The sequence below is a fragment of the Ranitomeya variabilis genome, chromosome 5 (genome assembly GCF_051348905.1).
Source record: "Ranitomeya variabilis isolate aRanVar5 chromosome 5, aRanVar5.hap1, whole genome shotgun sequence".
Taxonomy (NCBI): domain Eukaryota; kingdom Metazoa; phylum Chordata; class Amphibia; order Anura; family Dendrobatidae; genus Ranitomeya; species Ranitomeya variabilis.
Window position 1 is genome coordinate 360,340,959 of NC_135236.1, and position 72,089 is coordinate 360,413,047.

Here is a 72,089-nt window from a genome sequence, read left to right on the forward strand (position 1 = left end):
CCGGCCTGCTTCATATCCCTCAGCATATCTTTTGCACATTGATAGTGAGCGGGCGGTATGGGTCTATATCTTTCTTTTATCGGGGGATGGTCACCGGTGGGGATTGTATGTTCTACCCCTTCTATCTGTCCGAAGTCCAATGGGTGTTTACTGAAGATTTGTTCATATTCCATCACTAACCTATACACCCCTTGTTTTTGATGGGTAGGTATTGAATTTATCAAAATAGAGGAAGAAAAAAAGATAAACCCATATGGTATGCACTACCACACAACATATAAATATATCAAAAACACCTTTATTGACACCTTGAAACACACATTAAAAACATTTAAAAACATAAACAAATCAATACATGCACCATACCCTAGGGCATACCAAGTGAATATCACAATACCACAATATCAAATTAAAGCAATACATAATAGCCCCATGTGTTGAAATAAATACTCCTCCCTGGGATGCCTACTAAGGCTGGACCATGTAACTCCTGTGTAGCCCTATAAGCCTAGCTCAAGCTCTCCAAGATGAATGTCTATGCCGCATACATATGTGTCCATGCGTGCATACCCCCGATCTATGATCCTGAAGCACGAATAGTGCCAGTAAATACAACCTGTCAGTCGGTCATGTCAGAGCAGCGAGCTGCAACCAGGATAGGTATAATAGGGCTTCCAGCGGGGTGGAAAAAAACCCCTGGAACAAGGGAGGAAGCCTGAAGCAATAGTCCCAGAGAGGGAAAGGAGGTATGGTGAGGCAAGACCCCACGCGTATCGCTGCCGCAGCAGCTTCGTCAGGGGAAGTAAATCAAGGTGTCAGTAGTGGATTTAAATAGCAATCATAATAGGAGTCATTACCTGCCGCGTGTGTGGAGCGCCATGTCAGAGCGAGGGTGGGGGAGGGCGGTAAGGCAGAGATCGAAGGGATCATTGACGCCATGTCCGGAGGGCTGGCATGTACAGAAACGCCGTGCACGGCCATGGGGTGGAGTGCGCATGCGCATACCGCGATCCCGGATAGGGTCGCGTTGCGCATGCGCAATGCCAGGCTGCAGAAGGAATAACATGGAGAGAAGTGCACCGTTTAGATAGTAGAAAACGGGCAATGTAAGAGCTGGTACCAGCAGAAAAAATGAATAGAGAGTGGATGGGATGTAAGCACCCAAGGAAGTAAAGGAGATACGAATGACCAGGAGATTATAGACAGAGTGCGCCCGGAAGAATAGCACTTTTGGTGGGCAGAGATTAGCGCACAGATGGACAAAAATAGAGTCTAGTGGGAGGAAAACCCACATGACAATATGAGTCCTAAATAGGGAGAAAACAAAATTAATAAAAATAGAGATAGATATACATCTCAGAAAAGTCACAGTCATAATCATACCACATAAAGACTGCACGCCCTATACTGCACTGTTCGTCATAACACAATATATGACAACATAGTTCATGTATCTGGGAATGGACAAAAGATAAAGGGATACTAAACGTGTATGCAATAGCCAATTTGAATATATGTGTATACACACATATTAGTGCCCAGTAACACAATCCAAAGGAAGCTCATTGAGCCAAAGGGACCATGTCCTGGTCGGTGGAAGTCCATATTCTGGAGGTCTTCCAGCTCTTTACCTCATCCGACATGACCTCCATCTTTATAGAGCTGAAAGCAGCCATCCGTTTATTTCTTCGATAGAGGATGGAATTTCTTGTGGCTACTACAATACAATTATTTGAGTTGCTTGGGATGATTAAATCCACATTATCCTCTTCTGTAACTTGCTACATCCACCTTCCATTGATTCCTCCCTTATCTAATATGCCAGGGTTGTGTCAGCCAGCATTGATGTCCAAAATGTCCTCGCAGCCTTCAGATGCTATATAGGCGTCCATTCCGGGTCAGTGTCATTACCTTCTATATACTGTCAGTTTTTCTACAGAGAAAGGTAAAATTAATACTTAGAGTAGATGGTGATTTATCACGTATAAATCTCCCCAAGTTATGGCCGCCTCCCTATCTTAGGAACCCCGTAAAGAGTAACTCCTCATTGAGTCCACTTGGTGTAACCGCCTGGAGGTCAAAAATCCATCTGGACTCAGCACGCAGGAGAAGATTGCGTAAATCACCACCCCTTTCGCCACAGCAGACCCTTTGTAAACCCACTAGTTTAAGATTGGTGGGGGAGCCCCTGTGCATAGTTAGAAAATGTGCTGCCACAGGGGTGAGGACATTACCTTTCTGTTGCTCCATGGCTGCCAGACGTATAGTGGATATATGTTTTTGTGCCCTTTTGCGTAGTTCCTGGGATGTTTGTCCCACGTAAATCCTGTTACAAGGACAGATAAGAGCATAAATAACATTCCGGGTCCTGCAATTGATATAGGCTTTTAGATTATGTTTGCTAAAATTGCTAGGATGTATGAACACATCTCGGGTGGGTATCATAAAAGCACAGACATTACATTCCCCACAAGGGAACGATCCCTTAAGCACAATGCCTCTATTCATTTTGACAGTGGGCCTAGAGAAATGACTCCTGGTCAACAACTGTCTCAAGTTAGGCGCCCTCTTGGATACCAACAATGGTCTGTTACTAATAATTTCCATTGTTTGAGTGTCCGTTTGCAAAACAGGCCAATGCCTGGTCAGAATAGCTCTTACCTGTCCCCAACTGTCATTATATTCTGTGATGAATCGTGTTTGTGGTTCTTTAGGGCGTCTGACGGTGGTCAAGAGTGAGGCTTGATCATGTTGTTTTGCCCGCTGAAAAGCTGTAGAAACCACTCGTCTTGGATAGCTCCTCTGTTTAAAGCGATCCGACAGTTCACGAGCCTGTATACGGAAGTCTTGGTCCAGAGTACAGTTGCGTCTAATGCGTAGAAACTGTCCCGTCGGTACGCCCACCTTGGTATGCCAGGGATGGAAGCTGTTAAATTCCAAAAGAGCATTAGTCGCTGTCGGCTTCCGGAATAAATCCGTAGCCAATTGATTTCCCCTCTCAAAGATCCTTAGATCCAAAAAGTTAATAGAACTATTGGAGGCAACATGGGTGAGGAAGATGTTGAGGGAGTTAGAGTTAAGATCATTAATAAATGTAATGCAATCTTCCCTACTACCCAGCCATATAAAGAATATGTCGTCAATATAACGATGCCAATTCCGGACCTGATTCTTAAAAGTCCTGGATGGGTACACAAACATCTCCTCCCACCAACCTAAAAAGATGTTTGCATAGGTTGGTGCGCATTTCGCCCCCATTGCCACTCCTGCTGTTTGTAAATAAAATGTCCTATTAAACAAAAAGAAATTATGATGGAGTACAAATCTAAGTAGATCTAAGAGGAAGGAATCATGCCCCCGGTCTGTGTTGGTATTCTTATCAAGAAAGTGGGCAACCGCATGAAGGCCATCCCTATGCTCGATGTTGGAGTACAAAGACTCAACATCGCAAGTAACTAGATAAAACTCCTCCGGTAGTACGAGCCGTCCACAGACCTCAATGAAATGTGCAGAATCCCTAATAAAGGAGGGCAGGGCAGTGACAATCGGTTGAAAAAAGAAATCCAAATACTCACTTGCTCGCTCACAGATGCTACCAATGCTGGAAACGATCGGTCTCCCCGGTGGTCTCCTCTCGTCTTTATGTATCTTTGGCAACATATAAAATGTTGCCGTGATCGGGTGTTCCACCCATAGGTAACCTTTCTCTTGTAGTGAGATGATACCAAGGCGCTGTGCCCTGCAAAGCAAGGAGTCAAATTTAGACGCAAAGGTTTCCGTGGGATCCGACGGCAATTTCTGATAACATCTGGAGTTAGTGAGCTGTCTGTTGGCCTCATTCAAATAGGCCTCCACAGACCACAGCACCACATTGCCCCCTTTGTCTGCCTCTTTAATCACAAATTCTTTATTATTTTGTAGATCCCATGGAGCTTTTCTTTCCGCATGACTCAAGTTGGAAGGCATACCCACCTGTTTTGGCATAGCCAGAATATCACGTTTGACCAGCTCGAAAAATATCTTGATGGCGGGCGCCAATGAGAATGAAGGCGTTTTTAGGGATTTATTTTTTCCCGGGAATTTTCGTCTAGTACATCCGGACTCATTTTCTTCCAAAAGGGCCAGAAGGTCCTGGAAGGCTTGACGTTCATCCAGAGGTATAGATTGCAGTATATCTGGTGTTTTGTAAATGACCCGGAATGTAAGGTTCCTGCAGAACAAGTAAAGGTCTTTGACCAGAGTAAATTTGTCAGCCCCATATGTGGGTACAAAGGTCAGACCTTTCTTGAGGACGGCAAGTTCCACAGGAGAAAGCACATAATTCGAAAGGTTTATTACCTGTAAGGTCGATGTAGGTGGTCCCGGGGTCTGTTCCGTGTCGTGGCGAGGAGGTGTTTGGATTACCTCCGTCTGGTCGGATATCTGTGACGGTAGGATTGGTTGCGGCCTTTGTAATGTGCCATCCGTTTTCTTACCGCTCCTCCGTCTCCTCCCACGTCTGGTCCGTGGTCTATCTCGCTTCCGGTTGTTGAATTTATGCCCACGTGTAGCTGTCGGCACCAATCCTCCAATTCTCCATCTGAGCCGTTACTTTCCACCTGACAGGTCGATTCTAAGGGCTCAACGGCTGTGATGGCATTGTTGTCAACAGTATATAGCTTTGCCACTGTAGCGTACCTTGGCAAAGTGACCTCTTCCTCTCCACAGTTCAAAAGTCGTACCGGCACTCGTCCCCGGTGTACCTCGACCACCCCTCGTGCTGTGAGTATAGTGGGCCTGCTGTCGGTGTAAACTGGTTCTATTAAGGCTTGATAGTCTCGTCCTTTAGTACCAATGGCTGCTCTACACCATACCAGCATTTCTGTTTTTGGTGGGATTACACTAGACGTTGGATCACTTACCCTCACACTGCCGATTTCTCCACCTGCAACTTCTACCTGTTGCCTTAACATTAATACTTTTATTTCCCTCCGGAGAACTCTCTGCTGGAAGGATTGGGCAGTTTCAGCAATTTGCTGTAAGACAGAAATAACTTGGAAAAGCAGTTCTCTAACACATTCATTCCTATCAATACAGTTGGTTCACAGTTCCACCGGTCAACATCAACGACAATTATACCCTGTTTCTTCAATTCTACTTTACCAATCTTTATGGTCATCTCCCTGAATCCTATTTTCGGTACCAACTTACCATTACTGGCCCATATATCTAGTTCAACATCAGAGGGCCCTTTATCAATATCTACATCAGCCCAGTACCTCTTATAAAGGATATATGGTATAGATGAAATCTGGGAACCTGTATCCAGCAAAGCGTTGAGGGGAATTCCGTCCAGCACGATAGGGATAATGGGTCGTCCCCCGATGTACCTGTCGTGCCAGGGTGTTGGGCCTTGAAAATTCATTCCTGCGAAGCGACCCGCATTCCCAGGAGATTCCCGTTTAAATCAGAATCTCGTGCAAAGTGGCCTGGCTGCTGGCAACGGCGGCAAATAGGCTGTCTATCTGGTTGGAAACGGTCGCGGGGTCACCCTCTCCATGTCGGGTATCTCCGGGGTCTCATCCATGGGACATCCTCTCTACGGTTTGCCAACTCTATCTTGGGTCTTCTCATCTCCTGCATGGTTTTAGCCATTGAAGCAACAACATCAGTTAAAGAGTCAAGCTTTTGTTGAAGAGTCTCATTAGTACTAGGCCCCAGACATAGCCGATGTCACTGGCACTTCCTGTTGTTGAGATGCACCTGCCATGGGTTGCGCAAGATCCTGATCCCGAGGTGCCTCTGTGTTATGACCCCAATGGCGAGGGTCTCAGAGGAACGTGGAAGTCTGCAGAATACAAAAATCCAGCTCATAGGGCAGTGGTAGCTGGGTTGACCATATATCTACTCCTAACGCCAACACTAGAAGTAGCCGGGGATCATTCCTACGTTGATTCTAGATGACACGCTCCAGCCGGAGAATCTAGCTACCCCTAGTAGAGGAAAACAAAAGACCTTTCTTGCCTCCAGAGAAGGGGACCCCAAAGCTGGATAGAAGCCCCCCACAAATAATAACGGTGAGGTAAGAGGAAATGACAAACACAGAAATGAACCAGGTTTAGCACAGAGAGGCCCGCTTACTGATAGCAGAATAAAGAAAGGTAACTTATATGGTCAACAAAAACCCTATCAAAATCCACACTGGAAATTCAAGAACCCCCGAACCGTCTAACGGTCCGGGGGGAGAACACCAGCCCCCTAGAGCTTCCAGCAAAGGTCAGGATATATATTTGGAACAAGCTGGACAAAAATACAAAACCAAAACAAAATAGCAAAAAGCAAAAAGCGGACTTAGCTGATATAACTGGAACCAGGATCAGTAGACAAGAGCACAGCAGACTAGCTCTGATAACTACGTTGCCAGGCATTGAACTGAAGGTCCAGGGAGCTTAAATAGCAACACCCTTAACTAACGACCCAGGTGCGGATAAAAGGAATGACAGAAAAACCAGAGTCAAAAAACTAGTAACCACTAGAGGGAGCAAAAAGTAAATTCACAACAGTACCCCCCCCTTAGTGAGGGGTCACCGAACCCTCACCACGACCACCAGGGCGATCAGGATGAGCGGCATGAAAGGCACGAACTAAATCGGCCGCATGAACATCAGAGGCGACCACCCAGGAATTATCCTCCTGACCATAGCCCTTCCACTTGACCAGGTACTGAAGCCTCCGCCTGGAGAGGCGAGAATCCAAGATCTTCTCCACCACGTACTCCAACTCGCCCTCAACCAACACCGGAGCAGGAGGCTCAGCAGAAGGAACTATAGGCACAATGTACCGCTGCAACAAGGACCTATGAAATACATTGTGAATAGCAAACGACACAGGAAGATCCAGACGAAAAGATACAGGATTAAGGATTTCCAATATCTTGTAAGGCCCAATAAAACGAGGTTTAAATTTGGGAGAGGAGACCTTCATAGGAACAAAGCGGGAAGAAAGCCATACCAAATCCCCAACGCGTAGTCGGGGACCCACACCGCGGCGGCGGTTGGCAAAGCGCTGAGCCCTCTCCTGTGACAACTTCAAGTTGTCCACCACATGATTCCAGATCCGCTGCAACCTATCCACCACAGAATCCACCCCAGGACAGTCAGAAGGCTCCACATGACCCGAAGAAAAGCGAGGATGGAAACCAGAGTTGCAGAAAAAAGGCGAAACCAAGGTGGCGGAACTAGCCCGATTATTAAGGGCAAACTCAGCCAACGGCAAGAATGTCACCCAATCGTCCTGATCAGCAGAGACAAAACACCTCAAATAAGCCTCCAAAGTCTGATTGGTTCGCTCCGTCTGTCCATTAGTCTGAGGATGGAAAGCAGACGAAAACGACAAATCAATGCCCATCCTACTACAAAAGGATCGCCAGAATCTGGAAACGAACTGGGATCCTCTGTCTGACACAATATTCTCAGGGATGCCGTGCAAACGAACCACGTTCTGGAAAAACACAGGAACCAGATCGGAAGAGGAAGGCAGCTTAGGCAAAGGAACCAAATGGACCATCTTTGAGAAGCGATCACATATCACCCAGATAACGGACATGCCCTGGGATAGCGGAAGATCAGAAATGAAATCCATGGAGATATGTGTCCAAGGTCTCTTCGGGACAGGCAAGGGCAAGAGCAAACCGCTGGCACGAGAACAGCAAGGCTTAGCTCGAGCACAAGTCCCACAGGACTGCACAAATGACCGCACATCCCTTGACAAGGAAGGCCACCAAAAGGACCTGGCCACCAGATCTCTGGTGCCAAAAATTCCCGGGTGACCTGCCAACACCGAGGAATGAACCTCGGAAATGACTCTGCTGGTCCACTTATCCGGGACAAACAGTCTGTCAGGTGGACAAGACTCAGGCCTATCAGCCTGAAATCTCTGCAACACACATCGCAGATCCGGAGAAATAGCTGACAAGATAACTCCATCTTTAAGAATACCAACAGGATCAGCGACTCCAGGAGCATCAGGCACAAAGCTCCTAGAAAGAGCATCGGCCTTCACATTCTTTGAACCTGGTAAATACGAGACAACAAAATCAAAGCGGGAGAAAAACAATGACCAGCGGGCCTGTCTCGGATTAAGGCGTTTAGCAGACTCGAGATAAATCAGATTTTTGTGATCAGTCAAGACCACCACACGATGCTTAGCACCCTCGAGCCAATGACGCCACTCCTCAAATGCCCATTTCATGGCCAACAACTCCCGATTGCCCACATCATAATTTCGCTCGGCAGGCGAAAACTTCCTAGAGAAAAAGGCACAAGGTTTCATAACAGAGCAACCAGGGCCTCTCTGCGACAAAACGGCCCCTGCTCCAATCTCTGAAGCATCCACCTCAACCTGAAAGGGAAGTGAGACATCGGGCTGGCACAAAACAGGCGCCGAAGTAAACCGGCGTTTCAACTCCTGGAAAGCCTCCACGGCAGCGGGAGCCCAGTTAGCTACATCGGAGCCCTTCTTGGTCATATCCGTCAAAGGTTTCACAATGCTAGAAAAATTAGCGATAAAACGACGGTAGAAGTTAGCGAAACCCAAGAACTTCTGTAGACTCTTAACTGACGAGGGCTGAGTCCAATCAAGAATAGCTCGGACCTTGACTGGGTCCATCTCCACAGCAGAAGGGGAAAAAATGAACCCCAAAAAGGGAACCTTCTGTACACCAAAGAGACACTTTGAGCCCTTGACAAACAAAGAATTTTCACGCAAAATTTTAAAGACCAACCTGACCTGCTCCACATGCGAATCCCAATTATCAGAAAAAAACAAAATATCATCCAGATAAACAATCAAAAATTTATCCAGATACTTCCGGAAAATGTCATGCATAAAGGACTGAAAAACTGAAGGCGCATTGGAGAGCCCAAAAGGCATCACCAAGTACTCAAAATGACCTTCGGGCGTATTGAATGCGGTTTTCCATTCATCACCTTGCTTAATGCGCACAAGGTTGTACGCACCACGAAGATCTATCTTGGTGAACCACTTGGCACCTTTAATCCGGGCAAACAAGTCAGACAACAGCGGTAAAGGATACTGAAATTTGACAGTGATCTTATTTAAAAGCCGATAATCAATACAAGGTCTCAAAGATCCGTCCTTTTTTGCCACAAAAAAGAATCCCGCACCAAGAGGGGAAGAAGACGGACGAATATGTCCTTTCTCTAGAGACTCCTTGATATATGAACGCATAGCGGTATGTTCAGGTACCGACAGATTAAACAGTCTTCCCTTAGGAAATTTACTGCCTGGGATCAAATCTATAGCACAGTCACAGTCCCTATGAGGAGGCAGTGCACTGGACTCAGACTCACTGAAGACATCCTGATAATCAGACAAATACTCCGGAACTTCCGAAGGCGTAGAAGAAGCAATAGACACAGGCAGGGAATCCCCATGAATACCACGACAGCCCCAACTTGAGACTGACATAGCCTTCCAGTCCAGGACTGGATTATGGGTCTGTAACCATGGCAGCCCTAAAACAACCAAATCATGCATTTTATGTAAAACCAGGAAACGTATCACCTCGCGGTGTTCAGGAGTCATGCATATGGTAACCTGTGTCCAATACTGCGGTTTATTTGCTGCCAATGGCGTAGCATCAATACCCCTAAGAGGAATAGGATTTTCTAATGGTTCAAGAGTAAAACCACAGTGCTTAGCAAATGACAGATCCATAAGACTCAGGGCAGCACCTGAATCTACAAACGCCATGACAGGAAAAGACGACAGTGAGCAAATCAAAGTTACAGACAGAATAAATTTAGGTTGCAAATTACCAACGGTGACAGGACTAACAACCTTAGCTATACGTTTAGAGCATGCTGAGATAATATGTGTAGAATCACCACAGTAGTAGCACAAGCCATTCCGGCGTCTATGAATTTTCCGCTCATTTCTAGTCAGGATTCTATCACATTGCATTAAATCAGGTGTCTGTTCAGACAACACCATGAGGGAATTTGCGATTTTTCTATCACATTGCACCGAATTAGGTGTCTGTTCAGACAACACCATGAGGGAATTTGCGGTTTTGCGCTCCCGCAACCGCCGGTCAATTTGAATAGCCAGTGCCATAGTATCATTCAGACCTGCGGGAATAGGAAAACCCACCATAACATTCTTAATGGCTTCAGAAAGGCCATTTCTAAAATTAGCGGCCAGTGCACACTCGTTCCAATGTGTCAGCACGGACCATTTCCGAAATTTTTGGCAGTACACTTCAGCCTCGTCCTGCCCCTGAGACATAGCCAGCAAGGCCTTTTCTGCCTGAATCTCAAGATTGGGTTCCTCATAAAGTAAACCGAGCGCCAGAAAAAACGCATTAATATCAGCCAATGCTGGATCTCCTGGCGCCAGCGAAAAAGCCCAATCCTGAGGGTCGCCCCGTAAGAACGAAATAACAATTTTTACTTGCTGAGCAGAGTCTCCAGATGAACAGGGTCTCAGGGACAAAAACAATTTACAATTATTCACAAAATTCCTAAACTTAAACCTGTCTCCGGAAAACAGTTCAGGAATCGGTATTTTAGGTTCTGACCTAGGATTACTGATAACATAGTCTTGTATGCCCTGCACACGAGTAGCCAGCTGGTCCACACTTGTAATCAAGGTCTGGACATTCATGTCTGCAGCAAGCATAGCCACTCTGAGGTAAAGGGGAAGAAGAAAAAAAAAAAAAAAACTCAGAATCTTCTTTCTTATAATCCCTCTTCTGCAATGCATTAAACATTTAATACTGGCCTGGCAAACTGTTATGACCCCAATGGCGAGGGTCTCAGAGGAACGTGGAAGTCTGCAGAATACAAAAATCCAGCTCATAGGGCAGTGGTAGCTGGGTTGACCATATATCTACTCCTAACGCCAACACTAGAAGTAGCCGGGGATCATTCCTACGTTGATTCTAGATGACACGCTCCAGCCGGAGAATCTAGCTACCCCTAGTAGAGGAAAACAAAAGACCTTTCTTGCCTCCAGAGAAGGGGACCCCAAAGCTGGATAGAAGCCCCCCACAAATAATAACGGTGAGGTAAGAGGAAATGACAAACACAGAAATGAACCAGGTTTAGCACAGAGAGGCCCGCTTACTGATAGCAGAATAAAGAAAGGTAACTTATATGGTCAACAAAAACCCTATCAAAATCCACACTGGAAATTCAAGAACCCCCGAACCGTCTAACGGTCCGGGGGGAGAACACCAGCCCCCTAGAGCTTCCAGCAAAGGTCAGGATATATATTTGGAACAAGCTGGACAAAAATACAAAACCAAAACAAAATAGCAAAAAGCAAAAAGCGGACTTAGCTGATATAACTGGAACCAGGATCAGTAGACAAGAGCACAGCAGACTAGCTCTGATAACTACGTTGCCAGGCATTGAACTGAAGGTCCAGGGAGCTTAAATAGCAACACCCTTAACTAACGACCCAGGTGCGGATAAAAGGAATGACAGAAAAACCAGAGTCAAAAAACTAGTAACCACTAGAGGGAGCAAAAAGTAAATTCACAACACCTCTGCCAGCTGGAGACGTATAGCGCTCTCTTTTAATTGGGCAAATGTCAATTCAGGGTTCTTAAAAACAAGCATGCTCACATGCCCCCGGTGAGAAGGGGTGTAGAGTCCCTCAATAAATTGATCTCTCAGCAGTTTATCCGCTCCAGTGTTAAAAATGGGTTCAGCCAGTGTAAGTGATTTAAGGGCTTCCTGCAGGTTTAAGGCAAAATCTCTCACGCCCTCATTAGCTTTTTGTTTGCAATTAAAGAATCGTACTTTAGCTTTGCTGCTGGCAGTGGTTTCAAATGTAGCTTTTAATCCAGCAAATATGCGTTCCACAGTACCTTTTAGATCAGTTGCCCATGCCGTGACTTCTCGCTTAGCATGGCCACTTAACTGCATCATCAGGAGACTAACACGCTGAGCTTCTCCCACGGGGAACATATCAAAATGAGCCTGAATCTTTTCCCTGAAACCGTCAAGGGTAGTGTTGAGCATTCCGATACCTCAAGTATCGGGTATCGGCCGATACTTGCGGTATCGGAATTCCGATACCGAGATCCGATACTTTTGTGGTATCGGGAATCGGTATCGGATCCATATTACTGTGTAAAATAAAGAATTAAAATAAAAAATATTGATATACTCACCTCTCTGGAGGCCCCTGGACATCACCGCTGGTAACCAGCAGCCTTCTTTGCTTAAAATGAGCGCGTTTAGGGCCTTCCATGATGTCACGGCTTCTGATTGGTTGCGTGCCGCTCATGTGACCGCCACGCGACCAATCACAAGCCGTGACGTCATTCTCAGGCCCTAAACTCCTCATTCTAGGAATTTAGGGGCGCCACACAAACAACATGGGAAGGTTGTTAAAGGCAAACATACTGGAAGACCAAGGAACACTTCAAAGCATCAAGACCGGAAACTTAAAGCAATATGTTTCCAAAACAGGAAATGCACAACAAAACTAATGAGGAACGAATGGGTGGAAACTGGAGTCAACGTCTGTGACCCAACTGTAAGAAACCACCTAAAGGAAATGGGATTTACAGACAGAAAAGCTAAATGAAAGCCATCATTAACACCTAAACAGAAAAAAACAAGGTTACAATGGGCTAAGGAAAAGCAATTGGGGACTGTGGATGACTGGATGAAAGTCATAATGAGTGATGATTTGCAAATCTGCACTGGACAAGGTGATGATGCTGGAACTTTTGTTTGGTGCCGTTCCAATGAGATTTATAAAGATGACTGCCTGAAGAGAACATGCAAATATCCACAGTCATTGATGATATGGGGCTGTATGTCAGGTAAAGGCACTGGGGAGATGGCTGTCATTACATCTTCAATAAATGCACACGTTTATGTTGATATTTTGGGCACTTTTCTTATCCCATCAATTGAAAGGATGTTTGGGGATGATGAAATCATTTTTCAAGATGATACTGCATCCTGCCATAGAGCAAAAACTGTGAAAAATTTCCATGAAAAAAGACACATAAGGTCAATGTCATGGCCTGCAAATAGTCCGGATCTCAATCCAATTGAAAATCTTTGGTGGAAGTTGAAAAAAATGGTCCATGACAAGGCTCCAACCTGCAAAGCTGATCTGGCAACAGTAATCAGAGAAAGTTGGAGCCAGATTGATAAAGAGGACTGTTTGACACTCATTAAGTCCATGGCTCAGAGACTGCAAGCTGTTATAAAAGCCAGAGGTGGCGCAACAACATACTAGTGATGTTTTGGAGTGTTTTTTTGTTTGTTTGCTTTTCATAATTCCATAATTTTTTCCTCAGAATTGAGTGACTCCATAATTTTTCCCCTATGCTTGGTTAAAAAAGTAACCATTACTGACTATCACATTTTTTGTTCTTGATTTGTTTTTGTGTTTCTTAAAGCCAGAAAGCTGCCATTTGAAATGACTTTAGTTTTCTGCCATATCTGTGATCTGCTTTTTAACTACAAAATTAAACAACTGAATGAACATCCTCCAAAGCCAGTGATTTCATAATTTTTGCCAGGGGTTGTATAAGTACCTCTATTAGTGCTGCCAGTTAGTGATGATTGAACGTGATCGGATAATATGGTATCCGAGCATGCTCTGTTGTTATCCGAGAATCTTGGGTGTGTTTGTATAATATTTTCGAGTCCACTCGGCTGCATGTTTTGCAGCAGTAGACAGCCTCAACATATGTGTGAATTGCCAAACAAACAGACAATCCCTGCATATGTTGCAGCTGTCTGTCGCCGCAAAACATGCAGCCAAGGGGATTCGAAAATCTGAGCATGCCCAAGATACTTGAATAATACCAGGGCATACGGTGATAGAAATGTAAAACTAGTCCTACCTGTATGCCTCATATTAGTAGTTTTGTGATTAAGAAATTGTATTTTATTTCTGGATGCTACTGATTTCTTCCACACTCCTGGGTGTTGGGTGCCTGGAAGAAATCTCTGCCTTCTGTCTTCATAATCATACCACCCCCCTCCCATCAGCATCACACTAACCTGTGATGCATAGTGGTGGCCCTGGAGTCCTGTGCCTGAGCCCTGCAATAATGAAATTATACGGTACCTTTTTCACCCTTCTATGGGCATTGGCTTTAGTGTTTTCTACGCAGGCGCTGTCGAGCACGGCCATAAGCTGCTCTCCCACTTCCTTCTTCCCTGCATAGTTAGAAACCATACAGTTTCTGATGCCCCTGTCACCCATGTATGCATGGCGGGGGAGCACCTTATCGTCACACAAGCCAAAGGACGCTCCAATGAAAGTAGCAGTGACACTGAAGCCAATGCCCATAGAAGGCGACATAGATACTATATAATTGCTGTTGTAGGGCGCAAGCGCGGGATTCCGGGGCCACCATTACACGTCACAGAGCACTGTGTGCTGATGGGAGGGGGGTGACATTATAATGAGGACAGGAAGCAGAGATTTATTCAGGGCACCACATGCCCCAGAGCCTGGAAGAAATCACTAGCATAGAGAAATAAAATACAATTTCTCAACAAGACCATTAATATGAGGCATACAGGTAGGACTAGTGCAACATTTCTATTACCTGTATGACCATATTAATAGGTTGTATATGTACCAGGGGGTGACAGATTCCCTTTAAGTGGTTTTAAATCTCTGGTGGAGTGGGATTTTTATCTACTGCAGGTTGACTAATACTAGGATATTGACAGTAGCGCCATGCATGGAATTAAGTTTATTGTTTCAAAGATTGAGACTAGTCCAGCACCACTCCCGGCTGGGTTTTCCCAGCATCACTCAAAATGATTGACAGGTCTTTCTCCTAACAACAGTTTCTAAAAAATGATGTAGCATTTCATAGAAAGTTATACCTGGCGGCAATAATGCAACCAGGCTTTGCATGATCTTTGGGCAGCATGAATCATGTGACATGTTCCCTTTAAAGGCCCTAAAATACACCTTGGGATATAGCATATACTATATCTTGCATCTGTTCAGTAATATCCAGAATTATTTAGACTAAGTGTAAAAAAAATGTTTTTTTTAATTGAATGGCAATCTTTGCAACATTGTTTCCTTGAGTTTCTAACTGGTAATGATTTAGCAGCTAATAATAATAAAAACAATCAACTGGGATTGGTGTTAACTTGTCCCTTTACTACTAAACTAACAAGATTAAAGGTTTAATCTCTCCAAATCACCTGCGTCATACACGAGCTAGCTTATATGGGAGTAACTTAGGAACACCCTTGTTGGCTTTCTGCTCTTTATTGTGGATAAGAAGAGATATCACAGGGCAATTCCAACTTTTTTTCCATTTACAGCTTCTGCCACAGTCATCACTGCATCCAATACGTAGTGATTAGCAGCTCCCATGTTTTCTGTGTGCAGTGTTCAGCACAAGAGTAATGATTACATACTTTTTGTGATTTTCATTGTTCTGCTTTTTTTATACGTAACATTTCACAAGCCAAATGTTTCCGTACACTATCTCTAATACATGGTACAGGAGTGAATATTAATTACAGTTTAAAGGAATATGCACATGTTCAATGGTAGATGTGTATAAGTGCTAAGGCATGTTCAGACAACCATACTTTCAGTCTGAGTTTGATTTGGCAAAACATTGGATTGCATCCGGACCAATGTTATGCTATGGGGCCATGCACATGTTTGATTTTTTCCTCGGACTGAGCCAAGTCAACGAGTATATGGAACCCATCGGACTGCAAGCGGAGGACGTCAGTCACAACAGTATTTATAGAGAGTGACCGCTGTAACCGCACCCCTGCACTGACTGAGAGTTCGCTCAGCATTCGAGCAGGCTGTCAGACAATGCTGGGGATGCGTTTACAACCGCTGCTCTCTATACTCTGAGCAGTGACTCAAACTGAGCTGGTGGCACCCCAAGACTGAACGCCGAATACCGCCGGGAGGACTACAATTAATTTCCTCCTGGCAACTGGGCTTTAAGTGCAGCCAATGGCCGATTCAGAACACCATTAATATGCAGATTAACCGCTAATCTGCAGAATAATAGCATTTTTTTTTAAACGTGACAGGTTTGCTTTAAAAGTTTATGGGCTTCATTCATTATTGCTTTTATGCTTATTTTGTCTAGCTTTTGGTGTCTTTGTCTCTTTTTCATTTGCACCTAATTCTTGCTTTACTTTTTCCCTTTTTTAAAGTCTATTTTATGTACATTCAGATAGTCTTTATTTATGTTCACCATTTGGATGTGGTTTTGGGTTTTCAGATTACTTAGGCCAATTCATCAATTGCCACATTTTAAGAAGTCACAAAATTTGATGCAATTGTTCTCCAGTACAATGCCCCAGAGTGATTTTATGTATGCCAGTTTTTTTATGCAATTTATTTGCAATGATGAGAGACCACCTTTGTGTGCTGAAAAGTAGCAAAACAGGTAAAAGACTAAGTGAAAGAGTATTTCTAATTTTACACACAATTCATGAACTGGGTCCACCATTTTGAAGAATTTGGAGAAAAACCATCAAAGAATACTGCAAGACCCCCCAAAAAGAAAAGACTACAAATAGGAGAAATGTTGAATCAGGCCCTATATTTATATGCTTCATTTTTTTTTGCAGAAGCTTTTGAGATTGTTCCACAGATCTGAATGAGCATATGGTAATTGCTAAACATCGTGTGCCAGTAGCATTACAGAGCTGCAGGTCCACAGCCTTCTATTGTTTTCTTTGACCTCTTCTTACCTTAAACCTACATCCCACCCACTCCAAAATAATTTAGGACTATTAGGTGAATCTGAAAAATAGAGCGGTTTGGAATCAATTTTCACTGATGCAGCATGTGTAAGGTACCACTATTATTGAGCGCAAGGTTAATGGAATTCTACTTTTCTCTTTTCAGAAGACCGCTACCAAGCAACAGCTGATGAGTACAGACGACAGCCTTCTAAATGTCCTCTAAAAGTAATTGAATATATTACTATGTATATCATTGCTTCAAGTAAACTCCTGATTGGGATGGGGTTCTCTCTTCACTGAAGTGCTGCATAGAAAATACTCTCTTTAGAATTTCTTAGAATGGTATGCTTATAGCATTACTTTTAGAGATAAGCAAATCTTTAGATTCAAATTTGCCAGCTTTGCCAAAATTTCTAGAAAATTTGATTAGCTGAGAATATTACTGCAAATCATGATGCTGAAAAGACTCTAATTTCCCCAAAAATATACATGCTACACTCTTAGGACTCCTAATTGTGCATTGAACCTGTTTTGAGCTTTGTAATGCAAGCGCAGCAACATAATGTCCAAGTGACCTCAACCTATCTGACTAGGGAAAAACATATGGTAATGGGTAGAAATCTATAACCTATTAAACTGCTCACTGCAGTTTTCAGACTTTGTAAGTTAGTTATAGTTTAAAACAGTCCAAAAATTATCCATTTTTCTTTGGTGATATCTGCCTTGCTGGTGTTATGCAAACTGTGCAAATGGATGAATGCCTTTTTCATACAGTGATTGCACGAATATCATGACTCAGTTTGGGGATTATATCCACTGACCTGTTGCCGTTGTTGGTTGCCCTGTCTGCTGAGCTACTGCAGTTTCTTCTATGTTCAAATGCTAATGGTTCCAATTGTCTTTGTTCCCCCTCCTTGTTTTAATCCTCTTCAGGTGTTTTCTATTTTTCCATTTTGGTCTGCCTTATCACATTCTGGGTTTTGTTTTATATGTTCAACCTTCACTAAATTTCCTTGCTGGCTACACCTCTAGGTGGACTTGAGTTTAGGAGTTCCAGCCCTTCAGTTAAGGGGTTTTCCTTGCATGGTAAATACTAGTTGAATTCCTGCAGTGAGTTGCTTTCCTTCCCAGTTTCATTTCCTTTCACCTCATTAGGATTCTGGGAGGTTATACTTGTTTCACTTACTTCTGGCTATCCTTAGCTTTCCCTCTCTATCCTGTAACTTGTTACAATGATTAAAATGATACCTAGCTTACTTAGCTGAAAACTGAAAATGAAGATTAAATAACAACCACAAGAGGGTTTTCATTATCCAAGGTATCATTTTAATCAGTATAACAGCGCCAAACCTGACACTGTCTGTAGGTTACTCAGCACAATCCTGCTGACATGTTCTCTTTAAAGATGCAGCCTCCATGTAGGAACTTCCACTTGTCTATACCCTCAAAACACCGCCTCAGATCAATCACACTTAGTTGTATGTATTAAAAGATTGCTCCATTATGAAGCACCTCAGTCCCCTCAGAGTTTAAAGGGTTTTTTCAATGCTACTCCTGGGATTGCACCCAATCAGTGCTGGCATTACTGTCCCTGTCTTCCTACAAATTAAACATGAAGAGGAAGTCATAGATCAGTTACAGTCCTGACTTCTTCATGTTCAATTCGTACGAAGGCAGGGACAGTGATGCCAGTGTTAATTGGGCGCCGGGTTCACGTGTCATAACAACCAAACTAAAGACCCGATACCACAAGTGCCGACACCACTGGAACTGCATCAGCATGGGAGGCAGGTATAAGCTTTTTCCGATACCTGTAGCGTCTTCATTTTTGGGATCTCAGGTTGGGTGAGGGCTTATTTTTTGGTTGCTGAGCTGATGTTTTTAATGATACCACTTTTGTGCAAATACCTTCTTTTGATCGCCCGTTATTGCATTTTAATGCAATGTCGCTGCTACGAAAGAACGGAATTTAGCTGTTTTTACTTTTTTCTCGCTACGCTGTTTAGTGATCAGGTTAATCACTTTGGGAAGAAGGGGAGTGAAAAATGAAAATGCAAAACTGAAAAAATCTCCAGGGGTTAAGGTGTTAAAGAACACAGTTTTAAACTAACTTTGGCACTTGATGCCTTGAATATATGCAAGGCATCATGAAAACTGAAGGCTACCAAAGGATTTTGGGTTGCACTGTAGTGACTAGTGTCAGAAAGCTGGATTTACGTACTAGGTCATGGTTCTTCTAACAGAACAATGACCCCAAACATACTTCAACAAGCACCCAGAAATTGATGGAAACAAAGTGCTCGAGGGTTCTGAAGTTGCTAGCAATGAGTCCAGGTCTAAATTTCATTGAATACCTGTGGAGAAATCTTAAAATTGCTGTTAGAAAATGGCACCCTTCAAATTTGAGAGACTTGGAGCAGTTTTCAAAACAAGAGTGGTCCAAAATTCAAGATGAAAGGTGTAAGGTGCTTGTTTATGGTTATAAAAGTGATTTATTACAGTTATTTATTCCAAAGAGTGTGCAACCAAATGTTAAGTTGAGGGTTCTAACAAATTTTTTCCAGTCTCTTTTTTGATGTTTTGTATGAAATTAAGTACAGTTTGCCTATTGTTCTCTTTTTTTTTGTTGCTCCAATACACACAAAGGAAAGAAACATGTGTATAACAAAATGTGTAATTGCTGTAATTTTCTGGGAGAAATACTTCATTTCCTTGAACAATTTCAAGGGTGCCAACACTTTTGTCCATGACTGTATGTCCTTCATTATGGTGTGTGCCCCCATCCTGGGCCACTTCCTGGTATATATGTCTACCATCCTGGTATATATGCCCCTAGTCCTGTGCCCCTTTCTGGTATATATGTGCCCCATCCTGGTATATATGCCCCCAATCCTAGTTTTCTTTCTGGTACATATGTCCACTATCCAGGTATAAATGTCCCTCATTCTGGTCGAAGTGAAGAAGCATTGGCTTGTCACCAAGTCTTTCCAAAACTTAGCCCTATTTTGGGAATTGTTTCTTGTTTGTGTTCCAATGGAAGAGTACATTTCCCATCATCAGTACTGTCTAGCACTATAAGACACAGTGGGCCAATGGTCTGACAGGAGATGTGTGGTTGGTATGGCTCTGCATTGAAAGCATCAAAAGCTGCACAGTAGAGAATTAGGACATGGCACTTAAGGAGATGTGTGGTATTTTGGGAGCAAGCTATGGCAGCCCTGGAGGCAGCACTATGATATAACACTATAAAACGCAGTAGGCAGCCAAAAGATAGCTGCATTTTTTTAAATGATAGTCCAAACCTGCCGGACTCGAACATCCATGGGTTCACCTGTCATTATTAGGGAGTTAGAAGGGATAAAAGTTGATCAGAAATGTCTCATTTTTCCAACAAAATTTACAAAACCATTTTTTTAGAGACCACACAACATTTGAAGTTTATTTTTTGTGGGCCAGTATGACAGTAAAACCCCAAAGTTACACCATTCTGAAATTTGCCCCCTCAAAGTCCATTAAAACCAAATTTAGGTTGTTTATTAACTTATGTTAATAAAATGAACATTTTCCTTTTTTTACAAAAATTTTACTTTAGTTCTATTTTTTTAATTTTCTCAAGGGTAACAGGAACAATTCACCCCCAAAATTTGGTGTGAAATTTATTCTGAGTAAGCAGATACACAATACTGTATGTGGGGGAAAACTATTGTTTGGGCATACTGCAGGGCTCACAATGCAAAGAGCACAGTTTAACTTTAACACAAAAATGGCTGGAATTGAGAGCGGATATCATGTTGAGTTTTGAGAGCCTCTGATGTTGTTAAACAGTAGTACCTCCCCACAAGTGACCCCATTTTTGAAAATAGGCCTCTCAAGGAATGTATCTAGAGGTGTGATGGACAAGTTGATTTCCCAGGTGCTTCACAGGCGTTTATAACATAGAGCCGTGAAAATAAAAAAAAATCTAATTTTTCCCACAAAAATGTTCTTTAGCCCTATATTTTTTTATTTTCACAAGGGATAAAATTCACCATATAATATTTTGTGCCATTTCTCCAGAGTGCAACAGTACCATTTATGTGGTCAAAAACTACTTTTGAGGCACACTGCAAAGCTTAGAAGGGAGGAAGCGCCATATTCGAATGCAGATTTTGCTGGAATGGTTTGAGGGTGCCATGTCACATTGGAAGAGTCCCTGAGGTGCCTGAACAGCAGAAACCCCCCATAAGTGATGATATGTTACAAACTTCACCTCTCAGTTAATTCATCTAGGGGTGTAGTGAGTATGTTGACACCACATGTGCCTCATAAAAATGTATACAAATGGGCGGTGAAGAAAAAATAACTACATTTATACTGCTTAATGTTGTTTTAACATTTTTTAATTTTTTTTAATTTTTATAAGGACAAATAGGAAAAAAATGCACCTTACAGCTTGTCGTGCAATTACTTCTGATTGTACCAATACCCTACATGTAATCGGAAACTAATTTTCAGGCACAGTACAAAGCTCAGAATGGAAGGAGTGCCATATGATAGGGCATGATTTTACAGTTATGGTATGTGGGTGCCATGACCCACTGAGAGAGCCCCTGAGGCACCAGAACAGCAGATTACCCCCATAAGTGACTCCATTTTACAACTACACCTCCACCTCACAAAGAATTCATCTAGGGATGCAGTGATAATATTGTGTTACAAAATTTTATGCCATTTGGCATTGAAGAAAAAATAATTACATTTTTAACCAAAAAATTTAGTTTTAGCCCCAGATTTTACATTTTCACATGGGTAAATGGATAAATATGGCACCAAAATTTGTCATACAATTTCTGGTGAACATGGCAGTAGCCCATATGTGGCTGTGGCTATGTGGCTTTACAGTACTGCTTAGCCACACGGTGAGACTTGGGAAAGACGGTATGCTATTTATCTTCTGGAGCCGAGATTTTCCTAAAATAGTATGTGGACTCCATATACAGAGCCTCTAAGTGCTAGAAGTACTGAATACCACCCTCATATGACACCATTTTAGGCATTTTACCCCTGTCAAACCTGTAGATGCTAAATGTTTTAAGGCAGACTGTAAGGCTCAGAAGGGAGGGGGAATTTCTATTTGGGAGTTCAGAATTTGTTGAATTTGTTCTGGGAGTAGGGGGGCATAGTGATTTTCCAGAACCTTTGTGCTACCAGTAGCATAAAATCACCATATATTTCCATTAACATTTATTTCCATCGGAATCTCCAAATGACGTTATTCAGATGAAACCCCTGAGGTATCCATTAACTATAATGAGGCAGCAGAGTTACTCTGGTTCCGTCTCGAGTCTATTCAGTGGTGTCCTTCTTTTCAGAAGTGCATAAAACTGTGACCAGACAACGGACACCACCAGATCACCGGCCAGACAGCATCCAAAGTCCCTCCATTTGCCTTATTATAGAGAATCTTCTACTGGGGGTTCAGAAATTTACACAAAAACTCCAGTGTAAGCACCCAGTGCAAAGCACAGGCTAAGTGTGAGCCGAGCTTTAGTGCAGTCTTTGGGAGGCAGAATGAATAAATCAACAGCAGGTGAAAAATAGGTTTTATTTATTTTTTATGCAGTTCCTTGTGCGTTATAAGTGGTTAGGCCACTTTATTTTTCGGGTCCGGATCTTCATGGGACACAACACATGGATTATCTTCACGTCTGATAGATGAGGAATATGGTGGTTTATTATTTTCTGTCTTTTGCAGGAGACATGGGCTTCAGTGGATTATTTATAAAGGTGAGCATAACTTTGCTTTCTATTTTTATTTGTAATAAAGGTGTCAGTGTCTTTATTTCAATTAAAGAACTTTATTCCAGCTTTGTCTTTTTTACAATTCAATTATGGGGTTAGTAATGAGGGTGTCATATAGACGTCTTTTCATTACTAACTACTGGAGTTGATTTTAGCAGCCTTAAAGCAGTTACCATCAACCTCAAATGTATTACCCCACTTACCACCGCATGAGGGCAAGAGGCAAGAGCCAGGCAAAGTGCCAGAATTTGTGCATCTAGCAGATATGCTGTTTCTGGGGCGGCTGCAGGTTGTTGTTTTTAGGCTGGAAAGGACCATATCCATGGCCCCTTACTAGTCTGAGAATACCAGCCCCAAGCTGTCTTCTTTAGCTTGGTTGGTTGTCAAAAATAGGGGGGACCCCACACCATTTTTTAAATTATTTATTTAAATAATTTAAAAAAATGTTGTGGGAATCCTCTATTCTTGATAACCAGCCATGATAACTCATGACAGGTGAGGGTTGAATACCACAGCTGTCAGTTTTGCCTGCACTGGTTAAAAAATAAGAAACTCCATGACATTTTTTAATTTATTTATTTTTAGCCCAGACATGCTCATCAGTCTTGCCTGCTCTCCCTGCTATCAGCGACAGAAGGCATGCACTTGTGAGAGTAGAACTCTTTCATCAGCCGACGCCTGTGACGGCAGTAACCTTTTTACTACCGGTCACAGTTGCTTGTTCACATGTTATCATCTGACAGAGCGGGAACCGCAGCTCTCTTACCAGCGGTAAGTTAGTTACCCTTACCACCAATCACAGCCGCCAGTGTTTCTCGCACTGTCACACAGATGACAACATGGGTAACAGCCAATGTTTGGCATGCCAAACCTGAACAGTAAGGTCAGAGTCACACTACCATTGAATATGGATGAGTGCTATGAGTTAAAAAATCGCATAGCACTCGGATGAGTATTTATGGGCAGCTCACTTCACCGTATTTTTTCTTGGCCGTTTTCAGTGTGCGAGTGAAATCGCAGCATGCTGCGATTGTCACCGACACTCATCCGAGTCTCGGCTCACTCGCACCCATATAAGCCTATGGGTGCGAGTGAGACAATGTACATCACTCGGATATCATCCAAGTGATGTGCGTTATACGCTGACTCCGGCAATGGAGGAGATAAAGAAATTCATTTCTCCGCCTCCTCCGCAGCTGTGCTCCGATCCGCTCTGCGCGAGAGGCTCGGAGTACAGACGCATGACACTCGACTCCTGCTCGCAGCAGTGCAGGAGCTGAGGGTCATTAGCATATGCTTATGTAACTCCTGCCTAATACAGACTTCCTAGAAAAGTCCATGCATGGACAATACGGTTCGGGTTCACCCATCACTACTAGAGATGAGTGAATATTTCAAAGTTCGGTTCGGATTACGATCACTGAATTTGAAATATTCGCTGATTAATTTGTCTGATGGGAGGCAAAAACAAATGCATAAACATCACCTTATAAAATCCCCAAATGCTGCCAAAACACATAAAATAAGGGGCAGACACAAGGAAATTGGCCTCAATTCACCCACAGTACTAATTGTAGCATGGCGCTGCAGCAATCAGTAAGACATGAGGTATCAGGGTCTGGGACAGCATTTACAGCTTTCAATTGAACGTCATAGTAAGATGAGGTGGGTGAAGGATCAATGTAGCTCCTTTGCTGAGTGCCCCGATACCACATGCAAATCCTCTACCTGCTTTCATGCTGAGCCACACTCAGGTGGCACAAATAGCAGTTTTATAGACTACCATTGTCAGAAAAATTTAAGGATAGTTACACGGGTAGTTGAGTCCATGGAGGTGGAGGCCTGACGGTCTTGGAGGCCTACTGCTACAGGCAACATGCATGAAGGAGACCTAACCAGGAGTATTCACATTTCCAAATATTATTGGCAGACAATACCAAAGTGGCATAAATTTCACTACAGTAAAGATAGTATAATAGGGTCCGATAGGTCTTCCACTTCACCCAATCCAGCAAATTGACACCCAACCAGGAGTGTTCACATTTAAACAAGTTAGGGCCTTGCACCAAAGAAGAGGCATCAATTTCATGAGAGTAGAAATAGTATAATAGGGACCAATAGTTCTTCCACTAAACCTAATTCAGCAGATGGACACCCAACCAGGAGTGTTCACATTTCCGAAAATCACTGTCAGACACCACAAAAGTGGCATCAATTTCACCACAGTAGAAATAGTACAATGGGGACCGAAAGGTCTTCCACTAAACCCAATCCAGCACATGGGCACTCAACCAAGAGTGTTCACATTTAGTGATGAGAGAGTATGCTCGTTTCTGAAGTTACTCCGAGCATGCTCTAGTGGTCTCCGAGCGTGCTCGGAGATTTAGTTTGTGTTGATGCAGGGCATGATTTGTGGCTGCTAGACAGCTTTAATACATGTAGGGATTGCCTAACAGACAGGAGTGTTCACATTTTAAAAAATGAGGGCCTATCACCAAGTGGAATAACTGTCACAAGAATAGAAATAGTCTAAGTGGGACAGAGATGTCTTTCACTACAGCTAACCCAGCAGATGTAGACTAACCATGATTGTTCACATTTTCACAAATTTGTGTTAATATCAGCAGCAGCATCCTCAGCAGGCACAGAAGCCACACTAAAGATATCACAGAGTGCAGTTACGTAACATTAATGCATCACACTAAAAATGCAATATCACCTACAGTGATATACAATCACCCTCTGTACAGTCTGTGATTGGGGTGCAAAAGTCCTTGGAGATCCATGACTTGTTCATATTAATGAAAGTTAGGCAGTCTACACTTTCATGGGACAGCCAGCTGCGCTTATCCATCAGGACACCACCAGCAGTACTTAAGACAAGTTCTGAGACAACACCTTACACAATAAAACCTCCAAAGAAATTGCTTCTTCCACTTCCACCACTGCTCTTGCTGCTGCTAATGTTTTGGCATTGACAAATTGATGTATGGTAGTTTAGAAGCGTAAAGCTGCGATGCAAACCGTGTGCTTCACCGCTGTCTTGGGGAAAAGCTCTCTTAAGGTTGTATAAATGCGTGTTTCGATTCTCCAGCATTTGCGGGTCCCTTTCCAGGGTGGGAATCATCTCGCAAAATGTGGTTTTATAGCCTGGATCTAAGGGTACCTTTACACAGTGCAATTTTGATCGCTACGACGGCACGATTTGTGACGTTCCAGCGATGCATTTACGATATCGCTGTGTCTGACACGCTACTGCGATCCGGATCCCCGCTGAGAATCGTACGTCGTAGCAGATCGTTTGAAACTTTCTTTCGTCGTCTAGTGTCCCGCTGTGGCGGCATGATTGCATCGTGTGACACAGGTTGTATACGATGTGCGCACAGTAACCAACGGCTTCTACATCGCAAATACGTCATGAAATTATCGCTCCAGCGCTGTGTATTGTAACGTGTGACCGCAGTCTACGACGCTGGAGCGATATTCATACGACGCTGCAACGTCACGAATCGTGCCGTCGTAGCGATCAAAATTGCACTGTGTAAAGGTACCCTAACAGAGTGGCAACCCAGTAATCAGCAGTATTCCTAATCATAAATATACAGGGATCATGTTACAGATAGTGCAGAAAGAAGGCACTCATATGTTGGGCTCTACCATGAGGTCCAAGCCCATGCTGTGTTGGTGACTGGGTAACAATGAGGCTCATTTCCTTCGTCCCTTCCTGCCAACCAAGAACAACAGAGAGGGGAGGATTATCCTCTTCATCTGACAGTTGCTCGCCCATCACCTCTTCCTCCTCCATTTGTTCCTCAGATTTTGCACATTTGATATCTGTTTGTCTGTTATTACCAGTCCCCCTCAATCACAGTAATACACCCTCCATTGGCACCAACCTGTGTGACGGCAGTCTTGAAATTAGAGGCAATGTTATCCCTTCCGCATCCACCTCTGCTACCTCCTCTTCTTCTGGGACCAACATCTCCTCCCACAGGCTATTCAAATTCTGCTCCAGCATATAGATGACGGAATAGTGATGATGATGATGGCATCATCAGCACTAACAATCTTAGTAGCCATGTTTAAACTGTGCAGAACGGTGAAGAGGTCCTTAATCTGTGTTCACTCTGTAAACGTGATATGCGCCACTTCCATACTGCATTGGCCCAGGCTACATGACATACTGCATCAGGTCTTGTTGCTTCTGCCACAGTGGAATTCCACTGTGTTGGCACATCGCATATCAATCTGTTAACTGGCATGGACGAAGACCTCTGTATCGATGCAAGTCGATGACCAGAGGGGTGCGAATGGTGAAAATGAGCACACAGCTTACGTGCTTTCTGTTGCAGATCACCCAGGCCAGGATAGGGGTGGAGAAATTGCTGTACCACCAGGTTGAAGATGTGAGCCATGCATGGCATGTGTGTGGGCTTGCCTTGCTGAAGGACCGCCACCAAGTTCGTTATCGGACACAACCTTCCCTGGATACAGACTCAGCGGAGTCAGCCATTGATCAAACTCAGCCTGGAGAACTGTCCACAACTCTTCAGCTGTATGAATGCGATCTCCAAGGCATATCAATTTTAATACTGCCTGATTGCGGTGAGCCTTGGCTGCGCAGTGCCGAAGTGATAGGGATTCGTGCTGCACTGTTCGAATGCATGTCTCATTAAGGCAGAGGTTGAGGACGCATCTGGAGGCCCTAATGGTGATTGAGGAGGCAGAAGCAGTGGAGGAAGTGTTAAACTTAGAGGTTTGTCCGGCAAGCCTTGGGGATTCCAAGACTTGTAGAGCAGCACCTTTCCCTATAGCCACCAGAGTCACCCAGTGTCCAGTCAGCGAGATGTAATGCCCTTGGCCATGCTTACTCGTCCAAGTGTCTATGGTGAAATGCACCCTGGCAGACAGAGATTTAGTCAAGGAATGGGTGATGTTGTCTGTGACACGCTGGTGTAGCGCAGGCACAGCTTTCTTAGAAAAGTTACTATGATGGCCATCAGCTTTTGGAAACCGTCTGTGTCTACCAGGCAGAAACTCAGCATTTCCGAGGCCAAGAGATTGAAAATGGTGTTGTTCAACCTCTTAGATTTGTCATACGTAGGAGTATACAATCTTTTACGTGACCACAACTGTGGAAGAGTGGGCTGGCTGCAGTACTGAAAGAAAGCAGAGTACGGTGAACTGGACAAACTGGTGGTCCATGAAAGAGGTGCAGGCGAAGATGTTACGGTGGATTGAGAAACTTGTGGTGTGCTTATTCTCTGAGATCGGTCACAATAAGCAGGCAGGTCCACTTCCATTACAGCTGATGGCAGGCTCTCAGTCAGCATGACTGGAGCAAGTAAAGAACGCGAAGTTTTGAGGTCCAAGACCTGCGTCTCAATAGTTGGCACAGTAACAGAGGAGGAGGAAGAAGCAGCAGATGCGATTGATGGGGCGGCTGATGGTTGTTGAGGTCTGCCGGTCTGCATTTTTGCGCACTGGGATTCCCACAGTAAAGCATGTTGATTGTGCATGTGAAGGTTCATCAATGTAGTGGTCAAATTATTGCAGTTTTTACCTCTACTCAGTTTTTTTGCAAAGTTGGCAGATTACGTGAGTTGGCTCATCCTTTGCAGTGTCAAAAAAGGCCTAGGCTAGGAAACTCTTGCCACCCCAGTGAGCTCCAGACCCGCGGATGCTGCTGGTCACAGGCACAGTTGTGTCTGAGGATACATTGCTTGTTGTGACTGCTTCACTACGTGTTTGCAATGTATGGCGCAATGTAACCTCCTCGTCTTTCTCCTCAGATGATATACTCATCTGTGTGCCTCTATGTTCACTCTAACTGGGATCTAACACCACATCATCATCATCCTCTGTGTTATCATATTCCTCGCCCTTGGAGTCACCCTCTTTCACTTCTTGTCCTGACAGCACAGTACAGTCCACGTGAGCCTCAGATATCTGAGTCTCATCAGGATCACCTCCCCCCAAGGGTTAACGTTTGATGACAAGGGTCAGGATGCTGTTCGGACCCTACTACATCCTGCCCTTGATCCAACCTAAAAAATGTTTGGGTATTGGTAGTGATGGGCAAGTATACTCTGCCCAGGTTTGCCTGAGCATGCTCGGGAAAACCCGAGCAACGAGTATACTCGCCCATCACTAGGTATCGGTGCAGATTTCCTCCTCTTGACTCTGTGAAGCTTTTGAGTACACTTCTGATAACCATGGCACAGAATGTGTGAAAAAGAGAAAAATTCAGCTCACCCTTATAAGAACATTCCCATGAACCAAGGGAAAAAATCCGAGCATGGAGAAGCATCTATATCCAACACTGTAAACTTGCATGAGGAGAAAAAGAGATATCCAGCTCTGGAGATAAAAGCAAAAAGTCTTTATTTTGACATCTTTAAAATGAAAAAGCCCATACAAATAACCGGCATTTGCCAAAGAGAAAATGCCATGAACCACTAAACGCTTTTCGAACACGTGTAGTGTTCTTAGTCTTCAGTCCACAGCATTAGCAATAAAAAATTCAATTTTAAACTCTGCACTATGTCTGCAAACAGCTGAATTTCAGCTACAGTAACAGTTGCTGTAACGTGTTAGTCACAGACAAAATAATTGTTTGAGTGTGGATGAAACCTGTATGACAAAGAAGAAGTTTTGCTACAAACAATTTGCAAATACTGTATGACGCAAGGAACAGAATAATTTTCTTATGGCCTATGGATCAGGTGTTGGGACTGACGGAATGCACCAAATAATAATTAGAGATGATATAAGGTGAGTTCGCAGGCCGGGGTCCACCGTGCAGCTAAGACACCTGCTGCTTGGTAATGACAGACTATATGGCGGTATAATGTGAGTACTGGTTAGCTTCACCCGGTATGAAGGAAGCGAACACTGTTGCGTCACAGGGCACAGTGAGCGCAAGCAAGGCGACACAGAACTCTGCCCCAAGACTCAGGGTAAGAGTACCTCTAGATCTCTTGCGCTCCACACCGCTACTGTGGTGCCAGGGAAACAACTAAAGTAAATATTTACTGCACAGGAGTGCGTGCAGTGTTGCTCTGGTGGATGCCATTAACCACCCTAACTAGGGCCAGGAAAGCGCACTATCTGTGCATGGTGCCGCTCTGGCGGTCGCTGATAACTGGATACAGCAACTTGTACAATTGTGCAGGATAGAACTGTCGGGCGCTAGGTAGCTCTACCTTTCGCGAACAGGTAACAACACTAGGAATGGGAATGATTCAGAGCTTTCATCCATCGACAGGCATTCATACACACACACGAACCTTTTATAGCAGTAGCGCTCTGGGACCTTCCTGATGTTCCAATAGGAGCCGCAACAGGACCTGAGCATGTGACTCCCGACCTCCAATGGTAGGTCATCCCGTGGGCATGCTCAGTGTGGGAAAAGCAGGTCTTATTCCCTGAAATGCCTGCTCATTGCTGAACAGTGCTGGCTACAAAGGCAGAGCCTGGAAAGGTATCAGTACCCAAGCGCACAATATCAGTTTGAGCCAGACACTGGGATCAACATCTCTGCTGAGCAGGTTCCACTGTGGCTGGAGGAGAATGGGAGACTGCAGTGGACATGGTTCAAGATTCCCCCTGTGCAGCGGCGAGAACTCGACACCTAACATCAGGCCTTTATAACACACTAGATGCTACAAACTATTTGAAAGTAAGGTCCTGAGCTATATTACACTAGGAATAGAATATTTTTTTGTGGCCATGTATCAGGCCTCTATAACACACTAGATGCTGCAATCTATTTTAAAGTCAGGTCCCCTACTGTATGACATTAGGAACAGAAGAATTTTTTGGTGGCCTTTAAATCAGGCCTCTATAACATACTAGATGCTACAAACTATTTGAAAGTCAGGTCCCTTACTGTATGACGTTAACATACAACAGGAGATTTTTTTTGTGGCCTCTGGATCAGGCCTCTATAACACACTAGATGCTACAAACTATTTTAAAGTCAAGTCCCTTACTGTATGATGTTAAGATAGAGCAGAAGAATTTTTTGTGGCCTCTGGATCAGGCTTCTATAACACACTAGATGTTACAAACTATTTTAAAGTCAGATCCCCTACTGTATGACGATTAGCAACAGAAAAAATATTTGGTTGTGTGCGTGAGATCTGCAGACAGGTTAATTTTAACCCAACTAAATGACAAAGTATGATATGGAAGGCTGTCTAACTTTTTGCAACTGAAAAATTACAATTTTTTTAATGTGATTTAGGTCTGCAGACAGTTTCATATCACTGCCACAAAATGACTACCTGGGATACAACAGGCTGTTTCACATTTAGCTAGTGAAAAAACACTTTTTGGACATATGCCCTGCTGGCTTTGTCTGTGGCCAAGAAAAAAATACTGAAAGGTAAATTTAACAGCCACACTGGACACTAGCTACCTACACTATCTGACTGATAGACAACTGCCTAGTCAACTAGCTAAAATCTTGCTGCTAACAATATCAGCGTCAGGAGCAGCCTCTCTGCGTTGTCAAAATGGCGCTAAAACAAGATGTCCGCTCTTTATATGGAGAGGGACATGTGATTTCGGCAGCCAATGACAAAAACCGTGGTGTCAGGATATTGTGGATACTTCCTGTGCCCTGATTGGCTAGCCGCAGTGTGTACACATAAAATTAACAAAAAAAATTACTGTTCTCAAGAATGCCACGCCTCTGAGCTCTGCAAACCCCCTCCCCTCATCAAACACGTGCCAAATGCTCATGTTTCACCACCATTATCGTTGCTAAAGTGCAGAAAATACTCTTGTGGCAATGCAAATATTTTCCTACACTTTTTACCGAATGTTACTGATTTTTACCAATTTTAGGAAATTTTGCTCATGTCTCTGATCACCAATCCGATTGTGCCATATTTGTGCCGAAATTATGTTTGGTGATCGTTTTCCCGAACAAATTCGCTCATCACTAGTTATAATTTAATATCGAGCATTAATGATTTCCTTTTTCCCAATTGTAAAAAATGAAAACATATGAAATGTTTTCCCTTTTTTACAATGTGAAGACAGATTTGTTTTCCTTGTGAGAACAATAGTTAGTGATATAGGAAGTTGTTTAATATATCAACAAACAAATTGCAGGAAATTTTAACAGGTTTTGAATTGCTATTCCTGTGTGACTAAACGCAAAAATATTTCTAATTTACCCAAGGTGTAGTTCCTGATAAACCAGTTGTGACATCTTAAGCTTCAGGTGCACAAAGGAATGAAAAGCTTTTACAAAGCTCCCTCTTATGAAAGACACCCGTGCATTACTCAATTCTCAGCCCACCTACACATAAACACAATCTTTACCGCCCTCCCCTAAAGCAAAGATTGGCTTATGTTCTTACTCGAGAGAGGGCAAATTCAGTGAAACTTCAAAAGGTGAATCATTTCCTTTGCTATATACTTTTTCAGCTTATATGATTAGATGCACACACATATATCTGAATAAAGCATAAATACATGCTTATCAGCCATAACTTTAAAACCAGTGACCTAATATTGTGTACGTCTCCTTCATTCCACTTAACACTCCTGACCCATCAAGAGATGAACCCTGAAGACCCCTGAATGTGTATTTTAGTATCTGGTACCAAGACATTAGCAGATGTTGGTCCTTTATATATTATAAGTTAGTCTTCCAAGGATAGAATTTGAAGGCTATGCCTACAGACAACACTCTTTGCCATGCTTTTAAACCATTCCTAAAAAATGTTTGCAGTGTGGTAGGATGCATTATCTTGCTGAAAAATGCCACAACCATTAAAAAATATACTTAACATGAAGAGGTATGCAGCAACTTGTAAGTTTGTGGTATGTCTAAAAGTATGAAGCACATGAATGCTATGACTCAAAGTTTCCTAGTAAGTTTTCCCATAGTGCACTCTACAAGCATATCCCTCCCAATTATCACATGGCAGTGTGCATAATGTAAATATATACATGATTCATCAGACGAGGCCATTTTTTTCCATTTCTTAATGGCCCATATCATATGGTAAGCACTTTTGAAGTAATCCTTAGGCCTTCCTATTTTTTTCAAATTTTTAAACAAGTTAGCATTAATTATTATTATTATTATTATTATTATTATTATTGGTCTTCAGCTCAATTATGAGCCATGGGGACTTGATGGGTGAACGTTCTGTAGGAAGATTGATCTTTTGCTAGCCTAGATAGGTCCACCTGGGTCTTCTCCGCTGTTACCTTGATAGTATCAAGTCTTTGGGTTGCTAGGCTTCCTCTTCACCTTGTTCCTTCTATTCTTCTATCTATGATATCCCTTTCCAGTCTTTCCTCTCTTCCTATGATGTGTCCAAAGTAGGCAAGTCGTAGCATGGTGATCCTTGCTTCTAGTGATTGGCTTGACTTGTTCCAAAATGTATTTGTTTGCTTTTCTTGCTATCCATGGTATTGATAGCATCCATCGCCAGCAACACATTTAGAAGGCGTTGATTCTTCTTCTGTCTTGCTTCTTTATCGTCCAAGTTTTGCATCCATATGTTACTATCGAAAAGACCAGACTATGTATGAGGACAATATGTATGATCACATAGGTCACATTACAACATTATTGAAGAATGCATCACTCACTCTGATGGTGATTATTTAATCATTCCTACACTTTTTGATTACTTTGATCATTCCTGTTGCCCTATATTTTGATGCTCCATGACCAAACCTCGGAAAATGTAAGTAAATTACTGTAACGCAGCATTACTGTTGGACAATTCTTGAATGTCACTGCACCATGTTCAAAACAAAACTTTTCGGAAATGCGTCCTTGTATCCTCTATTTTGAAATAACCTGTTTGGCAAGGGTGATGGGAATTCTCATTGTAAAGACACCAACATAATATTGCTGTAAAAAAAGGATCTTCAGGTACTTAGAATGAACTTCTACCACATTTACAAGGCTCACATTTGATCAAATGTATACAAATGACATGTGCAAGTACTTGAAATGGAAATACCTAGCTGAGATGAAAGTAGACTTTCTTATATTCATGTCAAGACTATTTCTTTCTTATGTTAAAGTCTCACAACTCAGTAAATTTACACTTGATTTTATAGCTTAGTAAATATTTCCTATTTAGAATATTTCTTTTTGCCTTTAATATTTTACTCCAATTCTGTAACTGAAATGTTGGGCTTTTATCATCTGATTGTTATGTGTAAACAGAAATCCTTTCACTTCAGGGAGAGAGAGCGGAGAGCAAACAATAAAAGCAGTTGAGGCATTTATAATTGAGAAGCGGGATGCCAAGGCGGGCTTGTCATTCACATTCCTAACATTTTGTGAGGTTTTTCCTTTTGACCACATTTGTATACTGCAGCTTGCAGTGAGAAAGTAGTGTACATGTACACATACCTCTCAGTGCACCTTTATTTTAGTAATAAGACGGCAGTCACATAGTACTCATACGCATTAACGTACTACATGCAGATTTTCAATCAGTTAAATACAAACTTGGCCAAAAATGATGGCACCCTTAAAATTGTTCCAGAAAATGAAGTATTCCTCCAAGAAAATTATTGCAATCACATGTTTTGTTATACACGTGTTTATTTCCTTTGTGGGTATTTGAACAGCTCAAAATAAAACAGAGAAAAAAGGCAAATTGGACATAATTTCACACCACCTCCCCAAAAAATTGCTTTAGATTTCAAAAGGAAGTATTCTTTAAAGGTCCATTGGGGTAACATAGCTTGAGATTAGACTTTTCCAGTGCCGCCTCCCTGTCTGGCTTGTCTCAGCATTGCTGCACGTGACTTACAAGTCTCTTCCATAGCAGGAGGCCAGTTATCCAGCCGGTGCAACACTGGGGGAAACTGGCCTGGGGGTTCATGGGATTAGCCTGTCTATAACTATGGTCCTTGGATAAATTTCCATAGAAATGCTGAAATTGTTTCAGAGAAATTTGTAAGTGGCTGCAATCACACAGCCAGGCTTGGATTTATGTTGCCCACAGTTTGGGCACCATGAATTAGATGACAAGTTCCCTTTAACAGAAACAGCCAACATTAGTCCTGTGCACAAGATACATCAGCCACCTCAGCTCTTCAGTGCCAAAGATGTGTGATGTTTGAGGTTTGTAAGCACCTTCAATCTTAATGTTAATAGTCTATCATTATTATTTAGACTTGCATAGTAGTGTTTCAAATACATGGCTAATGATGCAAAATGCTGTGTATAAATTGAGCTGAAAGTACAATAGTACACTTAAATATTAGCCACAATACTCAGAATTGGTTATTTTACAAAAAAAAATTATAAGTGAAAAATACACGGTTTTATATTTATATCATGCTACTTGAGATAATAACTATTAAGAGGCTATCAATTCAGTGATTGTCTAGTTAACAAACATTACAGTAGGTAAAAATGTCAGTTTTGACAGATACTATCCAATAAATAATAAATGTGCAAACGATGTAAGAAAATATTGTTCTTTCTTCTGTTTCAGTAAGAAAGATGAAGCCATCGGATTTTGAAGCATAACTAAAGATGTGCACATTTCTCTAATCTCCCATGAGTTCACTGAAGAACACTGTATCCTATAATTACTCCAGTAATATATTTATATCTGCTATCAGGGGCTAATGTAATATGAACATTGTGCACCAGCAGTTCTATTTGGAACTGAGCCTGAGGACTGGAGGATCGTATGAAGAACTTGGGAACACAGAGCTATTTCTCTTCAGTTTCACAATGTACAGCTTCTTCTGGCACTTATGAAAGGTATTATACATGATAAATTAGAAATAATTAGCTTTGTAGAATATAAAATACTTCAAAATGCAAAACATTTGTTAAGTTAAAAAGCAAATTTCCTGGGCACACTGTTTACTGCTGAATGAAGAAAATACAGAAAACTACAGGCTATAGAAGGACTCCTTCAGGTGAAGTTGGAGGTTCTGCATTCTGTAATCGGGTTTTGCACTCCAAAGTGTAAAACCTGTTTTGATTACAGTAAGAGCGTATGCACAAGCTCATGTCTGCACTGTCTCCATCAAACTTTGCCATTGGCGCTCATACAAAGTCTCCTCTTCCCTTGGTCACAGCAGTTTTTGAACGATTGGTTTGAGGCCTGTGAACATGTAAAAAAAACATCATAGTCAACAGTGTCAGGTTCTCACCTGACTTCTTATGTCACCTTGGCTGCCATTTAGTTCTCCGGTCTTCCACACAAGTCTCTTTAGTTCTACTGGTGCTGAGGCCCATGTGTCTCATGAGGAACAATGCACAACGTTGACGGTGTAAGTAGTGTGGTGAAGGCCAATGACGGGTGAGTATAATTTCCGTTGGCTATGTTCCTTTGGCTACATGGAGTGAGGTAAAATAATAATTGTAACCTAACCAATGACTCACAGCCTTTGATCTGTAATTTGTTACAAGGTGTCTAACATTTTCCAAAATAAATCAGATTATACCTTTATCCACATCTCAGACCTAAATCAGACATCTGTTTTGAAGGTATGTGTTCTATTAGTCTTTTTTATGGATAGATCCAATTTCAAGGTTAGATCCAAGTGTTATCCAGTTTTCACAGTTTAAATGGTAGAAGAAGCTTGAATTTCTAATTTTGTATTAGAAATTTTGCATTTTGTCTTGTATTGACAAAAGCATGCCACAATGACAGCAAAAATGAATACACAGACAAAAAAATGATTGAAAAATCTTTCCAGCGCGCTAATGAAAAATTGAATTTTTTCCGGGTATGCAGAAAAATTGCATGTGTGAATGACACCTGACAGGAATGAATTGAAAAATGTATTGTTTATTCTCGTGACAGGGAGGAGGGTGCATTATAAATACATTATGAAATCTTTGGATCATGAAACACTCTATAGTTTTTCCAGGACGAGATCCAACTCACTTGACATGTGAGCTGGTCTTGCTTTAATTGACTATACCAGTCCCTAAAACACTGTACTCATACTACCCTAATTTACACTGATACATATAAAACACCATTCAGCCACTTGGCTACCCTTGATGAAGCTGCCTCAGGAGATACACATGGGACACTACTCATGGCACTATACTTATTCCATTATTGTATCCCTTATACCTCAAATGTGATGTTCCATATTGTTTTCTTTATCTAGATATCACACAGTGTAACAAGATATTTTGGTTTGCACTAGCGCTTTGAGATATTATATTGCATTTGACACTTTCATTTTATTCCTTTGAGTTATTTATATTGCATTTCATTGTTCTGTTTATGGATGATCTTATAGGAGCAATGTGCCATTGGGTCAACCACAATATCCACCCATGCCAGTCATTATTGATAGACATCATTATTGATTGTTTTTTAATATTATAATTATTTGTTATTATTATAGTGTCATTTTTTCCATGACGTTTTAACCTGTGAAAAGGGGTATACATAATAAAAACAAGTACAGTAATCTTAAACAACAGAAGTCACGACTGGTTCAGGAGGAGAGGAACCTGCCCATGAGAGCTCACAGTCTACAATGGATGGGTGAGGATACAGTAAGTAAAGGTAGAGCTGTTCGTGTAGTGGAGCGGGGTTTACAAGGTTGTGTTGTCTTAATAAACTGATTAATTGTAAATATGTTTGTGGTTGTATATCATGATACATATTTCAAACATCTGGCTAGTCAGAATTTTCATTTGATTTGCCAAGTTTGAGAAGGTGCAAGTAATCATTGATCAAAATATTAAGGCTTGTATGGCAGCCTGTCTTACCTGAGGACAATCTGGGCAGTTTTCAACCTTTTCTTCAAGTTTATTCATATGACCCCACAACTAATGGACCTAATACATGTAGTTGTCATTATTAGTCTTCTATAGTCTCAATGTCATATGGGTAGCTATTAACCCCTTAACGACCTGGGGTATTTCAGTTTTTGAGGTTTCATTTTTTGCGATTTCATTTTTAGCTACCTTTCTTCTCAGAGCCATAACTTTTTTTATTCTATAAATGGCCATGTGAGGGCTTGTTTTTGTGCTACAAGTTGTACTTTTGAACGACACCATTGGTTTTACCATATAGAGTACTGGAAAACAGGAACAAAATTCCAAGTGCAGTGAAATTACAAAAAAATATACAATTCCACAATATTTGTTTGAGGTTTTTTTTTACCATGTTACCACTTTCTAAAACTGACCTGCTATTATGATTCTCCAGATGATTACGAGTTTGTAGATACCAAATATGTATAGGTTCTTTTTTATCTAAGTCATGAAAAAAAATCCACAGTTTGTTTAAAAAATATCAAAAATTGCACCATATTCCGAGAACATTAGTGTGGCGCCCCTAGGGGTATTTGCCACAAAAATGGTTATTGACACCAAATACAAATACTAGAATAGCAAGACTGCACTACCATCTCCGGCCAGAAGGGGGAGCTCCAGAGACTCCCCTTGATCTATTCTGGTCTGAGAAAAAGACTGGCAGTTGGGTTGAGGAGCTGAAAGTGAGAGGTCGTATAACTGAACTCCTAACAGCCCTATGACGGATTATAGGCCCGTAATACCCATAGTAGGAAAAGAGGAATAGAGAAAAAGGACATTGTGAGAACCGGGTAGCAATAACCTCTACCCAGAATAGGCGCAGAGACGAATACCGGATCCGTGGCTATATTCATTACATATAATATAGCAACCGGAAGGACGTGAGGTGATATCAGCTTCACCAGGGTAAGACGCAGCAACAGACACAGAGTTCAGCGGTACTCCCAAAGGCGGTAAGCCGACAAAAAGGACTCGGGTTGTCCGTCGAACCAGAGCATAGAAGAGACAGATTGGGCCGGCAGCCAGTTCATACACAGCAGCAGGGCCATACAGAAACTGCGCATAATAAGAGGTGGAAATCCTGACAGGATCAAAGTAATTTCAGAGTTCTTATACAGACTCCGGTGACAGTGTTGGTCACAAATCCCTCTTTGTTGAAGTAAACTGGTTAAACGTTTCAGCGCCTCAGTCTTTCATTTGGACAATAGCCATCGATCCAGGATCGGGGTCATCACAGCTGAGAGGACCTGCTGCTGATCAAGTAAGTGTCTGTTCCTTCATGATATCCCTTACACTGTGCATCGCCTGAGGCCACAGCACCGGGTCAAGCCACTAGTGACATCCCCCTTAAGAGACGGACCTCATTGATCTGGTGCTGGGTACCTCGGTCTCCCGGGCGTCACAACTGGCGTCACGAACAGGATTGGGCCAGCCCGTACAACGGGTATTGTGTGCCGTAATTGGAGTCTGAAACTGTGAAAATTTGGATGAAAAAATCTTGGAAATTGACTTTGTTAAAGAAAATCCCGTTCCCCATTGAAAACTATTGAAAGTGACTTTTCTCCATTGGTTATAACGGGGTAAAAATGGCCGCAATCCCCTGATGTAATCATCTCATAACCGTTAAGCACAAAACTGTTAATCGAGCTACGTCATTACCCAAGCCCCAGTCTAACTGAAAAACTTCAAAATCCATCATCACAGAGCGTGCGGCAGTTAGAGACAGCAGGGGGCATGTCATTGTCATCCTGCTGCACAGAGGAACGAATCTACATTATCTAGACGGAAGCTGGGACTGGAGGGGCCTGGATTAACTAAGGGGGTACAGTATGTCGCAGCACGGAGACGCCGCAGCACCCGGCGACGCTAATGCAGCTGAAAGACAGAGTGTCGATAGAGAGCCTGGCAGCGCAGCAGTGCAAGGAGTGGCGCCCATCATGCCGGTGTTGATGCCATATACCCCGGGTGGCCCGTGGCTTCCAATGTATGAAGGTGAACCTAATACCCTTGACGGTTTCAGGGAAAAGATGCTGGCTCATTTTGATATGTTCCCCGTGGGTGAAGCTCAGCGTGTTAGTCTCCTGATGATGCAGTTAAGTGGCCATGCTAAGCGAGAAGTCACGGCATGGGCAACTGATCTAAAAGGTACTGTTGAACGCATATTTGCTGGATTAAAAGCTACATTTGAAACCACTACCAGCAGTAAAGCTAAAGTACGATTCTTTAATTGCAAACAAAAAGCTAATGAGGGCGTGAGAGATTTTGCCTTAAACCTGCAGGAAGCCCTTAAATCACTTACACTGGCTGAACCCATTTTTAACACAGGAGCCGATAAACTGCTAAGAGATCAATTTATTGAGGGACTCTACACCCCTTCTCACCGGGGGCATGTGAGCATGCTTGTTTTTAAGAACCCTGAATTGACATTTGCCCAATTAAAGGAGAGCGCTATACGTCTCCAGCTGGCAGAGGCACCTCGGGATCAGGATCTCACACAACCCATGGCAGATGCACTTCAGCAACGGGGAATGCCAGTGACATCAGCTATGTCCAGTGCCAGTGCTAAGTCCCTGGGGTCCTGTTGTGAACTCTATTTTTGGGCTCCCTCTAGTGGTCACAAGCGGTACTGTGTAGTGTTGTCTTTCTGCATGTTGGCAGCATCAGCTGGTTCGTTATCCTTGGCTGGTTTCCTATTTAGCTCACCTGGATACTCAGTTCCTTGCCTGCTATCAATGTATTCAGTGCTCTTCAGATTCCTTGTGACTACCTTGCTCCTAGTCTCTCCAAGACAAGCTAAGTTTTTGTTTGTTCATTTTTTGATTATCAGCATTCATCATGTTTCTTGTCCAGCTTGCTAAAATGTGATTTCCTCGCTTGCTGGTTGCTCTAGGGGACTGAGTTTCTCCCCCCACACCGTTAGTTGGTGCGGGGGTTCTGGAAATCTCAGTGTGGATATTTTGTAAGGGTTTTTTACTGACCGCACAGACCCCTTTTCTATTTTCTGCTATCTAGTATTAGTGGGCCTCATTTGCTGAATCTGCTTTCACCCCTGTGTATGTGCCTTCCTCTTACCTCACTGTTATTATTTGTTGGGGGCTTCTATATCTTTGGGGATTATTTCTCTGGAGGCAAGTGAGGTCTTTCTCTCTCTCTAGGGGTAGTTAGTTCCTCAGGCTGGCTCGAGACATCTAGGATTTTAGGCACGTTCACCGGCTACTTCTAGTGTGTTTGGATAGGTTCAGATTTGCGGTCAGTCCAGTTTGCCACCTCCCTAGAGCTTGTCCTATGTTTGTTACTTAGCTGGAGTAATTTGTGATCCTCAACCACTAAGGATCATAACAGTATAGCAGGCCAAAAAGTGTTTAATGCATCGCAGAAGTGGGATAAAAAGAAGACCTGAGTAAATTTTTTTTTTCTCCTCCCGCTTTTCCTTTGCTGCAGTCTGTTTAGCTTCTTTCATCCCCTTGAACTCTGGGTGGTTTTGAGCTCAGCTGCAGACATGAATGTTCAGACTCTGACTTCTAGTGTGGATCATCTTACTGCACGGGTGCAAAGTATTCAGGATTTTGTTATTCATAGCCCTATGTCAGAACCAAAGATACCCATTCCTGAGTTGTTTTCTGGAGATAGATCTAGGTTTCTAAATTTTAAGAATAATTGTAAGTTATTTCTATCTCTGAGACCTCGTTCCTCTGGTGATTCCGCTCAGCAAGTTAAAATTGTTATCTCGTTGTTGCGTGGCGACCCTCAAGATTGGGTTTTCTCTCTGGCGCCAGGAGATCCTGCATTGCTTAATGTAGATGCATTTTTTCTGGCTCTTGGACTGCTTTATGAGGAGCCTAATCTTGAGAATCAGGCAGAAAAAGCGTTGCTGGCTATCTCTCAAGGTCAGGATGAAGCAGAGGTGTATTGTCAAAAATTTCGGAAATGGTCGGTGCTTACTCAATGGAATGAGTGTGCCCTGGCTTCAAATTTCAGAGAAGGTCTTTCTGAGGCTGTTAAGAATGTTATGGTGGGGTTTCCCACCCCTACAAGTCTGAGTGATTCTATGGCTTTAGCCATTCAGGTTGATCGGCGTTTGCGGGAGCGCAAATCTGCTCATCCTTTGGCGGTATTTTCTCAACAGAGACCTGAGTCTATGCAATGTGACCGAACTCTGACCAGAATTGAGCGACAAAGTCATAGACGTCAAAATGGGTTGTGCTTTTACTGTGGTGATTCTACTCATGTTATCTCAGCATGCTCTAAACGCTTAAAAAAATTCGCTAAACCTGTCACCATTGGTACTAAACAGCCTAAATTTATTTTGTCTGTTACTTTGATTTGTTCTTTGTCGTCCTACCCGGTTATAGCTTTTGTGGATTCGGGTGCTGCCCTGAATCTGATGGATTTGTTGTTTTCCAGGCGCTGTGGTTTTGTCCTGGAGCCTTTGGAATTTCCTATTCCTCTGAGGGGAATTGATACTACGCCATTGGCTGAGAATAAGCCTCAGTATTGGACGCAAATGACCATGTGCATGACTCCCGTACATCAGGAGGTGATTCGCTTTCTTGTTTTGTATAATTTACATGATGTTGTCGTTTTGGGTCTGTGTTGTGAACTATACTTTTTGGCTCCCTCTTGTGGTCACTAGTGTTTTGGCACTTGGATTGTCTTTTACCAGGTTTGTGCTCACCTGCTTCGTTAGGCCTGGGGTGTTGCTATTTAAACTTCCTGGGTTCTCAGTCCAGTGCCTGGCATCGTTGTAATCAGTTCACTTCTGTTTGCTCCTGTCTTCAGGTCCTGGTTCTTTGCAAGATAAGCTAAGTCCTGCTTTCGTACTCTTGATCATTTGCATTGTTCATATTTTTGTCCAGCTTGTACAATATGTGATTCCTGTTATTGCTGGAAGCTCTAGGGGGGCTGATATTCTCCCCCCACACCGTCAGTCGGTTTGGGGGTTCTTGGATATTCAGCGTGGATATTTTGCAGGGTTTTTTGCTGACCATATAAGTCTTCTTACTATATTCTGCTATTAGTCAGTGGGCCTCTCTTTGCTAAATCTAGTTCATTCTTACGTTTGTCTTTTCTTCTTATCTCACCGTTATTATTTGTTGGGGGCTTGTATTACTTTGCGGTCTTTTCTCTGGAGGCAAGAGAGGTCTTATTTTCCCTGATAGGGGTAGTTAGTTCTCCGGCTGGCGCGAGAAGTCTAGGATCAACGTAGGCACGTTCCCCGGCTGCTGTTAGTGTTTGCGCTAGGATCAGGTATATGGTCAGCCTAGTTACCACTTCCCTATGAGCTGGTATTTATGTTTTGCAGACTTTGCTGTAATCTTTGAGGTCCCCTGCCATTGGGATCATAACAGGTCTGCCATGGCTGCAGGCTCATAATCCAGTTTTAGATTGGAAAGCTAGGTCTGTGTCAAGTTGGGGTTGTCAGGGAATTCATGGCGATACTCCGTTGGTGTCTATTGCTTCTTACACTCCTTCTGAGGTCCCTGAGTTTTTGTCTGACTACCAGGATGTATTTGATGAGCCCAGGTCCAGTGCCCTGCCCCCTCATAGGGATTGTGACTGTGCTATAAATTTAATTCCTGGTAGTAAATTTCCTAAGGGACGACTTTTTAATTTGTCTATACCAGAGCATGCCGCGATGCGGAGTTATATAAAGGAGTCTTTGGAGAAGGGACATATTCGCCCATCCTCTTCCCCTCTTGGTGCAGGATTTTTTTTTGTGGCCAAGAAGGACGGTTCTTTGAGACCTTGTATAGATTATCGTCTTCTGAATAAAATTACAGTCAAATTTCAGTATCCTTTGCCACTATTGTCTGATTTGTTTGCTCGGATTAAGTGTGCCAGTTGGTTCACCAAGATAGATCTCCGTGGTGCGTATAACCTTGTGCGCATTAAGCAGGGAGATGAATGGAAAACAGCATTTAATACGCCCGAAGGCCATTTTGAGTACTTAGTGATGCCTTTTGGACTCTCTAATGCTCCTTCTGTGTTTCAGTCCTTCATGCATGACATCTTCCGAGAATATCTGGATAAATTTATGATTGTTTATCTGGATGACATTTTGGTCTTTTCTGATGATTGGGAGTCCCATGTGAAGCAGGTCAGGATGGTGTTTCAGGTCCTGCGTGCTAATGCTTTATTTGTGAAGGGCTCAAAATGTCTCTTCGGAGTACAGAAGGTCTCCTTTTTGGGTTTTATTTTTTCTCCTTCTACTGTGGAGATGGACCCAGTCAAGGTCCAGGCTATTCATGACTGGACTTAGCCCACGTCTGTTAAGAGTCTTCAGAAGTTCTTGGGTTTTGCTAATTTTTACCGTCGTTTCATCGCTAATTTTTCTAGCGTGGTTAAACCTTTGACGGATTTGACCAAGAAGGGTTCTGATGTGACTAATTGGTCTCCTGCGGCCGTGGAGGCCTTTCGGGAGCTGAAGCACCGGTTTTCTTCAGCTCCAGTCTTATGTCAGCCAGATGTCTCTCTCCCCTTCCAGGTCGAGGTTGATGCTTCTGAGATTGGAGCAGGGGCTGTTTTGAAGCAGAGAAGCTCTGATGGCTCTGTGATGAAGCCATGTGCTTTCTTTTCAAGAAAGTTTTCGCCTGCCGAGCGGAATTATGATGTTGGTAATCGGGAGTTGTTGGCTATGAAGTGGGCATTTGAGGAGTGGCGACATTGGCTCGAAGGAGCTAAACATCGTGTGGTGGTCTTGACTGATCACAAAAATCTGATTTATCTTGAATCTGCCAAGCGCCTGAATCCTAGACAGGCTCGTTGGTCGTTGTTTTTCTCCCGTTTCAACTTCGTGGTCTCATACCTGCCTGGTTCGAAGAACGTGAAAGCTGATGCACTTTCTAGGAGGTTTGTGCCTGACTCTCCGGGAGTTTCTGAGCCGGCTGGTATTCTCAGAGAGGGAGTGATTTTGTCTGCCATTTCCCCAGATTTGCGACGAGTGCTGCAGAAATTTCAGGCGGATAGACCTGACCGTTGTCCACCAGAGAGACTGTTTGTCCCGGATAGATGGACCAGCAGAGTTATTTCCGAGGTCCATTCTTCGGTGTTGGCGGGTCATCCTGGGATTTTTGGTACCAGAGATTTGGTGGCTAGGTCCTTCTGGTGGCCTTCCTTGTCTCGGGATGTGCGTTCCTTTGTGCAGTATTGTGGGATTTGTGCTCGGGCTAAGCCTTGCTGTTCTCGTGCCAGCGGTTTGCTTTTGCCTTTGCCTGTTCCAAAGAACTGTTCCTATGCTATTCAGCGGCTACGCTTTATCTATGGATACTATGATTTAGCGGTTATGTCTTATTTATCATGTATCTCATAACTGTTGCTGATTTTTCTTTGTATATGCGTCGTTGCTCACTGTAGTTTAGAGGCCCTTGAACTCTAATATGTGCAGATACGATGGCTGTATATGTTGTTTATAATAATTCTTTGTGGCTGATTTATATATAATATTTTTTTCTATATATGTATCGATTTTGGCTGATCTATATATTTTCATATATTTATGGTTCAGCCACATATATGTATGTCCCATACCATCTGTCTTTACGATTTAATTGGGTATCGTTTTGTTTGTTTATTCCCCATCTTTCTTTATTTATTCTTTTGCACTCTACATGTGGCGGCTAGAGTTTTGCGTGGTTTTATTTTCCGTTATGTCTTTATTTTATGCCAGTACATTTACCCTCTTGTAATATGGCTGCGGCTGTGGCTCGCGCATGAGCGGTTGCGCCGCACTCTTCTCTGGTTCTCGCTATGCCTTGTGGGCGGATCACATGGGGCCCGTGTGTTTCCGGTCCCGCGGGCTGCGTAGACCGGATGTGGATGTTGTGATGCGGCTATTCATGCGAGCGCCGCTACTTCCGGATTATTAGCTATTTAATCGGTGCCCCTCTTGTCTTTGGCACCCCCCCTGAGGAAGGCCACCCGCCGAAACGCGCGTCGGGGAGGACGGGACTTCTGTGCACACATCTTGTGACTCACCATTGTGGTATGTACTGCGTTTTGGACACTTGTCCATAGGGTCACATATACTATCGATGGATGTTCCTCTATCATTGTTGTCACTGCAGTATATACGGACTGTTTATTGATAGGGTTCATAATGAACATCAGCGCACCGCAGTCCGGTCCCTCTATGTGAGATGTGTGTGCGGGCTTATATATAGGGGAAATTTGTTGCCTGCCATGCTGTACACCTGTGTGTTTTAATTCAATAACGTTGTTTTCTATTTTTTACATTAATTGGACGTTTCTTGACTGCGTTTTTGGTGCTCTGTGTGTTATATTACAGGTCCTTCTCAAAAAATTAGCATATAGTGTTAAATTTCATTATTTACCATAATGTAATGATTACAATTAAACTTTCATATATTATAGATTCATTATCCACCAACTGAAATTTGTCAGGTCTTTTATTGTTTTAATACTGATGATTTTGGCATACAACTCCTGATATCCCAAAAAACCTGTCTCAATAAATTAGCATATTTCACCCGGCCAATCAAATAAAAGTGTTTTTTAATAACAAACAAAAAAAACATCAAATAATAATGTTCAGTTATGCACTCAATACTTGGTCGGGAATCCTTTGGCAGAAATGACTGCTTCAATGCGGCGTGGCATGGAGGCAATCAGCCTGTGACACTGCTGAGATGTTATGGAGGCCCAGGATGCTTCATTAGCGGCCTTAAGCTCATCCAGAGTGTTGGGTCTTGCGTCTCTCAACTTTCTCTTCACAATATCCCACAGGTTCTCTATGGGGTTCAGGTCAGGAGAGTTGGCTGGCCAATTGAGCACAGTAATACCATGGTCAGTAAACCATTTACCAGTGGTTTTGGCACTGTGAGCAGGTGCCAGGTCGTGCTGAAAAATGAAATCTTCATCTCCATAAAGCATTTCAGCCGATGGAAGCATGAAGTGCTCCAAAATCTCCTGATAGCTAGCTGCATTGACCCTGCCCTTGATGAAACACAGTGGACCAACACCAGCAGCTGACATGGCACCCCACACCATCACTGACTGTGGGTACTTGACACTGGACTTCAGGCATTTTGGCATTTCCTTCTCCCCAGTCTTCCTCCAGACTCTGGCACCTTGATTTCCGAATGACATGCAAAATTTGCTTTCATCAGAAAAAAGTACTTGGGACCACTTAGCAACAGTCCAGTGCTGCTTCTCTGTAGCCCAGGTCAGGCGCTTCTGCCGCTGTTTATGGTTCAAAAGTGGCTTTACCTGGGGAATGCGGCACCTGTAGCCCATTTCCTGCACACGCCTGTGTACGGTGGCTCTGGATGTTTCCACACCAGACTCAGTCCACTGCTTCCTCAGGTTCCCCAAGGTCTGGAATCGGTCCTTCTCCACAATCTTCCTCAGGGTCCGGTCACCTCTTCTCGTTGTACAGCGTTTTCTGCCACATTGTTTCCTTCCAACAGACTTACCATTGAGGTGCCTTGATACAGCACTCTGGGAACAGCCTATTTGTTGAGAAATTTCTTTCTGGGTCTTACCCTCTTGCTTGAGGGTGTCAATGATGGCCTTCTTGACATCTGTCAGGTCGCTAGTCTTACCCATGATGGGGGTTTTGAGTAATGAACCAGGCAGGGAGTTTTTAAAAGCCTCAGGTATCTTTTGCATGTGTTTAGAGTTAATTAGTTGATTCATAAGATTAGGGTAATAGGTCGTTTAGAGAACCTTTTCTTGATATGCTAATTTATTGAGACAGGTTTTTGGGGTTATCAGGAGTTGTATGCCAAAATCATCAGTATTAAAACAATAAAAGACCTGACAAATTTCAGTTGGTGGATAATGAATCTATAATATATGAAAGTTTAATTGTAATCATTACATTATGGTAAATAATGAAATTTAACACTATATGCTAATTTTTTGAGAAGGACCTGTATATATTTGCAGTTGTCCATTTGTGGTCCTAGGTCTGTCTTGGTCGATATGGATAGTATAAGTATTGTATGGTTTATGTAACCAGGACAGACTATGTATGCTACTGAATTGTGTCTAATTGTCGCTGTGTTATGCACAGGTTTCCTGGTCTACACTATGGACTATTGGGCCAAGGAGACAATTTGGCTAAACCAGGTTGATCAGGTGTTCGGTGATGGTGGGACTGATGCGCAGCAGTCGGGTGACTTGGGATGGGATGACAGACTCCAGTCCATTAAAACTATGTTATTAAAGCGTTCACGTTTATGGTGGAACAGATTGTTCCTTGAAAAATACATCAGGAATAAAATGATTCCTAGGGGCCTTAGAGTGAGGGTAATACCTTCATTTGTGGTGGACGATACAAACTTTATAGCACAATGGGAGGATGCATGCACTCTGTGCTCCCTTACATTGATGCAATTACTTATCAACCTCAACACCACAGGGATTACTGATCTGGATAAAAAGATAGATATTGTACAGATAGAGGTGAGGGCCGGATGTCCCCCAGATAAACTTCAATCTTTTGAGAGTACCTTGGATAAATCCATGGACGCATTAGCCAAAAAAATCCAGGATAGCCAGTTGATTAAATTTGGGAGAGACACCAAGGATTACCAGTCAAAGAGAGTCTATTTGTGGAGAAATAGTGATAATTAACATCTGCATCGGACTGGATCGACTATGTCACTCTCATCTTTGAGTGGACGATCGGATCTTTCATCTACATCTGTATCCACCACCAATGTGACTGATAATGGTAGATTGCGGGATCATTCATATCATCCGTATAGGAGAGGCAATTTAACATCTATGACATCTAAAAAGGATAATAAGGTGATTAACCTAAGTAACCATATATTGTCTGAGGTGGATCTTCAACTCTTGGAGAAGGGTCTTTCTTTTTCTCCCACATCTGGGTTTAATCTATTTAATACTATCAAGGATCTCCATTAGTGTTGAGCATTCCGATACCGCAAGTATCGGGTATCGGCCGATATTTGCTGTATCGGAATTCCGATACCGAGATCCGATACTTTTGTGGTATCGGGTATCGGTATCGAAACAACATTAATGTGTAAAATAAAGAATTAAAATAAAAAAATATTGCTATACTCACCTCTCCGACGCAGCCTGGATCTCACCGAGGGAACCGGCAGCGTTGTTTGCTTAAAATTCGCGCTTTAACTTCCTTACGTGAAGTCCCGGCTTGTGATTGGTCGCGCGCCGCCCATGTGGCCGCGACGCGACCAATCACAGCAAGCCGTGACGTAATTTCAGGTCCTTCAGGATTTTAAAATTACGTTCCGGCTTTGTGATTGGTCGCGTCGCGGTCACATGGGCGACGCGACCAATCACAAGCCGTGACGTCACGGGAGGCAGGACACGCGCGCATTTTAAAATGCGCGCGTGTCCAGCCTCCCGTGATGTCACGGCTTGTGATTGGTCGCGTCGCCCATGTGACCGCGACGCGACCAATCACAAAGCCGGAACGTAATTTTAAAATCCTGAAGGACCTGAAATTACGTCACGGCTTGCTGTGATTGGTCGCGTCGCGGCCACATGGGCGGCGCGTGACCAATCACAAGCTGGGACTTCACGTAAGGAAGTTAAAGCGCGAATTTTAAGCAAACAACGCTGCCGGTTCCCTCGGTAAGGTGCAGGCTGCGTCGGAGAGGTGAGTATAGCAATATTTTTTTATTTTAATTCTTTATTTTACACATTAATATGGTTCCCAGGGCCTGAAGGAGAGTTTCCTCTCCTTCAGACCCTGGGAACCATCAGGAATACCGTCCGATACATGAGTCCCATTGACTTGTATTGGTATCGGGTATCGGTATCGGATTAGATCCGATACTTTGCCGGTATCGGCCGATACTTTCCGATACCGATACTTTCAAGTATCGGACGGTATCGCTCAACACTAATCTCCATATATTCGCCAGATCGTTGTTGTTCAAGAGATATTATTATAATAATGAACTACATCTATTATTTCCTACAGAAGAGGAACAGAATGCGTTACTAATCCTGGAAGAGTTGGCGGTTGAACATATACATCCGGGAGGTAAGGTTCCTCCATCTATTCGTCCACGTTCCAGTAGATTTCCCCCTCTTACGTCATGTTCTAACATTGACTTATTCGTCCGGGTGGTGACTGAGGATCTGTCTAACATTCATAATTTTGGGGGACGTGATAATCTTTCTCGACAAGAGAGGGAAAGATTGGCATATACTAAAAACCTTCCTGATATAGTTGTGAAGCCAGCGGATAAAGGTGGTAACGTCGTTCTTTGGCCCGTGGATATGTATGAGAAAGAGGCATATAGGCAGTTGAATAACAACATCTGCTATAAGAAACTTACATATAATCCTTTGTCGGCCTATAGTGCCCAACTTGACTCCATTATCCAGCGGGCTTTACGGAACGACGTTATCACCAAAGATCTGGCTACAGCTTTGGTGGTGACGGAACCTACGGTTCCGACTCTGTACCTTCTCCCCAAATTTCATAAAAATACCTCGTCACCCCCCGGGCGATCTATCATCTCTGGACGGGGAAATCTACTGGAACATGTCAATAGGTGGATTGATTTCCACCTACAACCGCTAGTTACCAGCCTTCCTTCCTTTCTTAAGGATACAGGGGATGTTGTCATGATTCCCAATGGCAAGGAAACATCAGAACACAAAAATAACGGACGAGCTCTGGGTGATGGAATCTCGAGCTGACCGTGAGCTAAATCTACCACACAACTAATAGTAGCCGGGGAGCATACCTACGACTTCCTAAATGCCACGCGCCAGCCGGAGGACTAACTACGCCTGGTAGAGGAAGGAACAGACCTGGCTTACCTCTAGGGAAATACCCCAAAAGATGATAGCAGCCCCCCACATGTAATAACGATGAGTTAAGAGGAAAAGACATACACAGTATGAAAGTAGATTTAGCAAAGAGAGGTCCACTTACTAGATAGCAGAAGGATACAAAAGAGGACTTCACGGTCAACTAAAAACCCTTTCAAAAAACCATCCTGAAATTACTTTAAGACTCCTGTGTCAACTCATGACACAGGAGTGGCAATTTCAGCCCGCAAGAGCTTCCAGCTACAGAGAATAACAAAAACTGCAAACTGGACAAAAGATACAAAACAAAAGGACAAAGTCCACTTAGCTGATCAGCAGACTAGTAGCAGGAACATGCAACCAAAGGCTCTGGTTACAATGATGACCGGCAAGGAAATGACTGGAGAGCAAGGCTAAATAGGAAACTCCCAAACACTGATGGGAGCAGGTGAACTGAGACAGCAAAGCACACACAAGTCACCAGTACCACCAGCAACCACCAGGGGAGCCCAAAAAGCGGATTCACAACAGTACCCCCCCTTAAGGAGGGGGCACCGAACCCTCACGAGAACCGCCAGGGCGATCTGGATGAGCCCTATGAAAGGCACGAACCAAATCCGAGGCATGAACATCAGAGGCAGTTACCCAAGAATTATCTTCCTGACCATAGCCCTTCCATTTAACCAGATATTGAAGTCTCCGTCTGGAAATACGGGAATCCAAGATCTTCTCTACAACGTACTCCAATTCACCCTCCACCAGCACAGGAGCAGGAGGTTCAGTAGAAGGAACCACCGGTACCTCATATCTCCGCAACAACGACCGATGGAATACATTATGGATAGCGAAAGATGCCGGGAGGTCCAAACGAAAGGACACAGGGTTAAGTATCTCCAAAATCCTATAAGGACCGATAAACCGAGGCTTAAATTTAGGAGAAGAAACCCTCATAGGGACAAAACGGGAAGACAACCACACCAAGTCCCCAACACGAAGGTGAGGACCAACACGACGACGGCGGTTAGCAAACTGCTGAGTCCTCTCCTGGGACAGTTCCAAATTATCCACCACTTGTCCCCAAATCCGATGCAACCGATCCACCACCGCATCCACTCCAGGACAATCCGAAGATTCAACCTGACCAGATGAAAAACGCGGATGAAACCCTGAATTGCAAAAGAAAGGAGAAACCAAAGTGGCAGAACTAGCCCGATTATTAAGAGCAAACTCTGCCAACGGCAGAAAGGCAACCCAATCATCCTGATCCGCAGACACAAAACACCTCAAATAAGTCTCCAAAGTTTGATTAGCTCGCTCCGTCTGGCCATTGGTCTGAGGATGGAATGCAGACGAAAAAGACAAATCAATGCCCAACCTGGCACAGACTGCCCGCCAAAATCTAGACACGAACTGGGTACCCCTGTCAGAAACGATGTTTTCCGGAATACCATGCAAGCGAACCACATTTTGAAAAAACAGAGGGACCAACTCAGATGAGGAAGGCAACTTAGGCAATGGCACCAAATGAACCATTTTAGAAAAACGGTCACACACCACCCAGATGACAGACATCTTCTGAGAAACAGGGAGATCCGAGATAAAGTCCATAGAGATGTGCGTCCAAGGCCTCTTCGGAATAGGCAAGGGCAACAACAACCCACTAGCCCTAGAACAACAAGGCTTGGCCCGAGCACACACATCGCAAGACTGCACAAAAACACGCACATCTCGAGACAGGGAAGGCCACCAGAAGGATCTAGCCACCAAATCTCTGGTGCCAAAAATTCCCGGATGACCTGCCAGAGTAGAAGAATGAACTTCCGAGATGACTCTACTGGTCCAATCGTCAGGAACAAACAGTCTACCAGACGGACAACGATCAGGTCTATCCGCCTGAAATTCTTGCAAAGCACGTCGCAGATCTGGGGAGACAGCAGACAAAACTACCCCATCCTTAAGGACACCAGCAGGTTCAGAATTCCCAGGAGAGTCAGGCTCAAAACTCCTAGAAAGAGCATCTGCCTTCACATTCCTAGAACCCGGTAAGTACGAGACCACAAAATTAAACCGAGAAAAGAACAACGACCAACGTGCCTGTCTAGGATTCAGGCGCCTGGCAGACTCTAAATAAATCAGATTCTTGTGATCAGTCAAAACCACCACCTGATGTCTGGCACCCTCAAGCCAATGACGCCACTCCTCAAATGCCCACTTCATGGCCAAAAGCTCCCGATTACCAACATCATAGTTTCGCTCGGCGGCCGAAAATTTTCGAGAAAAGAACGCGCAAGGTCTCATCACTGAGCAGTCGGAACTTTTCTGCGACAAGACCGCCCCCGCTCCGATCTCGGAAGCATCGACCTCAACCTGAAAGGGAAGAGAAACATCAGGCTGGCGCAACACAGGGGCAGACAAAAAGCGGCGCTTAAGCTCCCGAAAGGCCTCCACAGCAGCAGGGGACCAATTGGCAACATCAGCACCCTTCTTAGTCAAATCCGTCAGAGGTTTAGCAACGCCAGAAAAACCAGCTATAAATCGACGATAAAAATTAGCAAAGCCCAAGAATTTCTGAAGACTCTTCAGAGAAGTAGGCTGCGTCCAGTCATAAATAGCCCGAACCTTGACAGGGTCCATCTCAATAGAAGAAGGGGAAAAAATGTACCCCAAAAAGGAAATTTTTTGAACCCCAAAAACACACTTTGAACCCTTTACACACAAAGAATTCTCCCGCAAAACCTGAAAAACCCTCCTGACCTGCTGAACATGAGACTCCCAGTCATCAGAAAAAATCAAAATATCATCCAAATACACAATCATAAATTTATCCAAATATTCACGGAAAATATCATGCATTAAGGACTGAAAGACCGAAGGTGCATTAGAAAGGCCGAAAGGCATTACTAAATACTCAAAATGGCCCTCAGGCGTATTAAATGCGGTTTTCCACTCATCCCCCTGCTTACTTCGCACCAAATTATACGCCCCACGAAGATCAATCTTAGAGAACCACTTAGCCCCCCTTATGCGAGCAAACAAATCAGTCAGCAAAGGCAACGGATACTGATATTTGACTGTAATTTTATTCAGGAGTCGATAATCAATACAAGGCCTCAGAGAGCCATCCTTTTTAGAGACAAAGAAAAAACCGGCTCCTAAAGGTGATGAAGAAGGACGAATATGTCCCTTTTCCAGGGACTCCTTAATATACTCGCGCATAGCAGCATGTTCAGGTACAGATAGGTTAAACAAACGACCCTTTGGAAATTTACTGCCAGGAATCAGATCTATGGCGCAATCACAATCCCTGTGGGGAGGGAGTGAACCAATTTTAGGCTCTTCAAAAATATCACGATAATCAGACAAAAATGCCGGAATCTCAGAGGGAGTAGATGACGAAATGGACACCAAAGGTATGTCCCCATGAACCCCCCGACATCCCCAGCTTAACACAGACATAGCTTTCCAGTCAATGACTGGGTTATGAGATTGTAACCATGGTAATCCAAGCACCAAAACATCATGTAAATTGTACAACACAAGGAAGCGAATCACCTCCTGATGGTCTGGACTCATACGCATAGTCACTTGCGTCCAGAACTGTGGTTTATTACAAGCCAAAGGTGTAGAATCAATACCCTTCAAAGGTATAGGGACTTCCAGAGGCTCTAAATCAAACCCACAGCGCCTGGCAAAGGACCAGTCCATAAGACTCAGAGCGGCGCCAGAGTCCACATAGGCATCCACGGTAATAACTGATAATGAACAAATCAAGGTTACAGACAAAATAAATTTGGACTGCAAAGTGCCAATTGAAATAGACTTGTCAACCTTCCTAGTACGCTTAGAGCATGCTGATATAACATGAGCAGAATCACCACAATAGAAACATAACCCATTTTTACGCCTATAATTCTGCCGCTCGCTTCTGGACATAATTCTGTCACATTGCATTTTCTTTGGCGTCTCATCGGAAGATACCGCCAAATGGTGCACGGGTTTGCACTCCCGCAAACGCCGATCAATCTGAATAGCCATTGTCATGGACTCATTCAGACCTGTAGGCGCAGGGAACCCAACCATAACATCTTTAACGGCATCAGAAAGGCCCTCTCTGAAATTTGCCGCTAGGGCGCACTCATTCCACTGAGTAAGCACAGACCATTTACGAAATTTTTGGCAGTATATCTCAGCTTCATCTTGTCCTTGAGATAGGGCTATCAAAGCTTTTTCAGCTTGAATCTCCAAATTAGGTTCCTCATAAAGCAACCCTAAAGCCAGGAAAAACGCATCCACATTGAGCAACGCAGGATCCCCTGGTGCCAATGAAAATGCCCAATTTCGAGGGTCACCTCGCATCAAAGAGATTACAATCTTAACCTGCTGGACAGGATCTCCTGAGGAGTGAGGTCTGAGAGAAAGGAATAATTTACAATTATATTTGAAATTCAGAAACCGAGATCTATCACCGGAAAACACCTCTGGTGTAGGGATTTTAGGTTCAGAAATAGGAGCATGTATAACAAAATCTTGTAAATTTTGAACCTTCGTAGCAAGATTATTTAAACCTGCAGCCAAACTCTGAGGATCCATCTTTAAACATGTGAGCTAGCTCAGAGCCATTCAAGGATTATAAGGAGAGAAAGGCAAAGGCTGTAATTAGAGCTGAAATACAACTGATCCAACTATGGAGCAAGCATAGGGGGGAAAAAAAAAAAATCTACAGACTTCTTTTTTCTCTCCTTTCTTCTGCCAATAACTTTAACACAGGCCGGTCATACTGTCATGATTCCCAATGGCAAGGAAACATCAGAACACAAAAATAACGGACGAGCTCTGGGTGATGGAATCTCGAGCTGACCATGAGCTAAATCTACCACACAACTAATAGTAGCCAGGGAGCATACCTACGACTTCCTAAATGCCACGCGCCAGCCGGAGGACTAACTACGCCTGGTAGAGGAAGGAACAGACCTGGCTTACCTCTAGGGAAATACCCCAAAAGATGATAGCAGCCCCCCACATGTAATAACGATGAGTTAAGAGGAAAAGACATACACAGTATGAAAGTAGATTTAGCAAAGAGAGGTCCACTTACTAGATAGCAGAAGGATACAAAAGAGGACTTCACGGTCAACTAAAAACCCTTTCAAAAAACCATCCTGAAATTACTTTAAGACTCCTGTGTCAACTCATGACACAGGAGTGGCAATTTCAGCCCGCAAGAGCTTCCAGCTACAGAGAATAACAAAAACTGCAAACTGGACAAAAGATACAAAACAAAAGGACAAAGTCCACTTAGCTGATCAGCAGACTAGTAGCAGGAACATGCAACCGAAGGCTCTGGTTACAATGATGACCGGCAAGGAAATGACTGGAGAGCAAGGCTAAATAGGAAACTCCCAAACACTGATGGGAGCAGGTGAACTGAGACAGCAAAGCACACACAAGTCACCAGTACCACCAGCAACCACCAGGGGAGCCCAAAAAGCGGATTCACAACAGGATGTGCTGCGCAGGGTTGACGGATTGTGTTTAGAGGGTGATTCTGTATTGGTTTCGGCGGATGTCGAATCTCTTTATACCAATATCAGACACAAAGACGGCATTGGTGCCGTTAGATATTTCTTGGAGTCATCTACTTTGTCTACTGGTATGAGATCGCTTCTGCTGGAGCTTTTAGAATTCACCCTCACACACAATTTTTTTGTCTTCAAGGGGTCCTTCTACCTACAGCTCCAGGGGACCGCTATGGGAGCGGCCTTTGCGCCCTCCTATGCCGGTCCCTTCCTGGGGCGGTGGGAGAGGGACCTTCTCCTGTCCGACGAACAGGGATCAATTGACCGTGTCCCCTTTTGGACACGTTATAATGATGATATCTTCTTCGTCTGGCAGGGCACGTCCGTCGACCTTGTGCAGTACATATCCTCCTTGAACAGCAACGATATGAATATTCATTTAACATTTGTGTGGAGTGACATATCCATTGATTTCCTAGATGTGACAATTAAGAAGGACCCTAGTGGCATCCTTTGTACGGATATTTTCCGAAAACCAACTTCTACCAACACCCTGTTGCATGCATCCTCAGGTCATCCCCAGCATATGATACGATCTATCCCGGTGGGGCAGTTCCTCCGTTTACGTCGTATCTGCTCCACCGACAGTGATTTCGAGAAAAGAGCTGGTGAACTGAGGATGCGTTTTGCGGCAAGGGGGTATAGTGGGAGATCCATCAAGAAGGCATATCAGAGGGCGAAACACTCTACACGCCATAACCTACTTTATGGTAGTCATCATGGACAATTAAGTAGGATTAATAACACCAACAATATTAGGTTTATCACTACTTATAATTCCAAGGCTAATCAGATTAGGAGAGCCTTGGATAAAGCCTGGCCTATACTTCAAGTCGATCCGATAATTAAGAAGTTTATCCCAAATAAACCATCCATCACATTTAGGCGTGCCTCTAATCTTAGAGATCAATTGGTCCACAGTCATCATGAGGGACGGCCCCCTATAACTTTCTTGGATGGGTTTACACCCAGGGTGGGTTGTTTTCCATGTGGCCGGTGTGTCGCCTGCCCCAACATAGAAAAAAGTGATTCTTTCTTTTACTCTAGTGGTACAAGGAGGTTTTTCTATTAGACAACGGATCACTTGTACCACTAGATATGTTATTTATTATGCCACATGCCCCTGCGGACTTGTATACGTTGGCCTTACCACCCGCCAGTTGAAAGTCCGCGTGAGGGAGCATGTGTTGGGGATACAGGTGGCCGCCGGCCACGTGGATACAACCACACTAAAAACATTGCCGAGGCATTTCAAAACATTTCACAACTGTGATGCCACGATGTTGAAAGTGAGGGGAATTGATGCCCTTAGGATCAACATTAGAGGTGGCCGTCTTTCTAAGAGACTTGGCATGCTGGAATCATGCTGGATCTGGCGTTTACAGACGGTCCAGCCTCATGGACTGAATGAAGGTCTGTCGTTTGCCCCGTTTCTATAGTCGCTTGACTGCTGTGCATCGTTTCCTCTGTATTGTTCCGCATTCGCTACCTTTACTTGTTTTTAATTGCATTTTATTGTCTTTTGATTTTTACCTTTTTTTCCGGTTTGCTACCTGGGTATGGGACAATCACCTCGGCTGCTATCAATAAGTACCTGCATTAATTCGAAATACGGGTGGAATATTCTAATAGATATCAACATCCTTCACTATTCATCATCCTGAGACATATACATCATGGACTATGCTATTCAGCGGCTACGCTTTATCTATGGATTCTATGATTTAGCGGTTATGTCTTATTTATCATGTATCTCATAACTGTTGCTGATTTTTCTTTGTATATGCGTTGTTGCTCACTGTAGTTTAGAGGCCCTTGAACTCTAATATGTGCAGATACGATGGCTGTATATGTTGTTTATAATAATTCTTTGTGGCTGATTTATATATAATATTTTTTTCTATATATGTATCGATTTTGGCTGATCTATATATTTTCATATATTTATGGTTCAGCCACATATATGTATGTCCCATACCATCTGTCTTTACGATTTAATTGGGTATCGTTTTGTTTGTTTATTCCCCATCTTTCTTTATTTATTCTTTTGCACTCTACATGTGGCGGCTAGAGTTTTGCGTGGTTTTATTTTCCGTTATGTCTTTATTTTATGCCAGTACATTTACCCTCTTGTAATATGGCTGCGGCTGTGGGTCGCGCATGCGCGGTTGCGCCGCACTCTTCTCTGGTTCTCGCTATGCCTTGTGGGCGGATCACATGGGGCCCATGTGTTTCCGGTCCCGCGGGCTGCGTAGACCGGATGTGGATGTTGTGATGCGGCTACTCGTGCGAGCGCTGCTACTTCCGGATTATTAGCTATTTAATCGGTGCCCCTCTTGTCTTTGGCACCCCCCCTGAGGAAGGCCACCCGCCGAAACGCGCGTCGGGGAGGACGGGACTTCTGTGCACACATCTTGTGACTCACCATTGTGGTATGTACTGCGTTTTGGACACTTGTCCATAGGGTCACATATACTATCGATGGATGTTCCTCTATCATTGTTGTCACTGCAGTATATACGGACTGTTTATTGATAGGGTTCATAATGAACATCAGCGCACCGCAGTCCGGTCCCTCTATGTGAGATGTGTGTGCGGGCTTATATATAGGGGAAATTTGTTGCCTGCCATGCTGTACACCTGTGTGTTTTAATTCAATAAAGTTGTTTTCTATTTTTTGCATTAATTGGACGTTTCTTGACTGCGTTTTTGGTGCTCTGTGTGTTATATTATATATTTGCAGTTGTCCATTTTTGGTCCTAGGTCTGTCTTGGTCGATATGGATAGTATAAGTATTGTATGGTTTATGTAACCAGGAAAGACTATGTATGCTACTGAATTCTGTTCCAAAGAGGCCTTGGATGCACATTTCCATGGATTTTATTTCGGATCTTCCAGTATCTCAGAAAATGTCTGTCATCTGGGTGGTGTGTGATCGTTTTTCCAAGATGGTCCATTTGGTGCCCTTGCCTAAGTTGCCTTCTTCCTCCGATTTGGTTCCTCTATTTTTTCAGAATGTGGTTCGCTTGCACGGCATTCCTGAAAATATTGTGTCTGATAGAGGATCCCAGTTTGTGTCCAGGTTTTGGCGGACTTTTTGTGCTAAGATGGGCATTGATTTGTCTTTTTCTTCGGCCTTCCATCCTCAGACTAATGGCCAAACCGAGCGAACTAATCAGACGTTGGAAACTTATTTGAGATGTTTTGTTTCTGCTGATCAGGATGATTGGGTGACTTTTTTGCCACTGGCCGAGTTTGCCCTTAATAATCGGGCTAGTTCTGCTACTTTGGTTTCGCCTTTTTTCTGCAATTCTGGTTTCCATCCTCGTTTTTCCTCGGGTCAGGTTGACCCTTCTGACTGTCCTGGGGTGGATTCTGTGGTGGATAGGTTGCAGCAGATTTGGAACCATGTGGTGGACAATTTGAGGTTGTCACAGGAGAAGGCTCAGCGCTTTGCCAACCGCCGCCGCGGTGTGGGTCCCCGACTTCGTGTTGGGGATTTGGTGTGGCTGTCTTCTCGGTATGTTCCTATGAAGGTCTCCTCTCCTAAATTCAAGCCTCGCTTCATCGGTCCTTATAAGATCTTGGAAATCCTTAACCCGGTGTCTTTTCGTTTGGATCTCCCAGCATCGTTTGCCATTCATAATGTGTTCCATAGGTCTTTGTTGCAGAGGTATGTGGTACCTGTGGTTCCTTCTGTTGAGCCTCCTGCTCCGGTGCTAATCGAGGGCGAGTGCTGGTCGAGTACGTGGTGGAGAAGATTTTGGATTCTCGTATCTCTAGATGGAGGCTTCAGTATTTGGTTAAGTGGAAGGGCTATGGTCAGGAAGATAATTCCTGGGTTGTCGCCTCTGATGTTCATGCGGCCGATTTGGTTTGTGCCTTCCACGCGTCTCATCCTGATCGCCCTGGGGGTCTTGATGAGGGTTCGGTGACCCCTCCTCAAGGGGGGGTGTTGTGAAATTGGATTCTGGGCTCCCCCGGTGGCCACTGGTGGAATTGAACTTGGGTGCATCATCCTCTCTGTTCACCTGTTCCCATCAGGATGTGGGAGTCTCTATATAACCTTGCTCCTCTGTCAGTTTCATGCTGGTCAACAATGTAATCAGAAGCCTTTCTTTGCATGTTCCTGCTACTAGACAACTCCCAGCTAAGTTGGACTTTCGTCCTTGTTTGTTTTTGCATTTTGTTCCAGTTCACAGCTGCTGTTTCGTTAATGTGTCTGGAAAGCTCTTGTGATCTGAAATTGCCACTCTGGTGTTATGAGTTAATACTAGAGTCTTAAAGTAATTTCTGGATGGTGTTTTGATAGGGTTTTCAGCTGACCATGAAAGTGCCCTTTCTGTCTTCCTGCTATCTAGTAAGCGGACCTCGATTTTGCTAAACCTATCTTCATACTACGTTTGTCATTTCATCTAAAATCACCGCCAATATATGTGGGGGCCTCTGTCTGCCTTTTGGGGAAATTTCTCTAGAGGTGAGCCAGGACTGTATTTTCCTCTGCTAGGATTAGTTAGTCCTCCGGCTGGCGCTGGGCGTCTAGGGATAAAACGTAGGCACGCTACCCGGCCACTGTTAATTGTGCGGCAGGTTTAGTTCATGGTCAGTTTAGATTCCATCTTCCAAGAGCTAGTTCTTATATATGCTGGGCTATGTTCTCTCGCCATTGAGAATCATGACAGGGGGGGTACTGTTGTGAACTCTATTTTTGGGCTCCCTCTAGTGGTCACAAGCGGTACTGTGTAGTGTTGTCTTTCTGCAGGTTGGCAGCATCAGCTGGTTCGTTATCCTTGGCTGGTTTCCTATTTAGCTCACCTGGATACTCAGTTCCTTGCCTGCTATCAATGTATTGAGTGCGCTTCAGATTCCTTGTGACTACCTTGCTCCTAGTCTCTCCAAGACAAGCTAAGTTTTTGTTTGTTCATTTTTTGATTATCAGCATTCATCATGTTTCTTGTCCAGCTTGCTAAAATGTGATTTCCTCGCTTGCTGGTTGCTCTAGGGGACTGAGTTTCTCCCCCCACACCGTTAGTTGGTGCGGGGGTTCTTGAAATCTCAGTGTGGATATTTTGTAAGGGTTTTTTACTGACCGCACAGACCCCTTTTCTATTTTCTGCTATCTAGTATTAGTGGGCCTCATTTGCTGAATCTGCTTTCACCCCTGTGTATGTGCCTTCCTCTTACCTCACTGTTATTATTTGTTAGGGGCTTCTATATCTTTGGGGATTATTTCTCTGGAGGCAAGTGAGGTCTTTCTCTCTCTCTAGGGGTAGTTAGTTCCTCAGGCTGGCTCGAGACGTCTAGGATTTTAGGCACGTTCACCGGCTACTTCTAGTGTGTTTGGATAGGTTCAGATTTGCGGTCAGTCCAGTTCGCCACCTCCCTAGAGCTTGTCCTATGTTTGTTACTTAGCTGGAGTAATTTGTGATCCTCAACCACTAAGGATCATAACAGGGTCCATTACTAATGAGGCTCTTCAGCAAAAGCTTGACTCTTTAACTGATGTTGTTGCTTCAATGACTAAAACCATGCAGGAGATGAGAGAACCCAAGATGGAGTTGGCAAACCGTAGAGAGGATGTTCCATGGATGAGGTCCCGGAGATACCCGACATGGAGAGGACGACCCTGTGACCGCTACCAACCGGATGGACAGCCCATTTGCCGCCATTGCCAGCAGCCAGGCCACTTTGCACGAAATTGTGATTTAAACGGGAATCCCCTGGGAATGCGGGCCGCTTCGCAGGAATGAATTTTCAAGGCCCAACACCCTGGCACGACAGGTACATCGGAGGACGACCCATCATCCCTATCGTGCTGGACGGAATTCCCCTCAACGCTTTGCTGGATACAGGTTCCCAGATTTCATCTATACCATATATCCTTTATAAGAGGTACTGGGCTGAGGTAGATATTGATAAAGGACCCTCTGATGTTGAACTAGATATATGGGCCAGTAATGGTAAGTTGGTACCGAAACTAAGATTCAGGGAGATGACCATAAAGATTGGTAAAGCAGAATTGAAGAAACAGGGTATAATTGTCGTTGATGTCGACCGACAGAACTGTGAACCAACTGTATTGATAGGAATGAATGTGTTAGAGAACTGCTTTTCCGAAGTTATTTCTGTCTTACAACAAATTGCTGAAACTGTCCGATCCTGCCAGCAGAGAGTTCTCCGGAGGGAAATAAAAGTATTAATGTTAAGGCAACAGATAGAAGTTGCAGGTGGAGAAATCGGCAGTGTGAGGGTGAGTGATCCAACGTCTATTGTAATCCCACCAAAAACAGAAATGCTGGTATGGTGTAGAGCGGCCATTGGTACTAAAGGACGAGACTATCAAGCCTTAATAGAACCAGCGTACACCGACAGCAGGCCCACTATACTCACGGCATGAGGGGTGGTCGAGGTACACCGGGGACGGGTGCCGGTACGACTTTTGAACTGTGGAGAGGAAGAGGTCACTTTGCCAAGGTATGCTACAGTGGCAAAGTTATATACTGTTGACAACAATGCCATCACAACCGTTGAGCCCTTAGAATCGACCTGTCAGGTGCAAAATAATGGCTCAGATGGAGAATCGGAGGATTGGTGCCAACAGCTAGACGTGGGTGTAGGTTCAACACCTACCCATCAAAGACAAGGGGTGTATAGATTAGTGACGGAATATGAACAGGTCTTCAGTAAACACCCAGTAGACTTCGGACGGATAGAAGGGGTGGAACATACAATCCCCACCGGTGACCATCCCCCGATAAAAGAAAGATATAGACACATACCGCCCGCTCACTATCAATGCGCGAAGGACATGCTGAAAGAGATGAAACAGGCCGGGGTAATAAGAGATAGTTGTAGCCCTTGGGCGGCCCCTCTGGTGATTGTAAAAAAAAAGGACGGAACCATGAGAATGTGCGTAGTCTACCGGCGGATTAATAACATCACCCATAAAGACGCCTATCCCTTGCCTAGGATAGAAGAGTCCTTGACTGCTTTGAAATCTGCTAATTATTTTTCCACCTTAGACTTAACAAGCGGGTATTGGCAAGTCCCTGTGGCTGAGAGAGATAAAGAAAAAACGGCATTCACCACACCAATGGGTCTAAGCGAATTTAATCGCATGCCGTTCGGACTCTGCAACGCATCTGGTACTTTCCAGCGACTGATGGAATATTGCCTCGGACACAAGAACTTCGAGACCGTCCTCCTGTACCTAGATGATGTGATCGTCTACTCAAAGACTTACGAACAGCACTTAACAGACCTGGCAGAGGTGTTCGAAGCCTTATCCAAGTATGGTATGAAAATCAAACCATCCAAATGTCACCTTCTCAAGCCAAAGGTACAATACTTAGGGCACATCGTGAGTTCGGAGGGAGTAGCACCGGATCCCGAGAAAATAACTGCCATAAGGGATTGGCCAAGACCTACCAACGTAAAAGAAGTGAGGCAATTCTTGGGATTAGTGGGTTACTATCGTAGATTTATAAAAGGATTTACCAAATTGGCAGCGCCCTTGCAAGATGCTTTGATAGGGCAGACGAAGAAACCTTCAAACCGAAACCCTCCTTTTCAGTGGAACGACGAAAGAGAAGACTCCTTTGAACAACTAAAGAAGGCACTAACCGGAGAAGAAGTTCTGGCGTACCCGGATTACCATCAACCTTTCATCCTCTACACCGATGCCAGTAATGTGGGATTGGGAGCGGTGCTGTCACAAAAGCAAGAAGGTCGGGAGAAAGTCATCGCCTTTGCAAGTAGAAAACTCCAGCCTACTGAAAGAAATTCTGAAAATTATAGCTCTTTCAAATTGGAGCTACTGGCAGTAGTTTGGGCTGTGACTGAACGTTTCAAACACTATTTGACCGGTGCAGAATTTATTGTCTATACTGACAACAATCCATTGACCCACTTAGACACGGCTAAATTAGGTGCGTTAGAACAGCGATGGATAGCCCGGTTATCTAATTACAACTTCGTGATCAAGTATCGAGCAGGTCGCAAAAATGGAAATGCCGATGCCCTATCCCGGATGCCACACTTGAGAGATGTAGAAGAAGAAACGGGGGAGCTTGAAGAAATTTAACTACCAGCCTTTCATCAGCCCAAGGTAAAACATCGTCAGTCAAATACCTATCAGAAACAACAAGAAGTGAATTTTAATCCGTTAGCACACCATAGATGGGCTGACACCCAAGATAGCAATCCGGCTGTGAAGCTAGTGAAGGAACTATTGACTGAGCAAAGTGCATATCCCGATGAGGATGCCCCAGAAGAGACGCATCAACTCTGGAAAGAGAGAGGCAAAATGTTCCTGTATCAAGGGAAACTCTGTAGAAGATACACCAATCCGAAAACACATGAATTGGTTTGGCAGATTATCGTGCCTAAACAAGATGTGAGGATGGTCCTCGAGGCTTACCACAATGGTGCTGGTCACTTTGGTTGGAAAAAGCTAGAAGTACTTCTGAGAGAAAGATTTTATTGGGTCGGGATGAGAAAATCAATCGAACAGTGGTGTAGAAACTGTGGCCCGTGCAACCTCAGAAGGAACGATCAAAAGAGCCAAAGAGCACCACTGCAGCCCATAATCACCAAACAACCACTCGAACTGGTAGCCATGGACCACGTGAAGTTGACACCGAGCCGGTCCGGTTACGTCTATGCCTTGACCATCGTGGATCATTATTCGCGCTTCTTGGTAGTAGTACCTGTAAAAGATCTGACTGCAAAAACAGCAGCCAAAGCATTCCAAACGTACTTTTGTAGACCCCATGGATATCCGGAACAGGTTCTCACTGACCAGCGTACAGCCTTTGAATCAGAGATCTTCAGAGAATTCTGTAATATGTATGGTTGCAAAAAGATCCGGACGACGGCCTATCATCCGCAAACAAACGGCTTATGTGAGAAGATGAACCATATTGTGATAGACCTACTAAAGACTTTACCTGAAACGGAAAGGAATCAATGGCCAGAGAAATTGCCTGACTTGGTGGATCTGTATAATCATGTCCCGGTGAGCTCTACCAACTGCACCCCAGCTTATCTTATGCGTGCAAGACCCGGCCAATTGCCAATCGATCTAGAAATGGGAATTCTGAAACCAGACGCAGAAGTTCAAGACTCCAATTGGGATGTCGTACGGCAAAAGCAGTATCGCCAAGTACAAGAGAGTGTGGAAAGAAGCCTCCAGCAAACCAGAGAAAGACAAGAGCGAACTTTCAACCAGAATGCTCTAGCAACTCCATTAAGACCGGGTGACCAAGTACTCAAGAGGAATCGTCAAACCAATAAACTGGATAATCAGTGGGAAGCCGTACCCTACACAGTTTTACCAACAATAATGGATAATCCTAAAATGTGTCTCATTAGCAAAAATGGAGGTTTAACATCTGTACTAGTGTCAAGAGACAATCTTAAATTATGTCCGGAAACGTTGAAAGAGCCAGAAGTTGTCCAGCCAGAAACAGAAGTTATTCAACCTATACAGGTTCAACCAGTAAAGGAAAAAGAAGAGGAAATGTATCACACCTGTATAGGAGACTTTCCCAAAACCCTACTAACATACCATGGTGCAGTAGTGGTTCCCATGGTGGCCTTTTATCCAACACCGAATCCAATATTAGAAGTCCCAAGACAGGAAGAGGCTGACCCCGTACTACAAGAGGTTCCAGGTCAGGAAGAACAGATTCCTGATCAGAGTGATCCCATTCACGGTGGACTTGCCAACCCCATAGTGCTGGAATTATCTTTAGCAGAGAGGGCAGATACTATATCCGCAGTAGACAGTAGTACACCACATAAAGAGACACCGCTATTACGTAGATCCCAGCGTAGTACCCAGGGTCAATTACCGGCCAGGTATGCGGATTACCAACTATAAGACTAAAGTCATTGTTATCGTTCTGTAACGTTTAAGCCCAGTACCTACAGAGACTTACCTGTATGAACTTTTTGCATATTCTTGAACTTTTTATCAGCCCAGAAACACTAAATCAAAGCTCCGGAAAGACTGCTTTGTGAACTTTGCTTCCTAGTACCTTCAAGGATAGAACTGTATTAATGGACGCTATTTGGAGTGACTTTTTACAGAATTCCATTTTTTTTGGTTTCTTTGAGTGGTTTTTGTAACTTTTCATTTTTAAGACTCTGTACATATCAATTGTTATTTCAAAATGTTATCATCCCACAGTCCTGGAGTACTGTTCTTAACTAAGGGGGGGGGTGGCGCCCCTTGGGGTATTTGCCACAAAAATAGTTATTGACAACAAATACAAATACTAGAATAGCAAGACTGCACTACCGTCTCCGGCCAGAAGGGGGAGCTCCAGAGACTCCCCTTGATCTATTCTGGTCTGAGAAAAAGACTGGCAGTTGGGTTGAGGAGCTGAAAGTGAGAGGTCGTATAACTGAACTCCTAACAGCCCTATGACGGATTATAGGCCCGTAATACCCATAGTAGGAAAAGAGGAATAGAGAAAAAGGACATTGTGAGAACCGGGTAGCAATAACCTCTACCCAGAATAGGCGCAGAGACGGATACCGGATCCGTGGCTATATTCATTACATATAATATAGCAACCGGAAGGACGTGAGGTGATATCAGCTTCACCAGGGTAAGACGCAGCAACAGACACAGAGTTCAGCGGTACTCCCAAAGGGGGTAAGCCGACAAAAAGGACTTGGGTTGTCCGTCGAACCAGAGCATAGAAGAGACAGATTGGGCCGGCAGCCAGTTCACACACAGCAGCAGGGCCATACAGAATCTGCGCATAATAAGAGGTGGAAATCCTGACAGGATCAAAGTAATTTCAGAGTTCTTATACAGACTCCGGTGACAGTGTTGGTCACAAATCCCTCTTTGTTGAAGTAAACTGGTTAAACGTTTCAGCACCTCAGTCTTTCATTTGGACAATAGCCATCGATCCAGGATCGGGGTCATCACAGCTGAGAGGACCTGCTGCTGATCAAGTAAGTGTCTGTTCCTTCATGATATCCCTTACACTGTGCATCGCCTGAGGCCACAGCACCGGGTCAAGCCACTAGTGACATCCCCCTTAAGAGACGGACCTCATTGATCTGGTGCTGGGTACCTCGGTCTCCCGGGCGTCACATTAGCGTCTCCAAATTTTTATGATCTTGGGCTGGATGAGGGCTTATTTTTTGTGTGGTGAGCTGACGTTTTTATTGATGTCATTTTGGTGTAGATACGATCTTTTGATCGCCCGTTATTGCATTTTATTGCAGTGTAGCGGCAACCACAAAAATGTAATTTTTTGGCATTTTGAACTTTTTCATTCTTATGTCATTTAGCAATCAGGTTTATTCCTTTTTATGTTGATAGGTCAGTCGATTCTGAATGCGGCAATACCAAATATGTATATATGTGATTTTTTTATTGTTTTATTTTGAATGGGGTGAAAGGGGGGTGATTTGAACTTGCAGATGACTGGTTAATATGCAAACCCATCGGTGACCCGCGATCATGTGATGTGGTCACCAATGGGTGGGATTAGCAATGTACTTCCAGGTATCTGAGAGTTAAATGCTGCTGACAGAGATTGACAGCCACATTTATCTAGTTAACCCCTTAAGCCCCGAGGGTGGTTTGCACGTTAATGACCAGGCCAATTTTTACAATTCTGACCACTGTCCCTTTATGAGGTTATAACTCTGGAACGCTTCAACGGATCTTGGCGATTCTGACACTGTTTTCTCGTGACATATTGTACTTCATGATAGTGGTAAAATTTCTTCGATATAACTTGCGTTTATTTGTGAAAAAAACGAATATTTGGCGAAAATTTAGAAAATTTCGCAATTTTCCAACTTTGAATTTTTATGCCCTTAAATCACAGACATATGTCACACAAAATACTTAATAAATAACATTTCCCACATGTCTACTTTACATCAGCACAATTTTGGAACCAAATTTTTTTTTTGTGACGGAGTTATAAGGGTTAAAAGTTGACCAGCAATTTCTCATTTTTACAACACCATTTTTTTTTTAGGGACCACATCTCATTTGAAGTCATTTTGACGGGTCTATATGATAGAAAATACCCAAGTGTGACACCATTCTAAAAACTGCACCCCTCAAGGTACTCAAAACCACTTTCAAGAAGTTTATTAACCCTTCAGGTGTTTCACAGGAATTTTTGGAATGTTTAAATAAAAATGAACATTTAACTTTTTTTCACACAAAATTTATTTCAGCTCCAATTTGTTTTATTTTACCAAGGGTAACAGGAGAAAATAGACCCCAAAAGTTGTTGTACAATTTATCCTGAGTACGCTGATACCCCATATGTGGGGGTAAACCACAGTTTGGGCGCATGGCAGAGCTTGGAAGCAAAGGAGTGCCATTTGACTTTTCAATGCAAAATTGACTGGAATTGAGATGGGACGCCATGTTGCATTTGGAGAGCCCCTGATGTGCCTAAACATTGAAACCCCTAACAAGTGACACCATTTTGGAAAGTAGACCCCCTAAGGAACTTATCTAGATGTGTGGTGAGCACTTTGACCCAACAAGTGCTTTACAGAAGTTTATAATGCAGAGCCGTAAAAATAAAAAATCATATTTTTTCACAAAAATGATCTTTTCACCCCCAATTTTTTATTTTCCCAAGGGTGAGAGAAGAAATTGGACCCCAAAAATTGTTGTGCAATTTGTCCTGAGTACGCTGATACCCCATATGTGGGTGTAAACCATTGTTTGGGCGCAGGGCAGAGCTCGGAAGGGAAGGAGCGCCATTTGACTTTTCAATGCAAAATTGACTGGAATTGAGATGGGACGCCATGTTGCGTTTGCAGAGCCCCTAATGTGCCTAAACATTGAAACCCCCCACGAGTGACACCATTTTGGAAAGTAGACCCCTTAAGGAACTTATCTAGATGTGTGTTGAGCACTTTGACCCAACAAGTGCTTCACAGAAGTTTATAATGCAGAGCCGTAAAAATAAAAAATCATATTTTTTCACAAAAATGATCTTTTCACCCCCAATTTTTTATTTTCCCAAGGGTGAGAGAAGAAATTGGACCCCAAAAATTGTTGTGCAATTTGTCCTGAGTACGCTGATACCCCATATGTGGGTGTAAACCATTGTTTGGGCGCAGGGCAGAGCTCGGAAGGGAAGGAGCGCCATTTGACTTTTCAATGCAAAATTGACTGGAATTGAGATGGGACGCCATGTTGCATTTAGAGAGCCCTTGATGTGCCTAAACATTGAAACCCCTAACAAGTGACACCATTTTGGAAAGTAGACCCCCTAAGGAACTTATCTAGATGTGTGGTGAGCACTTTGACCCAACAAGTGCTTTACAGAAGTTTATAATGCAGAGCCGTAAAAATAAAAAATCATATTTTTTCACAAAAATGATCTTTTCACCCCCATTTTTTTATTTCCCCAAGGGTAAGAGAAGAAATTAGACCACAAAAGTTGTTGTGCAATTTGTCCTGAGTACGACGATACCCCATATGTGGGTGTAAACCATTGTTTGGGCGCATAGCAGAGCTCAGAAGGGAAGAAGCGCTATTTTACTTTTCAATGCAAAATTGACTGGAATTAAGATGGGATGCCATGTTGCGTTTGGAGAGCCCCTGATGTGCCTAAACATTAAACCCCCCCACGAGTGACACCATTTTGGAAAGTAGACCCCCTAAGGAACCTATCTAGATGTGTTTTGAGAGCTTTGAACCCCCAAGTGTTTCACTACAGTTTATAACGCAGAGCCGTGAAAATAAAAATTATTTTTTTTTTTCACAAAAATGAAATTTAGCCCCCAGTTTTGTATTTTCACAAGGGTATCAGGATAAATTGGACCCTAAAAGTTGTTGTCCAATTTGTCCTGAGTACGCTGATACCCCCTATGTGGGGGGAACCACTGTTTGGGCGCATGACAGAGCTCGGAAGGGAAGGAGCGCCATTTGGAATGCAGACTTAAATGGATTGGTCTGCAGGCGTCACGTTGCATTTGCAGAGCCCCTGATGTACCCAAACAGTACAAACCCCCCACAAGTGACCCCATATTGGAAACTAGACCCCCCAAGGAACTTATCTAGATGTTTTGTGAGAACTTTGAACCCCCAAGTGTTTCACTACAGTTTATAACGCAGAGCCGTGAAAATAAAAATTATTATTTTTTTCACAAAAATGATTTTTTAGCCCCCAGTTTTGTATTTTCACAAGGGTATCAGGATAAATTGGACCCTAAAAGTTGTTTTCCAATTTGTCCTGAGTACGCTGATACCCCCTATGTGGGGGGGAACCACTGTTTGGGCGCATGACAGAGCTCGGAAGGGAAGGAGCGCCATTTGGAATGCAGACTTAAATGGATTGGTCTGCAGGCGTCACGTTGCATTTGCAGAGCCCCTGATGTACCCAAATAGTACAAACCCCCCACAAGTGACCCCATATTGGAAACTAGACCTCCCAAGGAACTTATCTAGATGTGTTGTGAGAACTTTGAACCCCCAAGTGTTTCACTACAGTTTACAACGCAGAGCCGTGAAAATAAAACATATTTTTTTTCCCACAAAAATGATTTTTAGCCCCCCAAATTTTTATTTTCCCAAGGATAACAAGAGAACTTGGACCCCAGAAGTTGTTGTTCAATTTGTCCCTAGTACGCTGATACCCCATATGTTGGGGTAAACCCCTTTTTGGACGCACGGGAGAGCTCGGAAGGGAAGGAGCACTGTTTTACTTTTTCAACGCAGAATTGGCTGGAATTGAGATTGGACGCCATGTCGCGTTTGGAGAGCCCCTGATGTGCCTGAACAGTGGAAACTCCCCAATTCTACCTGAAACCCTACCCCTAACCTCACCCCTAACCGTTTACTGAACATTTTCTGACAGTCATAAGTGCCACGTATATAAGTGCCACGTATATAAGTGCCACGTATTTAAGAGCCACGTATTTAAGAGCCACGTATTTCAGTGCCACGTATTTCAGTGCCACGATATTTCAGTGCCACGATATTTCAGTGCCACGATATTTCAGTGCCACGTATTTCAGTGCCACGTATTTCAGTGCCACGTATTTCAGTGCCACGTATTTCAGTGCCACGTATTTCAGGCACTGAAAAATACGTGGCACGTAAATACGTGGCACTTAAATACGTGGCACTTAAATACGTGGCACTTAAATACGTGGCACTTAAATACGTGGCACTTAAATACGTGGCACTTAAATACGTGGAACTTATATACGTGGCCACTGAAATATCGTGGCACTTATATACGTATATACGTATATAAACGTATATTTCAGTGCCACGTATTTCAGTGCCACGTATTTCAGGTTAGGGGTAGGGTTAGGGGTAGGGTTAGGGTTTTTTGTTTTTTTCTTGTTTTCTTGTGTTTTTCTATAAAAACGCATGCGTTTTACCGCGTTTACATGCATTTTTTCACACATGCGGTTTTTTTAAAAAACGCATGCAGATAAAAACGCAAGTGTGAAACCAGACTAAAAGACGCTTTTTATAGCAAAAAAGTTTTTGCGTCTCCACATTTTGAGACCTATAATTTTTCCACATTTTGGTCCACAGAGTCATGTGAGGTCTTGTTTTTTGCGGAACGAGTTGACGTTTTTATTGGTAACATTTTTGGACACGTGACCATTTTTTATCACTTTTTATTCCGATTTTTGTGAGGCAGAATAACCAAAAACCAGCTATTCATGAATTTCTTTTGGGAGAGGCGTTTATACCGTTCTGCGCTTGGTAAAATTGATAAAGCAGTTTTATTCGTCGGGTCAGTACGATTACAGCGATACCTCATTTATATCATTTTTTTATGTTTTGACGCTTTTATACGATAAAAACTATTTTATAGAAAAAATAATTATTTTGGCATCGCTTTATTCTGAGGACTATAACTTTTTTATTTTTTTGCTGATGATGCTGTATGGCGGCTCGTTTTTTGCGGGACAAGATGACGTTTTCAGCGGTAACATGGTTATTTATATCCGTCTTTTTGATCGCGTGTTATTCCACTTTTTGTTCGGCGGTATGGTAATAAAGCGTTGTTTTTTACCTCGTTTTTTTTTTTTTTTCTTACGGTGTTTACTGAAGGGGTTAACTAGTGGGCCAGTTTTGTAGGTTGGGTCGTTACGGACGCGGCGATACTAAATATGTGTACTTTTATTGTTTTTGTTTGTTTTTTTTAGATAAAGAAATGTATTTATGGGAATAATATTTTTTTTTTTATTATTATTTATTTAGGAATTTTTTTTTTTTTTTTTTACACATGTAGAAATTTTTTTTTTTACTTTTTTACTTTGTCCCAGGGGGGGACATCACAGATCGCAGATCTGATAGTGTGCACAGCACTCTATCAGATCGGCGATCATACTTTCATCGGAGCAGGCTGCAGCTTTCATCCGCAGCCTGCTCCGACCCGGAAGTGC